The 72089-nt window shown below is 36.1% G+C and overlaps 1 protein-coding gene across 1 annotated transcript; it reads right to left on the bottom strand.

The window, feature by feature from the left end:
* Positions 1 to 24617: 24617 nt before the first annotated feature.
* LOC149925453 (protein white-like) lies at positions 24618 to 65873 on the bottom strand. The gene is made up of 17 exons (XM_090160892.1): positions 65668 to 65873; positions 56629 to 56864; positions 56493 to 56558; positions 52199 to 52297; positions 51882 to 52120; positions 51705 to 51807; positions 44818 to 44889; positions 44707 to 44735; positions 42296 to 42401; positions 41871 to 42008; positions 41626 to 41718; positions 40997 to 41054; positions 40131 to 40208; positions 39967 to 40072; positions 27957 to 28057; positions 27819 to 27895; positions 24618 to 24760 (listed from the first exon to the last, which is right to left on the bottom strand). Exons 1-17 carry the CDS (start codon positions 65807 to 65809, stop codon positions 24656 to 24658), a joined length of 1848 nt encoding a protein of 615 aa, XP_090017018.1. The 5' UTR covers positions 65810 to 65873; the 3' UTR covers positions 24618 to 24655.
* Between the last annotated feature and the right edge of the window lie 6216 nt (positions 65874 to 72089).

Here is a 72089-nt window from a genome sequence, read left to right as displayed (position 1 = left end):
ACAGGATATAGTTACCACCTGAGAAGGCGCCAAGTCGTAACTTCGCCAGGGGCGACAGTGACCCTAGATACGGCTCTGATAACGACACAGCTCCTCGGTAAATCTAGTTACGTTCCAAATTTCACTCAAATCGTGGAATATTTGCGACGACGACAAACATTCGGCAATTTGAGTTATAAGCAGGGGCATATAGACTGGTTCACTTTTCGTCAAAATAGGATTCTAGCGGCATTTTGGGTAAAATTTGGCCAAATGAGTTTTTTTACTAATTCGGACCTCCTGAACACGGATTTCGATGTTGGCACTCCCGATTTTGGACCGGAAGCTCAGAATTCAAGATGGCGCCCAATATGGCGGACGTTATTCCGTAAATGCCGTTTTCAGGGTTATTTACGTCATAGAATGCGAAAATAATTGTTATAGAGTCCAGGGGCGTAGGAACGTTCTAGAAGTTGGAGGGGGCAAAGAGAAACAAAAAGGGGTCTGGAGAATGGTTTTGAATTTTTAATCGAGTGTAGCTTCTCCGAATGCATGTGTACTTTTTACTACTATGTAAATTGGTGGGAAAAGACTGAAATTTAAACACAGTTGTGGTTCTATAAGCTTTTTATGCTTTTAAAATGATAATTTGAGAATTGTGAAGATTTCAACTGACCAAAAAGTTGTAGGGGGCAATAACGTTAGTTGCCTCTCCCAGCCAATTTCTAGGGAGGGGCATTGCCCCCCCTTGCCCCCCCCGGTTCCTACGCCCCTGCAACAAGGTCTCATTGAGAAAAAGGTCTTTCTGGCACACTTATGAGTAATTATATTACATATGGTTTAATAAAGACAAAATAAACCCCAGTTGAGAAAAACTGAACACCAAGTCCTTAGATTTGAATAAATATTGATTTTGCAACACATTATACTTTAAATTTACTAAGTTTTATACTAACTTTGTGTTAATTATCACCTTAAATTCACCTTTTAACTTCTGAAATGTCCATACTGGTATTAGACTGGTTCACTTTTCGTCAAAATAGGATTCTAGCGGCATTTTGGGTAAAATTTGGCCAAATGAGTTTTTATTACTAATTCGGACCTCCTGAACACGGATTTCGATGTTGGCACTCCCAATTTTGAACCGGAATCTCAGAATTCAAGATGGCGGACGTTTTCTTACAAGTACAATATTTTCACTCCCGAGGCCGGTTTTTTTTTGCCGTTTTCAAGGTGGTTTTTGTCGTAGAATGCAAAAATAATTGTTAAAGCAATTATTTGACCGTTTGATATTATAACTTTCCATAAAATAAATAGATAATCATGGAAAAAATTACCTAATATTGTGTACTGGGCTACTTATTTCGGCGATAAGAGCCTGCGAGAGTCTGGCAACTCTGCTCTGCACTGTTTTGGTTAATAAGCCTTTAATTAAGGGACTGATAGCTAGGCCAAGAATCTTATATAAAATAAATTGGCCGCCGTAAGTCGGTAGTTCTTTCAATTATACTATTACGTTTCACTAACAAGGAGACTACCCGAGGTGGTTATCTCCGATTTGGTTCGAACTCGTCTGTATACAGGGTGTTTTTTTACTCGAAAAAGTGATTTTTTTCAAAAACTATGTTTTCTCGAAAGTTGAAATTTTTACTGTACATAATACGTGCCGGAAGACACTTTTTACCAAAATCGCATCTAAATCGAAAAATATTTTCACGTTTTTTGAAAATTTAAATTTTAACCGTTAGGTGCTATAAGAAAATTTACGATGAGAAAATTGTAGAGCGTCACCGAAAACGTACAAATAGCGTTGGCGCGTAAAAATAGACGTATTTTTCACTGAAAAAATAAGACTTAAAAAAGTGACAAGTTGGGCAAGCTAAAATAACTTTTTTTGAATTCCATTGGGAGAATAGTGTAACTTTATGAAAGTCAGAAATTTTATAATCTGGTGTTTAATGCAATAACACCGCTGAAAAATCGAGGAGACAATGGCGAAGAAGGTATTACACGATTTGAAAAAACAAAGAGACATTTTATTTATCTACTTACCAACAAAATTTATAAGTACGTTTCGAAAATACCACCTTCGGCGCGACCAATCATATTGTAGAAGGTGGCTTGAATCATTTCCGGAGTTACTTCCCGGCAAGCGCTTACAATCCGTTGACGCAGCTCTTCAAGGGTCTCAACCGGAGTGGCGTACACCTTGTCCTTGACGAAGCCCCAAAGAAAGAAATCCAACGGAGTCAGATCGGGCGACCTTACTGGCCAGTGTACGGGACCGTTTCTCCCTATCCATCGTTGTGGAAATTCGTTGTTTAGGTAATCTCTCACGGCTCTGTGGTAATGAGGCGGGGCACCGGCTTGCTGAAACCACAGTCTTGAACGTTGCGCCAACGGCAGTTCGTCCAGTTGTTGTTCTAGCTCATTTCTCAAGAAATCTAAGTAACTCTGGCCATTTAGATTTTGCGGTAAGAATACTGGACCAATTAACCGGTTTCCAACAAGACCAATCCAAAGATTCAAGCACCGAAATTGAAATCGGTGTTCATATATTTGTGTCTTCCCAAACATGATTATTTTGGTGATTGTAAAGGCCGTCTCTTGCAAACGAGGATTAATCCGAGAATAGCATGTTGTGGAGGAATTGTGGGTCGTCGTGCACGGAATTTAGCAGCCAGTTGCAAAAATCCAGCCGTTGTTGAGCGTCTCCATCTCGTAAACCGTGGTGAATGATGGTACTTATGCCTATGTAAAATTTTACAAATGCGAGTTTTACTGCAAGCCAAATCCTTACTCGCCACCGCACAACCACTACGTGGGTATGCGGCAAAATAGGCTAAAACGGTGTTTTCAAAGTCCAAATCCCGCTGACCAGGCCCACGAAATCGAGGTTGTACATTACCATACCGGTGAAAGTCATTTACAGCTCGCCTTACAGTAGTTATGGATGGTCTTCTACCTGGATGTCGTTGCTCAAACATATCACTCACTCATCGTAGATTTCTCCCACCTTCTTCGTAGTAAATGACCACTAGTTCCGTACGATCAGCTCTAGAATATTGAGGCATGATTGTCAAGATTCATTACGACAATAATGTTACACAGTTTGAACTACAGTTAGTAAATAGTAAGTAATATACTATAGAGACAGATACTTCATGGTTTAAAATAAACTTTTATTAAAAAGAATATTGGGGAAGCTTTTCGAGCCCATTCGCTCCTTTTCAACCCAGATAGAAAAGCTTCCCTAATATTCTTTTTAATAAAAGTTTATTTTAAACCATGAAGTGTCTGTCTCTATAGTATATTACTTACTATTCACTAGTTTAAATTAACCATGGTTAAATTTTGGGTTTATGATTGTATTACAGTTATTTAAATACTAAATAATTTTAAGGTTTTTACTGACCTTTAAACCTGTGGTCTATTTATCTTCTCGCCTATAAGGGTTAAAATAGGTTTCGAATACGACAAGATGCAAACACAGGCCTATTAGATTAAAAAACTAATAGGAAAAGTTAATAGCTAAATGAGCTACGCCTCATGACCCCCGAAATGTGAAATACTGTATTTCAAAACGATGAATCGCAACTAAATCTATACACGGTGATGATAAAAAGATGATGATGATGAGGATGATGATTAAATGATTGTATAATTTTCAAAATTCTAGTATATTTTATTCGTCATTACCTTCGGGCAGCGTGGTTTACTTATTTACTATTGGACAAATATAACCCGATTAACAATAAAAAACGAAAAAAGTTGGCTCCGAGTCCTAAAATTGAGAAAATGTTCACCATCATGGACCCCATCTTGAATTTTAAGTTTCGGACCAGGGCTTATAAATTGCTTGAACAGTCTATAACAGGGGCGTAGGAACCAGGGGCAAGGGGGGCTATTCCCCTCCCTAGAAATTGGCTGGGAGGGGCAACTAACGTTATTGCCCCCTACAACTTTTTGGTCAGTTGAAATCTTCACAATTGTCAAATTATCATTTTAAAAGCATAAAAAGCTTATAGAACCACAACTGTGTTTAAATTTCAGTCTTTCCCGCCAATTTGCATAGTAGTAAAAAGTACACATGCATTCGGAGAAGCTACACTCCATTAAAAATTCAAAACCATTCTCCAGACCCATTTTCGTTTCTCTTTGCCCCCTCCAACTTCTAGAACGTTCCTACGCCCCTGCCTTGTTGCAAGGATATGTCGTAATTGACGTCACTTCCCAGTCGATGACGGTTTTATCTTCATCAAAACTAGTTCTGGTGGGGAGGGAAGGAAGTTAAAACCAGTTTTACGCGACGTTAGTCCGTATTTTCTTTGGTGGCTGAGAAACAAGGTCTCATTTAAATTTTTAATACAGAGATGTTAAACAGAGGCACATTTATGAGTAATTATGTTACATATGATTAAACCTATAGTACCATTAAACTGATCAATTTATCTGTTTTGAAAAGTTGGAGGTAGCAATGACATTAGTTACCCCTCCTAATAAAATATGCGGAAGCTTAGCTCGCTTCGCTTAAAATAGGTTTGTAGGCTATTGTGATCTGGAAGTCCCCTTCAAAATGTCTGCTATATGGAAACTTTGCGTAAAGACAACCTAAATCTTGATAGCATTCAATTTGCCTAGTTACGTTATCTGAACTGAGAAAATAATTATGATAAATCAGATATCAGATTAGCGGTATTTACGTTTAGATCAGTTGATATGGATCAAAATGAAAACCAGATAGTTTAAACCCGAAATTAATCAAAATTCATAGTTAACCGACGTACAGATTGTGAGCAGATTTCAGATACCTCACAGATATCTATTTAACATATCCCCCGATTTTTTCCTTTCGATAATTTAATTCCTTTTTATTTTTTCACAAGATTATATGTATATATTAAACTTATTATTTACCATGGTGAATATTAGTAGAAATTATGTTTAATTCAGAGAATACCATGCCGTTTTCTCTGAATTAAACATAATTTCTACTAATTATATGTATACCTAACGTATAAGTGAGATAACTGTTCTGGTGAATAGAATTAAAGCAGATCAGATCAAATCGTATACTTGGGATAATTAATCAGATTCAATTTGACATCAGATAGTTTGGCGAAGGGAATTTAACAGATGAACCAGATCTGGCTAACTGATTATTATACGATATTTGGGAATTACGACCTGAATAACCTGAACAGCTGGCATTTAGAAGCATTATTCATAATACCCAGGGCCGGCGACCGCCTAAGGCCCCGCGCATCACAGTGCTTACCGGGGGCCCCGCTTTCAGTGTCAAACTTTTTTGGGCTCCTATCTCATATATTGCTGCCTAGGGCCCCGCACATGGTAACACCGTGCCTGATAATACCTTGATTGAGGACGGCTTTGATGCATTTGAACATGATTTCAGCGTACGAGTTGCGTCTGATGTGACTGATATAAAATGTCGCTGGGAATAAGAAAAACGACAGAATGAAACCTATCCAAACCTAAAGAAAGAAACAAATAAACATTTAATCTCGAGCCAGTTTGGCTTCCATCAAAATACGGAAACGTTGATCAATAGACGCTTCTGTAAAATCATCGTCTACGTTAAATAGTTTGCGCTGCCCCCACCGGTATTTACATCCAATTTTCGGTAGAAGGTTGCTTTTAATTGGTCAAGCTACCGAATGGTTTCAGATATATCAATTGCCAATTTTCTTATCAGTCGCATTATCCGAGAATCGAGTTGATAATTACGATAAATAAGATATCGGATTATCAGCATTTACGTAAAGATTTTATCTGATCAATTGATATGGGTCAAAATGCGAAACCAAATCTGAATTCCTAGTTAACCGACGGACATAAGGTGGTCAGATCTCAGATGTCTCACAGATATAAATTTTACATATACCTCGATTAAATTCCTTACAAAATTTTAATTTCTGTTTTGATTTGTTTTCCGGAAGATTATAATATACTAAACGTAGAATTCACATAACTATTCAGCTAACTGACTCTGATGATATGAATTATGGCGGATCAGTTCAGATCGGTTACTAGGGGTAAAGAATCAGACACAATTTTCAATCATATGGAAATCATATCTGTCAAACTGATTACCTTCAGAGTTCAGATATGTGAAAGTTACGATCTGAATCACCTGATTAGTTGACCGTTGGAAGCACTAAGCTTGTAATATTCATAAATTAATCCATTGAGGGGACACCGGCTGGAAGGTAAGTAGGGTCAACATGCCGGTCTCAAAACAGTACATTGACACTACCCTAAGGTGATAGCAAGGCTACACCGCAGGGCAGTGAAGGCGGTGAACAGCCAAAGCTACATGGCTGAGCGGTGAACGTGTAAAGGCAGCAGCCTTTCTGTGTATTAATGGGTGAACCTCTTCTCTTTACCCCCTCGTCGAAAAAAAGGGTTATAATCTTGATTGACACTCACCGCTTTCGTTGGGCGGTGACAAAAAAACGCTATAGAGAGTGGTGAATATGAAAGGTACAGACTGTACCCCGCTAAAATGAAAGTCTTATAAAAGGCAGCAGCCTTTCTCTGTATTAATGATAAAAAATAGAGAAGAAGAGTTTTAAATTTTATTATCCCTTTTAATTATGGACTAATCTACTTTTTCGCGTATTTTATCATCCTTCTCACAGTCCATAGGTGGTCTCTTCTAACCTAGATTTAAATTAAAACCACCGATTTTCCCCGGTATTATTTAAGTGGCGAATGAGTGGTGGTGAATGCTACAGCGTGGTGCAAAAACTCTGCGCTTACCCGGTTTGAACGTACAATTCTGAAGGAACGTAAAATACAATGGCGCAATAACTTAGTAAATAAAGTCGAACGACTAGAGTGAATAACCCTTAGAATTCGAAGAAGTTTCAAGTCCAGAAGAATAAATCGACAAGAAATATGTAAGTATAATCTTTTTTAAGAATTTTAGTCCTCTTTCTCTGGGAGTAATGTATTTACTTTTGAATTACAGTTATAAGAAATCGATAGTCGTTGATTTTGAATTCTTTGACGGGCGGACCAAAGATGAGAGGCCGGAGAAAATAGTGAAAGAAGCGTCAGCCTGTTCAGCCGAGACTACACCCCGGGTCGCATCGTGGACTTTACTCCCGCCAAACCCCCGAGCTGACCTCCCTTCCCACACTCAACGACAGAACACCTGGGTTGAGAAGAACTTCACGGTCTAGCTTGGGACTTTGGTTTTACGTCATACAACAAACTAGCGAAATGTATAACAATGGCCACTCGAGGTTACGAAACGGTTTTTTTGTAAAGGAGAAGAAAAGTGCCTATGTATATTAGAACTCATACACCGCGAAGTTATAGACGTCAATGATGTAGGGTGTCCGAAGGTTACTGAATTGGATGAAGACGGGCCCATGTTTTCGTGTCTTATTAAACACAACACTAACTTTGTAAATAAGAAATACGCTTGCGCTTTAGAGAAAAGTACTTTATATGCCAAGTGGTTATATAAAAATATCAATCTTGTAAATTGGAGAATGTATAAAAAGCAATGATATGAATATTCAAATTTGTTTTTATTCAAAGGCGAGAGAAAGTCGTGCAAGCGCGTGGTGCGGAAGCGGGTCCGGCACGCGGAGTACCACAGCTGTCTCTAATAAACTAACGGTCGCGGACATGAAAAAGATTGTCAGTAATAAACATATTGTGACAACCGTGCGCTAAAACAAATTGTGTTTGAATACATGTGATGACCAAAGTTATATTTTTGACGCTCGCCCAAGCAAAATAAAATAATTTTATGACAAATATATTGAGTATTTCTTATACATGAATTCAGATATCATACGATCGTTTACATTTTTGTTTTCAGAAAATCTTTCCAATATACTAAACAATTTTATTCCCCGACACAAGTTAATAGCAAAATAAACGCAATAACCCCCGCTGTCTTACTAGAATTCCCTTGCAATTGAACAGAATTATACGTTACAGTTAAGTTGTTTCACTCTATAAAATAGTTAAATTTAAACAAATCAGGGCTGTTCCCGAAACTCTCGAAGAATGTACAATTGAGTGACTTTGAGAGATATATCATACACCAATGTTCTCCTCCCCCTTTGGACGTATCAGTGTTCACGATGTAAAGTGAAGGATACGTTTTCACATTCTGGGGAAGTTTATCCGCAGGGAAAACTCCTCTGAACAAATATTTGTTATACGGGTCGTTCTTGAGTATTTTTACAAGTTGTTGTGAGTCCATTATGAACTTTGGTCATATAAAACTGCTCTGTTCTTGTCGATTTCGACCAAAGATTGGTATTCGGAATAATAAATCACGCTAACTGTAGACGGCAATGATTCTCCGAATATTAATTCGAGAAGAATGCTCCCGTTCTTTACCAGGTTGAAACAGTCAGTTGAACTTCCGTTGAGAACGGGAGTTAAGTCGAATACGAAATCGAATTCTTCACGGTCAATATCATTTTCTTCGTCGATATTCCATTGACCAGTTTAAAGAAAGAGATTAACGTATGATCGCATAAACAACTTATCTTTGAAATTTGGATTTAATGGTTTTGCCGGGACAATACTACCATCAAGGTATAGGGCGATTTGACTTAGCAAAAAAATTTTAAAGTAAAAAGGTGACATTTTTTAGCCTCCCAAATATGCATTCTGGTCTACAAATACGATCACCACCTTTCTCGGTATTTGACCATTATATAAGTTGTCTTTGACGCATATTTTTTTCCCTTGGGAAATTGAAAATGAATTACATTCCGTACGGGTGATTGGATATTTCATTGTTGCCAGTTCTAAAGTTTTAGCGTGGGATAACATAATCTCTGGCGTCAATCTAACTTTTCTGACAAACATTGATGCGTGTGTGTAAACAAAAGTCGTTAGAGCTTTTGATAAACTTGAAATTTACGTCTATCAGGTTAGGAATAAACCGAATTTGTTGACAAATATCCGTTCGTACAACTCCTATCATGTCAATAACACCTTCTTCCAGCTTTGTCTTTATAGAATAGAGATGCAGTTTATAAACTTTCCTTGGCTGGACCGCCGAATGTCAAGAGCGATTGAATCATGCTCTTGTAAGGATACTGTTGAGGGCATGACGTTACTGATCTGTCACCCAATGATACGTGAACTTCGCCAAAGAGACTGTGTAAAAACAAATTTTCTGGACCAACTTTGTCCGCAGGGGTTGTTGTTTTAGATACAGCGTCATGAATATCGGGTTTTGGTAAAGTTCCATCTGCTTTCACAATTTTCACTTGAGCTTGAAGTAAAGTGTTTTTCAAATCAATGTACGTCTCTGAGTTTCCGGCGATATTAAAGATAATTGCTTGGTTTTCATTCGCGTTCGATGTTGAATTATATTCAACCCATTGACTTCCCATTATGCCAGTTTGAGTATAAGGTACTGAAATAGATCAAGTTCCGAGCTAATGCTGTTCTGCGAACTGGGGTGGGCTAGCGACATTGTTCAATGATATTACTACGATAATATATCAGACTCTAGCAGAGAATGTCTTTCCTTCTTCCTGGCTCGAACTGAACTGATGATGGGAGACGTTTTACGTTTCCTTTTACAACCATTTCCAGTCAGCTTAGTCACTGCTTCGGCGGCTATTTTTAAGGTTTTTTCCCCCGCTTCTTTCCCCGAGATTTTAACGCGCCTCTAATGGACACACCACTCGAGACGTTGGATGCAATTTTAGCTCCGGTATTTAAACAATTTCGATCAAGGAATGTAGCTCCTTTTTGAGTAAAGGCATGGCAGACCGAAATGCCGAGGCCAATATATTTCCAAGACCATATCCTCTTTGCACGGTGACTTCACGTTATACCGGAATTGATCCGTGTCCAATTTGATTTAACTAATAGTTATTATAGTCGTTTACAGAAACGTGATCTAAATTACGTGGAGACATTTTTAGCCTTTGACTCGCTAGCCACAAATGAACAGAAGAAAGATTTTACATCTGATTTTATAGAGAAGTCCATGTAATTCGGGGTCTAAAATGAAGAGTGACGTAAACTTTTCCTCGTTCGAAATGTGCAAGCTCACCCAATTCACCTACATATATAATATTAATTTCATGGTTTGAAAATTGTTATTCGCAATAGGCATATAATGGGGTCTAGAAAACTCCTTCTCAACAGTGTCTCCGTCTTTTCCTTGAATACTACTAATACGTAATAAGGGAACATCTGAATCTCCAACCGATCGACTTTGTATTATATCAGAGTATATGAACAGAGAATGTAACCCAGCGTCCATATATCACAGCTAAAAGGCGCTGTCATGGAATTTCGTAGACGTCGTGTCTTTTCATTTCCGAAAGTTCATCTACCATCGCTTTCTCCCACTCGGCGGATTCGTTGCTTGAACGTGCTTCTCGTGCCGTTTGTGGTAACATGTCGCAGATGAGGAATGATTTATTTGCTAGCTGGCAGCTCTGACATGGTTGGACTTTCCTTAGTGTTGAACGATCTCTAAGGACTGGACCGCTCTTCTCAGGTTGATTGTCCCGGACATTGTCAGGAAGAGACACTGTTGCCTCATTGGGTGTGGTGACCTTATCTTCTGGAAAACCGGCAGCTATGATTGGCATGTTGGTTGGTTCATCTGAATCTGTGATGGGCTCGTCTTCTGAGAAACTGGTTGCTCTGGTTGGCATGTCTCTAAGTACGTCGATGACTGTGACGGGTCCGTCTATGCAGACCGTATCTTCGGTTGACTGCTCAGGAGAGTACTCCATGACATATTGCTCTGGATCAAACTTGACATATCTTGACCTGAGTACGTTATCGAGCTCCGGAACGTAAATTCGGTAACCGTCAGCGTCATCTTCATAGCCGACGAGGAGACCCTTGTATGCTTTCTTTCCAAGTTTCTTCCGTTTCACCTTTGGAACGTGAACGAAACAATCAGTGCCGAAGACCCTTAGATGCTTGATTGACGGATTTGGCTTTCCCGTCCAAAGTTCGTATGGCGTCTTCCCAGTAATGCATATTGGAGCCGATCGATTCAGAATATAGACGGCCGTATTCACCGCTTCTGCCCAGAGCTTGGGTGGTAGCTCTGTCCTGGAATGCAACATGGCACGCACTGACTCCATGATTGTGCGGTTCTCTCGTTCAGCGACTCCGTTCTGTTCGGGCGTGTACGGCATGGACGTGCGATGTTTTAGACCTTCTTGAGAGGACCATTGATGGAACTCTGCGTTGTCATATTCTGTTCCGTTGTCGGTGATCAGCTCTTGAACTGGGTAATTCCGGGTTCGGCAAAGAGCAAGAAAATCCTTGAAATAGTCGATGACCTCGGATTTCTTCGTTAGGAAGTAGACGGCTCGTATACTGGAATACTCGTCTTTGAACAGGAGGTAATACCTCTTACCCTTCATGGACGGTGTTGGTGACGGTCCCCAGAGTACCGCAGCTGTGCCTCGACATTTTTCCATAGATGCACCCTTCGCAAAGCTTGTTTGAGGTTTGGTTTTGGACTTCATATCCAAGTCTTCGCAACGTAGCTGCAACGTGCCGTTTATCCTGATGACCCAGCCTCTCATGCCAGACTTGAAGATCTGCGACTCTGTCATTTCTAGGATCGGCTGCTATGTGAGCGGAACGTTGTGGTTTCTCGACCTTGGCGTCCAAACGGTAAAGATCCTCAAGTTTGCCAGGCAAGCAAAGGATTTTCTTCCCTCCAATACGGAAAATAAATATGATATATCCTTCCCCATCGGCGGTCATCAGTGTCTTGTTTCCAATCTGGAGAGTTGCTGGAGTGGTGAACTTGCGGAATGTGAGGAAATTCGTGACGTCGTTCGTAATCTGCTGTGATGCACCTGAATCGAAGTACCAGGCTCCTTCAGAAGAAGAGCTGGCAACTAAGCCATTAGCTGCAATCATGCCTCCGGCTCTGTCACATGGATTCTCTTGGTTGCTGCTACTTCTGGATTTCCTTTTCAGAGCTCGACAGTCTTCGATGACATGACCATACTTGTGGAAATGGAAACATTGCCTTTTGTTTTCCTGTTCTTCTCGGTTGAAGTATGGGTGTGATGACCCTTGCTATTGCGTTTCACCATCAGACCAGAGGAATCTCTGAAGACGTCTTCCTCTCTGGTAGCTCGACCAATTAACAGACGTTCCAATTCGGCGACGGTCTGTTTTTCTGTGGGCATTGTGTCCCAGAGCATGCCGAATTCTCTGAATTCTTCATGAGGTAAAGACTCGAAAATACAGGCGATGAGAATGCAGTCATCGAAGGATATGTCCTTTTCTGAATGTGCCGTTGAGATAATATCCGCCCAAAGAGAGCACATCTGGGCAATGTGGGTAGCCATGTCGACATCAGGCGACTTCGTCGTGCGCATTAGCTGCGCCAGGAGCTTTCGCAGACGATTGGACGATTTCTGCTCGAAGATTTCAAGTAGCTTATCCCACATCTCCTTCGGGAGGTCGCAGTTGGCGATCATGTTTTGGACCTTTTTGGACAAGGCTGACCAGATGATGCCACGGACTGTACTGAAAGCCACTCGGTACTTCTTCTTGTTTGAAGTGTATTCAGATCTCTCTGCTACTGTTAATGGTTCCGTTGGTTCAAGCCATTCGCCAGTAAGGATCTCGTATACGTCTCGTACGGTTAGGATGTCGACGATTTGTCTTTTCCAACTCCTCCAATTCTCCGGACCTCATAGGTTCTCGACGTCTTGACGAAAAAGACTATCCATGGTTACTAACGGGAACTGTTGACAGAATACGGATTACGGTGATGGTAACTGAAACCGGGATACAGCAGACTAGATCATCAGCAGAGTGGCGCAGTGGAGCGTGCTGGGCCCATAACATATTGGAGTTTAAAATCCAATGTTAATCAGCAGAGCTACCCTACACTAACTAACTAATGAAACTAGTAAGAAATCATAACGTAGGGATTTAAAAAGACAAACGTTTATTAAGAATGAATACTTTACAAGATGAACGACATATTAGGAGTGACGATAATAATAAACGCTGTAAGTGAATATATATACACATAAGGTTAAAAAATAGTAAGATAAGATTAGTGATTAAAAATATATCTTATTTACAATAAACATTTTTAACCTATTAAAAAAACTAAACGAGAAAAGCCGATAACGCTTTTTTATCTTCAACAAAAACACCGTAACATAACAAGCGTTGGTGGCTGAGTGGTTAGAGTAAATCTCTTACACGAGGTATACCCGGGTTCGATTCCCGGCCGGCGCCAATAAATCGCAAATACTAAGGCGAATACCGTGTACAATTGGTAGAAACCCTGCCATTGAACGTTGAGAGGTTGCATAACACTCAGCACTCGGTCCGTCCCAAAGTCATTAATAAGAAGTTGGAGAGAAAACGCCCGTACAAACGCAACAGACTCAACATCCGCAACCGTCATAACACGAACTCAACATCCACAACCATCATAACACCCACAACCGTCATAACACGAACTCAACATCCACAACCATCATAACACAAACACAACAGACCCAACACCCACAACCGTCATAACACAATCTCAACATTCACAACCTACACATAAACATTACAATAACAAAATTTCCAATCAAACTAAGTTAAAACTGTCGCGACGGTAAGCGTTGACGAAAAAAAGACCATCCAAACCAAACCCAACCGCAAATCAATCCGTTAACACTCACCGTCGCACGGTGGTTTTGCCAACCCTTCGAGAAACTGCGAACGCAGAGATTTCGAGAAACTGCGTACGCAGTGATAACACTTTGCACACATACACAGACAGACTTACACACAGACAGACACAGACACGGTGATTGTATAACCCCTCCCATAGGACATAGGAGAGGTAAAAACGCTGTTTAGGAAAATGCTGTTTAGGAAAGCGCTGTAGTCCCTACAAATCGTTTTTATTATGAAAACCTCTTATAAACAAATTCGTGACATCCTTTTTATTCGATATTTCACAAAGTAAATCATCAAGAATAACAAAATTCTTGACATTTGGGTCTAAAATTTTAACGTCTAATAATCGTTCGTGAATTTCAACTGTGGGTGTATCATCTCTAATACCGAATTAAACAGTTTGGGTTGATATTCCGTATAGCACCATATAATTATCTCTGGTGGGGGTGATAAGACTAGCCCCGATAAAAGATTTCCCAGATTGAGTCAAACCTGCGATCAGACCGTTAAAAGGACGTTGGAACCTGATATTAATTTTAAAGAATGACACATTTTTCCTAAAACAACTAGTTTTTATTTACAAAAGTTGTTTAGCGTTACAGACCTTTCTAGCGACCATGCATTTACAAAATTCCTCATTTAAAAAGGTTTTTATAGTAATTGTTTTTATAAATCTCAATGCAGTCGATATTTTTATAATAACTACACTCATTTCCGAGTCTTCTAAACAGTTGTCACAATATGTTTATTACAGACAACCCTGTTCATGTCCGCGACCGTTAGTTTACTAAAGACAGCTGCGGTACTCCGCGTGCCGGACCCGCTTCCGCACCACGCACTTGCACGACTTTCTCTCGCCTTTGAATAAAAACAAATTTGAATTTTCTAATCATTGCTTTTTATTCATTCACCAATTGTACAGTTACAAGTTTGATATTTTTATATAGCCACTCGGCATATAAAGTGCTTTTCTCTAAAGCGCAAGAGTATTTCTTATTTACAAAGTTAGTGTTGTGTTTAATAAGACACGAAAACAGGGGCCCGTCTTCATCTAATTCAGTAACCTTCGGACACCCTACACCATTTAGGTCTATAACTTCGCGGTGTATTAGTTCTAATAAAAATAGGCACTTTTCTTCTCCTTTACAAAAAACCCTTTCATAACCTTGAGTGGCCATTGTTATACATTCCGCTAGTTTGTTGTATGACGTAAAACCAGTGATGGGCATTTTGCAAAATTTGTGATAGCTCTCACTCCACCTCATTCATGTTTCTAAAATTTTAAACTCAAACTCATCTCCTCTAACCACCGTAAACTAACTTTTGAACTCATCTCCTCTCATCGAATTTCTCTAATTAATACTAACCTCTCACCCACTCCCGCTAGTTTTGTTGAAAAATCTGATCTTATCTCACGCTCTTTTCCGTTTATGGAAGTCATAAAATATCTCCTTTCAATCTCCTCTCTTAAACGCGTACTTTGTGAAACTCCACTTACGCTCCTCTCCTTTTGAAGTTTTGCGCATCTCACCTCTCAGATTCTCACACTGTTCTCACAGGGGCAGAACATCGACCATCGGACACTTGCCATTATTTTGTACGGGATTTCGGGATTTCACAGAGATTTTGGCGATTTTATCATTACTTTTTGAAGTAATTTTGGGATTTCAATGTTAATTTACCATAGAGCGAGTTAAAAGATTTGGCGATTTTAGACCAAGAGTACGGGATTTTGGTAAATGTCCGACCCCTCGGGCTTTGTTATTGGCCAAAGTTACATAATTATTTCCAAGAAGGTCATTTTTTTATATTTCCTTTGTTTTGGTTTTCTTACATCTATACTCAAACTCACCTCCTCTCACCTCCTTTCACCACCGCAAACGAACTTTTTAGCTGATCTCCTCTCATCGCATTTCACTAATTAAATTACTCTCGCTCACACTCCAAATACATTCTTTGACAAATCTTATTTCATCTCACTTAAATTCATAGCTTGGAAACCCATCTCACGCTCCTCTCCATTGGAAGCATAGAGCATCTCACCTCCTCTCAATTGCTCTCACTGATCTCACGGTGAGAGGAGAGTGCCCATCACTGCGTAAAACCATAGTCCCAAGCTAGACCGTGAAGTTCTTCTCAGACCAGGTGTTCTGTCGTTGAGTGCGGGAAGGGAGGTCAGCTCGGGGGTACGGCGGGAGGAAAGTCCACGATGCGACCCGGGGTGTAGTCTCGGACTAACAGGCTGACGCTTCTTTCACTATTTTCTCCGGCCTCTCATCTTTGGTCTGCCCGTCAAAGAATTCAAAATCAACGACTATCGATATCTTATACCTGTAATTCAAAAGTAAATTCATTACTCCCAGAGAAAGAGGACTAAAATACTAAAAAGGGATTATACTTACATAGTTCTTGTCGATTTATTCTTCTGGACTTGAAACTTCTTCGAATTCTAATGGTTATCCACTCTAGTCGTTCGACTTTATATACTAAGTTATTGCGCCATTATATTTTACGTTTCACAGAATTGAACGTTCAAACGGGGTAAGCACATAGTTTTTGCACCACCGCTGTAGCATTCACCACCAATCATTCGCCACTTAAATAATACCGGGGAAAATCGGTGGTTCAAATTTAAATCTAATTTGTATATTAAAATGTTGCTTATTTCTTAATTCGTAATTTACACGGTCTTCGTAGGGTAGAACGTATACAATAGTATCGGAGAAACGTACGCGTTTCATACAGGTGGTGAACAAGCGGGGACTGTCAATCAGGATTAAAACTCTTCTCTCTGCAGGACCTTCTATCATTAATACAGAGAAAGGCTGCTGCCTTTTATAAGATTTTCGTTTTAGCGGGGTACAGTCTGTACCTTTTCATATTCACCACTCTCTATAGCGTTACACGTTCACCGCCCAACGAAAGCGGTGACTGTCAATCAAGATTATAACCCTTTTTTCGACGAGGGGTTAAAGAGATGAGCTTCACCCATTAATACACAGAAAGGCTGCTGCCTTTACACATTCACCGCTCAGCCGTGTAGCTTTGGCTCTTCACCGCCTTCACCGCCCCGCGGTGAAATCTTGACAGCAACCGTGCATTCGGTGGCCTTCCACGGTACTGTTTTAGGCCGGCATGTTGACCCTACTTAGGCAGTATCTCGTAAAACCTTGGCACATTTATTCAAAAAAAAACATTCGGCTATTTCCACAAGTTGCCGAGTGATTTCCATTGACGTCTTATAATTTTTCGAGGATTTCCAGTGATTTCCCGTAATTACTTACGATTTGTACACCTGATTACTTAAGTGATTACCCCTCGGTTACCGTTGGTGGAAATACAGCAATAACTTCGAGACTCAGGACAAAGGATGTGGTTTTGTGTTTACGCCCAAAAAATAATTTAGGATCTGAGTGGAAATATTGACCTTTTCGGAGAAGATATTGATGATATCGCGGTAGTCGGCCGAGATGACTCGTAGCTGAGTGGAGTAGAAGAACCAGCCGGCGAATGTGTACACTGGCGAATACTGAATGTACTCAAAATCCACGTTGATCGGAATGATCGGCCACACCGTGAAATCCGATTCCTATTCGGACAAATATAATTAGGTTCGGGAAATGTGTTCAAGAATGCATTCGGGTGAGCACGGAAAGCATTCGGGTGAGCACGGAATGCGCGGGTTAGCACGGATAATATTCGGGTGATGATGATGATCGGGTAAGCAGGGGTAGTATTCGGGGGAGCACGGAATGCGCGGGCCTACTCTCGGTGGACCTGCCATTGTCAAATATTTATGTATTTATCTAGGGTGGATTTAGATAAAACTTTTTTAAGTTGCACGATGGTATTTAGGCATTGGCTTAGTATAAAAGTAATTTAAACACTAAACCACGTTCTTTCCTAAATATAATTGTATATATTTGGTATCTTTACTTTTTAATAAAATATGGCTTCAGAAAATAGCTACGACTTCTGTTATTTTTCAATCAGAGAAACTAGACACATCTTCTGACCGGAAATAGAATTTTTGGTTTTTGAGCAATCTGAGCCAAAGAGTCAGAATAGTTTCGAGGTACCTGACCGACAGATATCAAAATGGCGGGGTGTTGTGCTGCTGATATTGATGTGACACTATACGATCCCGAAACAGATAGAAATTACATTTAACGTGTAAAACAGTGGGAATACAAAAGAATGGTGAATGGTAAGTAATATTTCGTTATTATTGGTCATTGATTTTTAATATCTAAACAGTTATTTTAGTACCTACTCATTTAAAAAAAGTCCTCTAGAGCCAAGGCCTAACAGAAAGACGTGCGTTTTTGTTTTGAATTTTTGCGGCAAAGAATTTTTAGTAAAAGAAACGCGTCTGTTCTGAATCTTATGCTACGAATTTTTTCTGACTCAGAAAAAAGCTTTTTGTCAGAACACAGTATGACAAACTAGACGCAACCCAGGTAGCCCAACACGAATCAAATATCCTGACAGGTGTGTTTTAAAATATCCCTTCTGGGGTTTAAACAATTTTGAAGAAAGATTTTACATCGCCGATTTGGGCTCTTCCAAGATTACCGAGAAATTTCCCAAAATATCTTTTTATGATAATTATTATTATTTATGGCCAACAAGAAAAATAAGACGGATGTTTTGCCTATTTCTCACCCACAAGTGGCAGTCTACGTCGAGGATACGACAATTTTATTTTGGGAAAAGGTACGGATTAGCAATAGTGGATCATCTTTTGTCTATGGACTGAGGTAGAACAAAAAATTGGGTTATTTATAAATAAATAAATAAATGATTCTCAGTAACATTTGGGATTAAAATACTATTATTGAATTCTGATTATACTTACATTGCGAAGAAGATATCCAACTAATCCCGTTCCGTTTGTGGGTGACAAGACTTCGCCGTAATTAAAGGCGCCCTCTACCAGCTTCATCTCGAAACTATTTTCAATATTTATTAATGTCTACATTATACAGTTGGAATTAAAAGGTCAAAGTTTATTATTCCAGCGCTTTATAGGGGTGTGGAAAATATTTGGTTACGCAAAATAATTTGGTCGAATACTAAATCGAATATTGGAGACGTCGGATCGATTACCTAATAGAATATTCGATTCGTTGGATCGAATACCAAAACTAATATTTGAGTCGTCGAACTGAATACCAAATTTAAAATTCATTTAATCGGATCGAATACCAAATCGAAAATTCATTTAATCGGATCGAATACCAAGTCAAATATTCGATTTGTTGGATCGAATGAAGCTTGACAATGTTCACGAATATTGGTTTTTCGTTATCTTATGAGTTTCTAATAAGCCAAAAAGCTAGATTATTTCGTATTCTAAATAGTATTTGGTATTTCATCAATTAACTGGTCCTTTTTTTCATTAACAAACTATTCGACGTTTGGAATATTCTATTAGGTATTTGACGTTGCTTGTAAACAAATATTTGTTTTCTCTAAAATAAATGAACGCTACAAAATTTCCTCAATTTACAAATGTGAATAGCGAAAACTGATCTATTTATGCTAAAAAAGATTTAAATTCTGTTGAAAATAGATGGATCATAAGGAACTGACCCGTGAGTTGGATATGTGGATAAGGAAAACAACTTTGACCTCTCTAACGTAACACAGATCTTTGAGTCTAACCTAAATTGCAGTTTCTCATAGAGGATGCTGAAGATGTGAGAGAGAAAGCCGGTGTACTTTTTCTGGCCATCTACTATAGACTCTTGGAAACAGAATGGGACCTGCAATATTAGATTTAATTTTTAACTAAGTTAAAAATAAATTAATATAATAATACTAATGCAATGCAATGTAATGCAAGGTATCGCAAGGTAATGCAATGCAATGTAATGTTATTTATTATTTTGGATCAATTATCAGAATTTATTACTTACATTTAATGAGACAATCCTTACGTGGTGTTTATCCGAATCATTCATTTTCATTAACTCAAACGTTTTTTGGCTATCGAATTAGTGGCGCCGGTAAAAGTTGATTTTAAACTTTTGAAAAGTCAAATTGAAAATCCAGAAATCAAAGTATAAATTACATGACTAGAAACTACGTTATGGTTTTACACTCGATTCACAATCAGAAATATTTCCGCTAACCGCAGTCTTAAACAGTCGTTAAAATTGAATTATGTTTCATTTTCAACGCTCGATATTCTGCATAATTACTAAACGTATTCTACGCATAAAGAAAAATCAACGCGGGTCGCAATTTCTGAAGAAACAATACCGAAATTGCCTTTTTGCGTAGTTACCGCTCTAATTACGATTCAACAAGAATCAATACCTAATTATTTCTCACGCCAGAAACAATTTAGCAAAATCGTACGTAACGAAAACAACCAGACTTCTATGGTACTGCGCAGGCGTTTCGTCAAGCTAAAGTGGCAGTGAACCTTTTAAGTTATCATTAAAACGTCTACGGGAATGCGCTTAACCTGTCTACGTATTACTTTCTTGAACCATATTTAACGAAATTCGAGAGCAGCGGTGTGTAAAATTGCACTTTTAAGATCATTATGTTAAGTTTGATCGTTATACTTATGAAGTATGTAGACCTAGTTTTCTTGTTATTTTCCAAAGATTCTAACCTATAAACATATTTCGGTTTTACCAACAGTATACCAAAGAAGTGTCCAATTTCTGCTAAAGCTATTCACTGGAAATTTGGACTAAAACTTAAAAGACGCTTCATCCGATATTCGTCACAACCAAAAAAGCTTCCGCTAGCTCCCACCTCCTCGGCTCCGATGGCCTCATATATTCTGGTAAAAATAGTACCCATGATAAAAGGGCCATATAAAATAAGGGGCCTTCAAAGTATTCTGTAAAAATAGTTCCCGTGATAAAAAAGGGCCCCGAAAAATAAAGGGCCCCCAAATTATACTGAAAAAATAGTTCCCATGATAAGAAGGGCCCCGAAGAATAAGGGACCTCCAAAATATTTAAAAAAAAATTAGTCCCCTTGGTAAGTAGTGCGACAAAAAAGGGCTGAAAAATATACTGAAAAAAATAGTACTCATGATCAGAAGGGCTCCAAAATTATCTGGAAAAATGGTCTCCAACATAAGAATGACCCTAAAACAAGTTTCGCGGATGTGCCCCAGAGGTGGGGTGGCGGAGTGGTTTGCACTTTCTCCTCGCAGCAAGAGAAGCCGGGTTAGATCCCAGCTTGTGGCACTGGGTGAAAACAAGGAACAACTTCTTCTGCGTTGAGTTTGCAAGTTCTCTCCCCACTGGATTGAGGGGTTTTCCCCCGAGCTCTTCCTTTTCCCCTTCCATAAAAACTTGTTAAGGTTAAAGGTAATAGTTAGTGTAGGGAGCTGTTGGCTCGCGTGGTATGAAGGGCTTGAGACCACCCTCCTACGCATTTTAAACCGGCCAGCGGAATTAAGGGCTTTAAAAGTCGCTTGATGACTTAGGCCTAAGGTGGTGACAAGGGTATTAGCCTAGCTGATTATTATTATTATTAGTACCTTACTTATGCAACCAACGTAAATCAGTACTTATCGGTAATAGGCATATCATAAACTTCTGGTTTTACATAAAAATTTGTTGTAAAACGAATTTACAGAATCCTATTAATATAAAAAAAGTAGCATAAGACCCAAAAGTGTGTCAGAACGGTATAGTAGTTAATGAGAGTTTGTCGCAAAGTAAAACCGGGAAACGAAGGGGGTCGGAAAAAACGTCATCAAAATTAGAGAGCTGCAGAGCAGCGAAAATACCACACCGTTTCCGCTCCGTTTTGTTTCCCGTGATGGTACATATATCCGTTTCCGGTCCGCTTTGTTTATCGTCCGTTGTTTCCGTCCGTTTCCGGTCCGTTTGGTTTCTCGCCTATTATGTCCGTCAGTTTCCGGTCCGCTTTGTTTATCGTCCGTTATTTCCGTCAGTTTCCGCTCCGGTTTATTTCTAGCCCAATATCTCCGTCCGCTTCCGCTCCGGTTTATTTCTAGCCCAATATTTCCTACCGTTTCCGCTACGGTTTAATTCTATCCCAATATTTCCGTCCGTTTCCGCTACGGTTTAATTCTAGCCCAATATTTCCGTCCGTTTCCGCTACGGTTTATTTCTAGCCCATTATTTCCGTCCGTTTCCGCGCCGTTTTGTTTGTCGCCTATCATTTCGGTCCGTTTCCGCTCCGTTTCATTTATCGTCAATATTTTCCGTCCGTTTCCGCTCCGTTTGTTTCTCCGATATTATTTCCGTTCCTGTTCCGCTCCGTTTCATTAATCGTCTATAAAGCCCCATTTTCATGCTCGCTGGTAGCGGGTAAAAATCGACAAAATCCGCTTCAGCTATACACTTTATCACTTTCCGCGTCGATCTGTTTCAAACAGATATTTTAGCTTTATTTTCACGTTTGCGAGTGGCGGAAGCGAATTTTGACGAGTTTTATCCACTACCAGCGACCATGAAAATGGGGCTTATTACTTAATGCTCAGTTTCCCCTCCCGTTTAATATTTTGCTTTCCCTCAGTATACACTCTTTTTAGAAACGTTTACTGGGCGCCGCCATTATCGTACAGACAACCAACGAGCCAGCCCTCTACCGCAGAAATTTCATTCCCCAAAACCGGTTTTCTCACCACCCTCCCAGTAGACTGTAAGGTAATGGCGGTCGATTGGGAAGGCGCGTTTAAGAGTCTATAGTCTTGAAAAATGAGGAAAAATTATTTTATTTACCTGAATACAGAAATTTACAGAAACAATTATTATTTATATTGAATTGAATGTAAAACTAAAACTTTACCGCAAGCCGGGTCACCCCGCCAATTAATTCCCCCTTTTCGCTAAACGGCCTTTGTACCTTTTGCGATTCTTCGCATCGATGTACGCAACGTAGTCGTAGAGAAAAAGGTTTCAGTTGCAGTTATGTTTCCCACGAGCCGGCGAAGAAGGGGGATTATGATCTAACTGTCTGGAAAAGTGGGAGACCCAATCAGCAGCCAAGAGAGAAATGAAAACAGTGTCCATGCTTCAATATATGACGTTTTTTTCGGAATTTTGCTCCGATCCCGTTCTATTACAAAGGTTTTGGAAAATTTTACTCTGATCCCGTTCCGCTAAAATGATTTTTCGGAAATTTGCTCCGATCCCGTTCCGTTACAAAGATTTTTCGGAATTTTGCTCCGATCCCGTTCCGTTACAAAGATTTTTCGGAATTTTGCTCCGATCCCGTTCTATTACAAAGGTTTTGGAAAATTTTACTCCGATCCCGTTCCGCTAAAATGATTTTTCGGAAATTTGCTCCGATCCCGTTCCGTTACAAAGATTTTTCGGAATTTTGCTCCGATCCCGTTCTATTACAAAGGTTTTGGAAAATTTTACTCTGATCCCGTTCCGCTAAAATGATTTTTCGGAAATTTGCTCCGATCCCGTTCCGTTACAAAATTTTTTCGGAATTTTGCTCCGATCCCGTTCCGTTACAAAGATTTTTCGGAATTTTGCTCCGATCCCGTTCTATTACAAAGGTTTTGGAAAATTTTACTCCGATCCCGTTCCGCTAAAATGATTTTTCGGAAATTTGCTCCGATCCCGTTCTGTTACAAAGATTTTTCGGAATTTTGCTCCGATCCCGTTCCGTTACAAAGATTTTTCGGAATTTTGCTCCGATCCCGTTCCGTTACAAAGATTTTTCGGAATTTTGCTCCGATCCCGTTCTATTACAAAGGTTTTGGAAAATTTTACTCTGATCCCGTTCCGCTAAAATGATTTTTCGGAAATTTGCTCCGATCCCGTTCCGCTAAAATGATTTTTCGGAAATTTGCTCCGATCCCGTTCCGTTACAAAGATTTTTCGGAAATTTGCTCCGTTCCCGTTCCGTTACAAAGATTTTTCGGAATTTTGCTCCGATCCCGTTCCGTTACAAAGATTTTTCGGAATTTTGCTCCGATTCCGTTCCGATACAACAAATTTTCGGAAATTTGCTCCGATTCCATTCCGATACAACAAATTTTCGGAAATTTGCTCCGATTCCATTCCGTTCCTCTACTTTCTTATAAATTAGCTCCGATTCCGTTCCCGCGGCGCTGGAACGGAACGGAGTCCGCGGAAACGGAATAATTTCCGCTCCGTTGCAGCTCTCTAATCAAAATCTATGTACTCCAGCGACGCCGAGTGAGGCGTTTTAGAACGTATGTCTACGGGCGAGTAAATCGAAGAGAGATAATCGCGCCAGACTACAGACTAAATATAATGTTGCTAGTACTATTCCAAGTAGTAGGTTTTGTAGTCTTTAGCGTAACTAGGTATCACTAGAAAATTTATTAGGCGCGAAGGTACAGCTGACATACTTTTGGGTCTTATGCTACTTTTGATATAAATAAAATATAATATTAATTTATTTACACCGCAATTTTAATTATTATATTATAACAATAATGTATTTATTTATACCTAGGGAGAATGTCTATGTCGAGACGGTTTTTAGCCTTTCTCTCAATCCACCCGTTGGTCACACCAGTACGCTCCTCCGCTTAAAATAAAACAAATAGTCCCGGTATTTCATTGGCTGCTTAAAATTTACGTCACCTAACGCGATGTAAATCAAAAGCCGGTGACGTTTTGTCTTTCCCCCCCCGCGCGAGATGGGGGGAAAGGCGTTCAACGTGCCTCGCGATTGTCGCAACATAACCATTCTTCCTAAATATAAATAAATACATTCTTGGTTATAAAATAAAATTAAAAGTACTAAATTTAGTACGTTATTAGTTTCACCGATTATACAGAGTTATCATCGGTTCTTACTGTGTGAGTAAAGTAGTCTCGTATTTTATTTATATTTAAAAATGTTTTTAACAAAATACTACGTTGAGGTGTATATTTATTTGATTGACGAATTATACACGTATTTTTCAATATCGTTTTTATGAAAATAAACGAATTTATGTAATGTAGACGAATGACGCTCTTTTCGATATTCGTCACGGTGACCTTCAATTTTTATTGCGTCGAAAACGGAAGAACAAGCTGACTGAAGCCACGAAGTAAAGAATCACCGAAATCGCCAGTATTCTCAAAGCATTCCAGTAGATATTCATCTTAAAACAATAAATAGTGCAATACGTTAAACTGATTTTAGAGCTATCGTTCAGATTATGTAATTTTATTGGTGCCAAATTAGTTGTTGATATTCGTTATACTAATTAATTGGTCACACTTTTACACCAAACAATGCGTTTATATTGAGTTATAAAATACGTGAAAAGGTAGAATAGTCCATAACAAGTTGGCAAGCCAAAATATACCTCTCCTCGGAAGAGTTTCTAATTTTCAGTGAAGCGTAACATGAATCCGTGGTTCTCTCGTGCAGGAGGGCTTGGGTTCGAATCCCGCCCGATACTAACGTAAATGGAAAAATAAACTATACTACACCCAATAACAAAAAGAGGGCTCTTTTTGGAAAAAGCTTTTCCCTAATTCCAAGAAAATGCGTACGAGTTCGCAGCCCAGACAGACAGACCCACAGACAGACACTGTGATTGTAAAACCCCTCCTAGGGGACATAGACTTAATAAAAAGAGACAAAAAGCTAAACCCCAAACAAATTTTAAGAAATAAAAAACTTAAAAAAAATCGTATCAATAGGTCTTCGTCTTCGGACAAGCATAGGGGCTGTTCACAAATTACGTAACGTGTTAGGGGGAGAGGGGGAGTTTTCGCAAGCGTGACGAATTGTTACGTGGGGGGGGGGAGGGAGGGTTCACTAAAATGTTACGTAACACATCATATTTTTAATATCGTAGAATAAAATTTTCATCACTTTCAGAAACAATCGCAATTATTAAAAACATAAGCATCTTCATTGGTTTACTCAGGTTTAAAAAAAAGCATTTCATACCCATGGTTATGAAGTGTTGCGTAAAAATACAGTTGTAATTTCAAATGTAAATTACAAACAATAAAATTTAGTACCTGATCTTATTCTACTTTATTACCAGCATATTAGTTGTTACGTACTATAATAATTTAAGGGGGGGTTTGAAATTTGTAACGTAATTTAAGAAGAGGGGTCTTTCCATTTGTTACTCTTTGTTACGAGGGGGAGGGGGGGAGTTCAAAAAGTGGTTTTTCTGCGTTACGTAATTTGTGAACAGCCCCATAAAGACGCGAATCTCGGACCAAAGAGCCTAATTTCATTGGTTGAATTTCCAATAGCTGTATATCTTAAACAAATTGTTCACCCAAGTGTACTGTTGACACTGCTTAATTAACTGCCAATTAGTTGGACAAGTTTGGTGGTCCAATAAATTGGCCTTTAAAAATGGTATAGTCTGAAGGCCCTCAAAAGCTAGTGAACCTCTTAGACCTAAGTGGTACCACGGCAAAATTTATAGTTTCGTGAAACCAGGATCGTTTTATGGAGAGTTCAGAACACGGGCTAATCTGCTCTGCATAACGAATTGCAAGCGTAGTGTACATCAGATGGCCGGGGAAAGGGAGTACATAGAGTGGGTTTACTATCACAGTGTCTCGTCGCGACATCTAATAATCGCTACAGGAGCTAATATGATTTTAGCGAGCAAATTATGTTAGATGGTCTATTGAATCTCAACAATTTAATATATTGTATAATTTCTGTTTAAATATTGATGTACTATTACAAGCAATTAAGAAGACAATATAATTATACACATATATAAAAACAAATTATTTTATATAGCAATAGTTTCTTATATTCAGTTTGAGATACCTGAAAATGACGATCAAGTTGAGTAACAAACTGTGAGTGCCCTAAACCTGTCAATAGAAAGTCCCTGGTGAAAACATCGATTTAGTTAACAGCTTCAAAACGCTTTACCTCAGTTTAGTAAGATTAAAGCTTACTTTTGAAATTCTTTCCTATGCGCCTATCCAAAATTGATAACGTACAAAATAAATTCCTTGAACTCACCCATACTCAATTTCGAAAAAACCTGTCTTATGACCACTATTTATTAACTCGACCGCTTATGCTTGAAATCGATAGAAATATTTGCCAAAAAACTATAATTATTATTAGTAAAAACTAGTTGGCCCAGCCGGAATATTAGTTTCACATCGACGCAAAGTATCAAAGGTTAAATAGTTAAGCTACCTTCGATGTCTTACGACGTCCAATAATAATCCAATATAATTAATTTAAACCGTCGAAAAATATTCCTATTATAAAATATCGAAAGAAATGATCTAATTCAAACATCCCACCAATTATAATCCTATTCTAGCATATCGAAAGAAATTGTCTAATTCAAACTTCCCGCCGAACTAATCCTATTACATTTTTAATTCTTTTTCTTTTAATTATTTTTATTAATTTCAAACTTCCACCAGAAAGACTATATAACGATTCGCGAAGCGTTATTTCAAACTTCCCACCGAAATTCAAACTTCCCACCAAAGCTCGGCTTGTAGCTCCATCTACCGTGTCATCGCTTTCCACGCCGACGCCAAACAAACAAACAAACACTTAAAGACATTCCGTCCATAGCAATAGTGTCACTTCGAATATATATTCGATGTGAAACTAAAAACTATTTGTAACTCCAACATTCCCGATTTAACTCATTCTCTCAAATTTCACGTACCCGTAACAAAAACGAATCTTAAGATAACATTTACTAAGATTAACATTTAATCTCCTTTGACGAGATTCCAAATGACTTGTCAACATGTATATATGACCAAGTTCCGAATTTTTATTAATAAATGTTCAAATATTGTTATATTGTAGCGTATATGAATTTTTAAATATTATACTATTGTGGCGTATATCCTTGCAGGTATGTCTGTTTCATTTCATCATTTATGGAAACACTTTTAAAGACCGAGAACAGAATGAATTACCACCCTATTTCACTTACTAGAACTGCGAAAAATTACACCCATAGCTACAACGGTAACCAACTATAAATAGCGCCCTAAATCAACCGATTTACCAGAGGTCAGCTGCCGAAAGTGGTTAATCGCTTCGTTACAAAACCATCAATCGTAAGGCTCTGTGAATTCGAATTTAGGATACGAAGTTCTATATCATCTTCAACCGAGTGAGGGATACTAGGAGTGACATCTGGAGGATAATGCAAGAAGAAAGAACAATTGTAGAAAATATAGATTTACCTCCTTAAAACCGTAGAAATCCAAAAGTTCCGGGCCAGATTTGAAGCAAGATGTCGTGCTATTTTTGTCACAGCCCGCTATAAAAATGGAATGAACTCTCCATAAACGAAATCTTACTTTTGAATTGAAGCGTCTCACCTATTGTCTTGATGAATCTGAATTGATTGGCGAAAGCGGCTTCTATTCCGTAATGAGTGAACGACATGTCTCTCAGAATGGACAGCCCGAAATCGAGATTTCTAAATTAAAGTAAATTTCGTCAAGTAGGAGCCAAAATATGGTCTTTAGGAGATCCCCATAGAACATAATATAGATCAAACTTTTATTATTTAATAATTAATTAATTAATTGATTAATCCAAGGATCAAACAAGTAGACAAGTTGCGGGGCTGATGCTTTTCATGTTATACTGACTTTCTTTAGGAAGCGGGAAAAACGCTCTTCATCCTATCCCTCTATCGGGGAAAATAGGCGTAAATGGCACTGCGCAAATGCGAGCACCAGTCGGTGTAAAAATAGCAAACACTCGCTGAAGGTGTTTTTAATATTGATTAGTCCCCGGTAAAGTATTTAAACCTCTACCTTCATATCTGGTGCTTCCAACCGTTATCCGAACCATGTTAATAATTACGATAGATCAGATATCAGATTAGTCGCATTTACTCTCAGATTTTATCAGATCAGTTAATACGGATCAAAGTGCAAACCAGATAGTTAAAATTTGAAACTAATCCGAATTCCTCGTGAACCGACAGATTTCAGACGCCTCACAGTTCTCGAATTTATGTATCCTTCTATTAAATTCCTTTCTAAATTTTAATTTCTGTTTATTCTGATTTACTTTCCAGAAGATTACATATACAGGGTGCTCAAATTGGTTCGAAAAGGCCAATTTCCTCAAAACGTTCAATTGGAAACTCTAAATTCAAAGGTTGAGAGAAATAAAAAAAACCTTCAACGTTTTCGATTTTCTTTTACCATTAGGTAGTAGGTACAATCAGAACGTTGTTTTGCACACTGAAACCTGTTCCAATTAAATTTAGTTGGATCGAAAGCTATGACGTCATTTAGGAGACTTGCAGAGAAATTGTTTCAAATGTATGTCGGTACTTATGTTTCAGAATTCACTAAAACATTACTTTTTTCAAATCACTGGTTTGAAGATGTTATTTAATCCAATTTTTAATAACTGTATGGTTTCTCGGACTGCTCCAGAATAATAATAAATTATGAAAACCTTTTTAGATAACTAGTGTGTTATTGATTTGCCCGTCAAAAATCAAACATTACCGTATTAGCCACTATTGTAATTATTGCCCTCAACAGCTTGAATTGTATTTAGGTTTAATATAATTGTAACGCCACTAGTATTATTTAGATGTTTACAAGGCTCTATTCGAACTGTACTAAACCTAATCACACCACAGTTCGAGTCGTTCGCGACTTGAACAATACTGATGACGTAAATCCGAGTACAACATAACATCGACGTGGAAGAGACTGTCCTCGCCTATTTTGCTCTACACCTTCGATCAAGCATAAGAGCCGCAAACGAAGACTAAAGCTGGTTTCACACTCGACGGAACATTAGCAGCGTAAAGTTGAACGTTAGCGGTATATCGTATGGGAATCAATTTTCAGCTCGGCGTTTATTATCGTCTTTCCGGCATATTTTCCGTCGAGTGTGAAACCACCTTTAGGTTTGCTTATAGCTTATGTCTCATTGTAACATTTTTGAGAATGACCTACTACTTTCTCATTGAAAAGTTTTGTCTACCATCTACCGGTAAAAGAAATAAATTTAAATACATTAAAATTACAATTTTTTTTCCATTTCTCTGAATGTTCATATTAGAGAGTGTTCCCTATTAAAAAATATATCCTGATAATTACTTATTTCTAGATAATATACTTTGAGAAAATGGCCGGTTTGAGAAAATTGAGACACCGTAGTAGTCAGGTAACTGAATCTGATGAGCTTAGCAGATCAGATCAGATCGGTTACATGAGATAATGAGTCAAATACAGTTTGAAATCAGGTTATTGGGAGAGGGAAATATAAAAGATTAACCTGATCTGACTAGCTGATTATGTTCACACATCTGAAAATTACGACCTGAATCACTTGATCAGGTAGTTGGCAGTTGGAAATACTATTCAACACCAGTGGCGGATACAGAAAAAACTCAAGGGCGGGGTGCTAAAAGACATCCTGAGCTATAGGTGTAATAACAAAGCTTAAGCGTCAAGGGGGGAGGCGCGCACCCCGCGTGTATCCGCCACTGTTCAAGACAGAAATAAGGTTTTAAAAATATATTTGCCCAGCCCGAAGTAATTTTTGTCAAGACGTTAGTGATCTAACAAGGCGTTTAGCACAAATTTTGTTTTGGGGTTAAGTAGACTTTCATGTATCTTGAAAATTCTTTACGGGAAAAGTTAAATGTACATTTGAAACTTTTAAAATGGTTATTTCGTTAAAAAAAACAAGCGACATAACATACTACAAACACGCGCGCTATTTCTAATTTGAAAGATACATGTGTGTGAAATATTGTAATAAATATTAAACACCATTATTTATTTTTTTCACCCACCTTAGGCCTAAGTCATCATGCGACTTTTAAAGCCATTAATTCAGGTGGTTGGGTTACAATGCGTAGGAGGGCGGTGGGAAGCCCTGCAAGGCACGCGAGCCAACAGCTCCCTACACTCACTATTAACCATAAATTGGCCAGAAAAAACGTTTTTGGCAACTAACAGCCATAATTGATCTATGGGATTTAGCATGGAAAAATAACAGTTTTTAAGGCTCCTGTAAAACATTTAAGAAATTGAAACATCAATATTATTGAAAAACTATCAAATGAATAAATTATATAACTTTTGCCCATTTACTTGAATTAGTCGTAAATTCCACAATATTATTAAAATTTATTAAAAATACTTGAACTTACAGAAAATATTGACATTAATTTTTTTAAATTTACTAATTTTGTTAATTAACCCAATTTTTGTATTTCAGGCTAGAGTTCACCTAATTTATTGTTATTGTTTTTATTGCTTAAAAAAATTTAAGTTTAATCAAAAATAATAAAAATTGACAAAAAATATAAAATACAAACAAATTAGACAATTTAGTGGTATATAACCAAAATACTGTCTTTTACTAAATTATAACGGCATTTACCGAAAAACGTCAGAATTTACCCAAAAAGCTTGACAATCTCAAAATGTATTAAATATTATACACTTTATTCGATTAAATAAAATTTTATTAACCAAAAATACTTAACATTCCCCGAATTTATCTAATAGGCCTATTAGTTAATTTTACCAAAATTTCTTAGAACTTAGACAATTTTGTCCAAGATTACCCAAATGATTTCTATATACCATATTTAGTCGCATATTTATCGTATATAATACCATTTACTAATTATATTATTATTTATTACCAAAATATTCATTTGTTTATTCTTTCAAAAATGTAAATATTGCAATTTTGAAAAACTGTGATTTTTCCATGTTTCATCCCATATCTAACTTAATCGTTTTGATTAGTAACAACGTTTTCAGTTGCCATTTCAAAACGAAAGCACTTTGTTAAGTAGAAGGAAAGTGAGGGTCTGGCGCCGATCGGATCGTCGAAATCCGGGATTTAAGGGGTGAAATGGGGGTAAAATCGTCGAAAAGTCAATGTATTTATGGTATTTCACGCGACGATTTGTTTTCTCATATATCAAGATATTATGTCCAGGCCACCTTGTTCATTTATCTACGCTTATCTCGAAAGATACTTGAACGTATATCTTATCAAGTTTTATCGTACGGAATAAGTTGAAATGATGTAAAAAGTGATAACCTAGGCGGCGCGTGCGCAGATTACCCCGGGGGACGCGGTTAATTTGAATTTAAGTGTTTTGACGTCATGGAATATTCGTTGTTAAAGTAGAATGGAAATATTTTTAAACTTCATTTTAATAACATTATCACGTAAGTGGTACTTAAATATGCTTGGCACTTGAACCAATCTCACGAGTATTTCTTAAAACGAATATCTCGATCGCGTTTTATCGTACGAAATAAGTGGAAATTATGTAAGTTGTATGATACTTGATAACCTAGGCGGGAAGATAGCGCGCGCGTGCGCGGATTACCTGGGAGGCGCGGATTGCCCGGGCGCGCGGTTAATTTGAATTTAAAACATGGATTCCCTCTCCGAAATAATTCATGTACCCAAAATTGGACCGCAAGTTTTTTTTCTTTTTAGGGGAATCTCTATGGGAGTTTCACATTACAATATAGCTAATAGGTCCAGTTTGGGGTACTTTTGGTCCGAAATGGGGTACATAGGGCCGTAAATGGTGACTTTGGTCGTTTTTTAGGGTACTTTTGGTCTAATTTGGTCCATTTTTGGGTACATCAGAAAAGCAGTTGGAAAAACGAAGAGCCTTATTTTTTTTTCCACCCATCTCCAAACTCCAAAAATTTATTGCTTTAATTTATTTATCGCTTCCGTAGGTATAAAATAAGATAAAAACCACTTACCTATATTTTAATTACGGTAAATTAAAAATACTTAATTAATGTACTAAGTTACGTTTAAAAGAACCTTTTGTAACAATTCCAATATGTAAATATAGGTAAAAGGATTGAAAAAATACTTAAAGTAAGTGGTTTTACTGATAAACTGTAAGGGATTTAACTTTGAAGGGTATCTTAGATTATTGTTTTTAATTTTATTCAAGTTGAAAACGTATTAAGAGTCCTTCAAAGTACTATAAAAGGATTTTATTTACGAACTAAATTCATATTTTCTTCAAACTTTCAATTCGCTTTTATTACAATTTAAATACGGTAAAATATAATTCTTATACACAAATATAGTCAGAAAGATACTATAAAACACTAAAATTAAAATAAAATTAAATTTGTGTGGATAAGATTTGTAAATATCATTTTGAAACTAATAACTTTCATGTGAGCTTTGTTATTGAGATTGTTATTCCAATAAAGCAATTCTTTGGGTAGTGGGGAGGTTTTCCGGGAATTTTCCCGCATACGAGTGCGTTTACCGCGTATATTTCCGTATAAGGGCGTTTTCCGCGTAGTTTTTCCGCGAATGAGCACGTTTTTCGACACACCAGCGCGTTTTCCGCGTAGTTTTCCGAATTGGGGATCTTGTTTCTTGGTATGTTGATGGAAACTGAGAAAAATTTGGGATATACTGATAAAATATTACTCTTATTGACGGGAATTCTCGTCACTGCTTATCGAATGTATAACACCTTTTAAGGAAAATAAATTTTTGAGACAAGGCTGCCATCTATAGAAGCGTTTTACAGTTCATTTAAAAATATATATTTTTTTAAATCATCATCTCGTTCGTAATTGCCTTTCTATCTCTTCAATTTTAAAAGTATCCTAATTAATTCTATATTTTTAACAAGTCTCCAAATTATACCAACTTTTAACCAATTTTCCCCAATTGTACTAATTTTTAACAGAATTTCCTAAATTATTCTAATTTTACCATAAGCCAACTTAATTTCAAAACTATTGTCTATTTATGAAAATTGAGTTTTGTACGTATTTTGAATCGTTTCATTTCTATCCCTAAAATGGGTGATTTGTAGGAAATTTATATTATTTTTATTGGCTTTACGATATTTCAAGTTAATTTATAAAATTTATAAATGAGTTTAATTAAATTAATAATTAAGTTTCGTTCGTATATTGAATCGGTATTTATTTATAATAATTTTTTCACCTAGATTAATTTTTTATCCCCCACACTCTCGATCCAGCTCCCTACTATACGTGTCCATTTATAATATCAAAATTGAACCGTCATGAATAATTCATATAAACGTAAAAGACGCGGGCGTCTTGAAGTCCAAGTTTCGTTTCCACTGAAATAGAAACAACAAGAGGAAAGGGTCTTTCTGGTGACCTAACTTTTAACATTGCTGGACGTTTTATATTTATTGTGTTCTGTTACTTATAGTCATATGGATTTCCATTCATTCGAGGAAGTTAGTGAAATAGTGGAAGAGTATAATAGGACGTGGTTAGATATGCAAGAAATAAAAGATCATTTGGACGAAATGGAAAAGCATTTAAAAAAGTGGGAATTGAAGTTAGAAGAAGCTTGTCAAAGGGAAATTGTACTGAGAAATAAAGTTAAAGATATAAAAACCAATACAATTGGATTGAAAATATTGCAAGATAGTTGGAAGGGAGCAGAGAAGTAAAGGGATAATATTGTATGTCATTGATTGGCTTAAGACCTGTTAAATAAAATATAAAATAAAATATGAAATAAAATAAAATATGAAATAAAATAAAATATGAAATAAAATAAAATATAAAATAAAATAAAATATAAAATAAAATGAAATAAAATAAAATATAAAATAAAATATAAAATAAAATATAAAATAAAATATAAAATAAAATATAAAATAAAATATAAAATAAAATGAAATAAAATAAAATATAAAATAAAATGAAATAAAATAAAATATAAAATAAAATGAAATAAAATAAAATATAAAAATATTAAAATATTAAAATTACTAATTTTTAACAGAATTTCCTAAATTATTCTAATTTTTACCATAAGCCAACTTAATTTTAAAACTATTGTCTATTTATGAAAATTAAGTTTTGTAGATATTTTGAATCGTTTCATTTTTATCTCTAAAATGGGCGATTTGTAATAAATTTATATTATTTTTATCGGCTTTACGATATTTCAAGTTAATTTATAAAATTTATAAATGAGTTTGATTAAATTAATAATTATTTTATCTGCTTATCTTTATGTCAAGTGTTTTAAATAGCGACATGAAATACACTTTTTAACTACGTCAGGGAATATTTGACAAATGTCACGAGTGTTTTGATTACCAACGTTTTTTAAATAAATCGGAAAATTTGTGGATAATGAATAAACAATTCCGCAAAAATTTATTGCTATAATTTATTTATCGCTTCCGTAAGTATAAAATAAGATAAAAACCACTTACCTATATTTTAATTACGGTAAATGAAAAATACTTAATTAATGTACTAAGTTACGTTTAAAAGAACCTTTTGTAACAATTCCAATATGTAAATATAGGTAAAAGGATTGAAAAAATACTTAAAGTAAGTGGTTTTACTGATAAACTCTAAAGGAATTTAACTTTAAAGGGTATCTTAGATTATTGTTTTTAATTTTATTCAAGTTGAAAACGTATTAAGAGTCCTTCAAAGTACTATAAAAGGATTTTATTTACGAACTAAATTCATATTTTCTTCAAACTTTCAATTCGCTTTTATTACTATTTAAATACGGTAAAATATAATTCTTATACACAAATATAGTCAGACAGATACTATAAAACACTAAAATTAAAATTAAATTAAATTTGTGCGGATAAGATTTGTAAATATCATTTTGAAACTAATAACTTTCACGCTTTATTTCACTCAAATATTAATTAATTTGGAAATATATTCGATGCTTATTTGTTTTTTACCAGTTCATTTTAAGTACGTTAATCTATTTTAGTCCTATATACGCCTATTTTAGGCCTAAGAGTAACTTGCACGTCCATTTTTCGTACTGTGTGTATTAAAACTTCTTAGCGAAAGGCAGAAGCTGTTTATTCTAACGCCTATTAGCTAGATTATTCGCGTGTTCTTTGTTATGGAATTTTCTAGAATAGCAAAGTTAAACTAAAACGTAAACCAAGTTTAAAACGAAACTAGTAACTGGGAGAAAGGTTGAAGTAAGTAACTTTTTGGATTTTTCGGTTTTTAATTTTTGAGTTCCCTATATTATTGGTTTAAAATTATTATAAACTAAATTAAATATAATTTTTGAAAATTTGTAATAAAAGATCTGCTCCTTCGTGTTTTACATATATTTAAAAACTCGAGATTTTAATGAATTGTTTGCAAAGTATGAAAAATATAGCAGATCCTTTGATTTTAATTGTAGTTAGTAGTTACTTAAAAAAAGTCGCTAGCTGACTTGGAGTTGATGTAGTTAAATTTTAAAAATGTGTATTTTAAATTTTGTTTGTAAAAGTTTTTTTTGAAAAAGTTTCGTATTATAGTTTAAATTTATTAAATAAAATAAAATAAAATATAAATTATACATTTGGTTTATTATTTTACTATTGCAAGTAAAATGAACAGTAATTTCAATTACTTTTTTAGTTTTTTTTGACAAATATGCAAACTATTTAGTTATTTCAAAAACAAATACGTCGAATTATTTGGTATTCGAAATACTATTGGTTAGTTTTTATATCTTTAATTTAATTTTTCAGAACAATTTATCTTTGTCTAGCTTCTTCTAACTTTAATTTAGATGGCCTTATAAATCGCACAATTTTTACAGGACTTAAGCTAGTCAATGGTATACAACATTACAAAAAGTTCTAATGGTACTGATTCACGATGTCAATTATTCTAGATTTAGTTTCGAACTGAGAGACTGTTTAAACTAGTTCGCGTGTTTCACTTTATCTTTCAAGTTCTATGCTCTCTTCCACTATGACGCGTAAACGTTCGGTTTCTACGTTTAAATATGGTTTATAGTAATATGACGGTTCAATTGTGATTTAAACAATGGACACGATTAAAGTTTACATTTATAGATTTTTGAAAGTAGAATTTTCTTATCAGGGAGATAAACACATTGACATAATCAAAGATAATAAAAACTTTCAGGGGAGCCCACCGCACTCCGCTCAGACCCAACCGCGGATTACCCTAGGGTGCGGTGCGGAGATAAAAGTTACCGCGGGTGGGTCTGAGCGGAGCGCGGCAGCTATATTCAAGATGCCTAAAGCCCAACATATTTGCCACACCTTTAATCGTGTCCATTGTTTAAATCACAATTGAACCGTCATATTACTATAAACCATATATAAACGTAGAAACCGAACGTTTACGTGTCATAGTGGAAGAGAGCATAGAACTTGAAAGATAAAGTGAAACACGCGAACTAGTTTAAACAGTCTCTCAGTTCGAAACTAAATCTAGAATAATTGACATCGTGAATCAGTACCATTAGAACTTTTTGTAATGTTGTATACCATTGACTAGCTTAAGTCCTGTAAAAATTGTGCGATTTATAAGGCCATCTAAATTAAAGTTAGAAGAAGCTAGACAAAGATAAATTGTTCTGAAAAATAAAATTAAAGATATAAAAACTAACCAATAGTATTTCGAATACCAAATAATTCGACGTATTTGTTTTTGAAATAACTAAATAGTTTGCATATTTGTAAAAAAAAAACAAAAAAGTAATTGAAATTACTGTTCATTTTACTTGCAATAGTAAAATACTAAACCAAATGTATAATTTATATTTTATTTTATTTAATAAATTTAAACTATAATACGAAACTTTTTCAAAAAAAACTTTTACAAACAAAATTTAAAATACACATTTTTAAAATTTAACTACATCAACTCCAAGTCAGCTAGCGACTTTTTTTAAGTAACTACTAACTACAATTAAAATCAAAGGATCTGCTATATTTTTCATACTTTGCAAACAATTCATTAAAATCTCGAGTTTTTAAATATATGTAAAACACGAAGGAGCAGATCTTTTATTACAAATTTTCAAAAATTATATTTAATTTAGTTTATAATAATTTTAAACCAATAATATAGGGAACTCAAAAATTAAAAACCGAAAAATCCAAAAAGTTACTTACTTCAACCTTTCTCCCAGTTACTAGTTTCGTTTTAAACTTGGTTTACGTTTTAGTTTAACTTTGCTATTCTAGAAAATTCCATAACAAAGAACACGCGAATAATCTAGCTAATAGGCGTTAGAATAAACAGCTTCTGCCTTTCGCTAAGAAGTTTTAATACACACAGTACGAAAAATGGACGTGCAAGTTACTCTTAGGCCTAAAATAGGCGTATATAGGACTAAAATAGATTAACGTACTTAAAATGAACTGGTAAAAAACAAATAAGCATCGAATATATTTCCAAATTAATTAATATTTGAGTGAAATAAAGCGTGAAAGTTATTAGTTTCAAAATGATATTTACAAATCTTATCCGCACAAATTTAATTTAATTTTAATTTTAGTGTTTTATAGTATCTGTCTGACTATATTTGTGTATAAGAATTATATTTTACCGTATTTAAATAGTAATAAAAGCGAATTGAAAGTTTGAAGAAAATATGAATTTAGTTCGTAAATAAAATCCTTTTATAGTACTTTGAAGGACTCTTAATACGTTTTCAACTTGAATAAAATTAAAAACAATAATCTAAGATACCCTTTAAAGTTAAATTCCTTTAGAGTTTATCAGTAAAACCACTTACTTTAAGTATTTTTTCAATCCTTTTACCTATATTTACATATTGGAATTGTTACAAAAGGTTCTTTTAAACGTAACTTAGTACATTAATTAAGTATTTTTCATTTACCGTAATTAAAATATAGGTAAGTGGTTTTTATCTTATTTTATACTTACGGAAGCGATAAATAAATTATAGCAATAAATTTTTGCGGAATTGTTTATTCATTATCCACAAATTTTCCGATTTATTTAAAAAACGTTGGTAATCAAAACACTCGTGACATTTGTCAAATATTCCCTGACGTAGTTAAAAATAAAGTGTATTTCATGTCGCTATTTAAAACACTTGACATAAAGATAAGCAGAGAAAATAATTATTAATTTAATTAAACTCATTTATAAATTTTATAAATTAACTTGAAATATCGTAAAGCCGATAATAATAATATAAATTTATTACAAATCGCCCATTTTAGAGATAAAAATGAAACGATTCAAAATATCTACAAAACTTAATTTTCATAAATAGACAATAGTTTTAAAATTAAGTTGGCTTATGGTAAAAATTAGAATAATTTAGGAAATTGTTAAAAATTAGTAATTTTAATATTTTAATATTTTTATATTTTATTTTATTTTATTTCATTTTATTTTATATTTTATTTTATTTTATTTCATTTTATATTTTATTTTATTTTATTTTATTTTATATTTTATTTTATATTTTATTTTATTTTATATTTTATTTTATTTCATATTTTATTTTATATTTTATTTAACAGGGCTTAAGCCAATCAATGACATACAATATTATCCCTTTACTTCTCTGCTCCCTTCCAACTATCTTGCAATATTTTCAATCCAATTGTATTTGTTTTTATATCTTTAACTTTATTTCTCAGTACAATTTCCCTTTGACAAGCTTCTTCTAACTTCAATTCCCACTTTTTTAAATGCTTTTCCATTTCGTCCAAATGTTCTTTTATTTCTTGCATATCTAACCACGTCCTATTATACTCTTCCACTATTTCACTAACTTCCTCGAATGAATGGAAATCCATATGACTATAAGTAACAGAACACAATAAATATAAAACGTCCAGCAATGTTAAAAGTTAGGTCACCAGAAAGACCCTTTCCTCTTGTTGTTTCTATTTCAGTGGAAACGAAACTTGGACTTCAAGACGCCCGCGTCTTTTACGTTTATATGGATTATTCATGACGGTTCAATTTTGATATTATAAATGGACACGTATAGTAGGGAGCTGGATCGAGAGTGTGGGGGATAAAAAATTAATCTAGGTGAAAAAATTATTATAAATAAATACCGATTCAATATACGAACGAAACTTAATTATTAATTTAATTAAACTCATTTATAAATTTTATAAATTAACTTGAAATATCGTAAAGCCAATAAAAATAATATAAATTTCCTACAAATCACCCATTTTAGGGATAAAAATGAAACGATTCAAAATACGTACAAAACTCAATTTTCATAAATAGACAATAGTTTTGAAATTAAGTTGGCTTATGGTAAAATTAGAATAATTTTGGAAATTCTGTTAAAAATTAGTACTATTACGCGAAGTTCGCGACTATTACGCGAAGTACACGACTATACGCGAAGTACACGACTATTACGCGGATTGCACGACTATTAGCGAACTTGTAGGCGTTATAATAGTAATTGTAGGGAGCTGTTGGCTCGCGTAGCATGAAGGGCTGGAACTGACTCAATAAAAGTTTTACAAATGTAAGATAGGAAACTATAACTATAAACTTATGTTAAAAGTATATTGATTAGATATCGTACTTGGTATTGATGAAGTAACCACTCATCAAATTGAAGCTGACCATTATTGGCGATACGATAGTCCGTAGCAACATTGGAGATGGTATGAATGTAAACACCAAAAACCCTGGAGAATCAAGACGGAAAAATAAGAGAGGTTAGTTAAATAAATAATAAATAATTACCTATAGTTTTTCCGCATCTCACCAAGAGCAGAGTTATCATTAAGAATGTTGCAAAGGCTGCACCGCTATGGTACATCCCTGGGAGAAAATAGATGCCGTTAAACCACAGAGAAAAAATTAAAGAGCACTTCACTTCCCGTTCAGGGGGACATTCCTCCACGGTTGGGTCATATGGTGGTAGCCAAAAGAGCGAGATCCTCCCACATTGGGTGAATATAGGGCTAGATAAAAAAGGAGAGCGTCTTCCCATAGCTGAGGGCAAAAGGGGGAGATCCTCCTCCCACAGTTGGAAAAATATGAGGGTAGGCCAAAGGGGGAGATCCTCCTCCCACAGTTGGAAAAATATGAGGGTAGGCCAAAGGGCGAGATCCTCCTCCCAAGTTAGAAACATATGAGGGTAGGCAAAAGGGGGAGATCCTCCTCCCACAGTTGTAAACATATAAGGGTAGGCAAAAAGGGGAGATCCTCCTCCCACAGTTGGAAACATATGAGGGTAGGCAAATGGGGAGATCCTCCTCTCTCAGTTAGAAACATATGAGGGTAGGCTAAAAGGGGAGATCCTCCTCCCACAGTTGGAAACATATGAGGGTAGGCAAAAGGGGGAGATATTCCTCCTAAGTTGAAAACATATGAGGGTAGGCAAAAGGGGGAGATCTTCTTCCAAGTTGGAAACATATGAGGGTAGTTCGATCAGTGCAGACACAAATTTTGCTGCTGGCGACAACGCTTTGTTTCCCCTCTATTAACCCCCATTCTTTATATGATCCGTGCCTAGCGCCGAGGTACTGAGGTAATGGAGGCCGAGAGTGGGACCAAGGAAGAGGCATGGTACAATTTTTCTAACCGTGCGTGTTTTAATTCCTTACCAGCACTCCAATAGAAAACGATGCAATGGAGAAATACGCTCAATACTTCAAATGGAATCTAATTATATATAATTATAAATATTAAACCAACTCCTTTGATTACTTCGACTCTTTCAGATCTTGTAACCATAAGACTAATTATATTACATAAACGTGTCAGTATGTCTAAATAATTACAAATAAAACATCTTCAAGGAAATTGCATAGAAGTAATATTTCCGAGAGCTAGAACTTGTAAGTAACTGTTTATATAGTGCTTGTTGAAATAATGGAAACTTTTCACTTGCACGGTATGCAATAATTAAGTGTTTGATTTTAAGCAGGTAGTTTTTTTTGACATATTAAGTCTTAGCAAAAACATGACGTTATATTAACAGGAAAAACGTTACCATTATTTCAACAAGCACTATATAAACATCATTTTGCAGTTCCTGGCTATATATCGAAAATATTACTTCTTAGCGATTTACTTCGAGATGTTTTTTAAGCGCCTATTAATTAAGACTAATGACGTATTTCGAAGTCTACCATTCAAGAATAGACTCTCAGTAAAAAAATGAAAGCATGGATGATAATCAATTGACACACTTATGCGAAACATAGTTATGAACTTTTGTTCTAATATTTACCTCTGAAATTAGTTTAGTGGCGACTAGAGCTGAACAACTGTACAATCCAGAGCGATGTTCGTTGTTTAGGGTCGGAAATTCTTCAGACAACGCCTGGAAACAACATTCAAATTATAGAAAAATTCGGGGTGCGTCTAGTTGCCAAGAATTATTGGAATTCCTTATAAGAATGATTCTGGTGTTGGTATTTAAAAAAATTATCGCAAGAATTCTGACAGACCTAACGCAAACCCAAATATACTCACGAAAATTTCACGACCCATGTTAAAAGACATGTAAAAAATGAGAAAAAAGTTGATGACCCCGCACATGTTACGAGCGGCCAGCATATTCATGGAAGTCTCTTGTCTCCAGAACAGGAAAGAAGCGCTTATTGTAACGGCCTAAACGAACGGGGAAATAATAAAATGAGTTATCTTTTTAATATATAATTACTCGAAGGGTCGGACATTTTCCAAAATCCCGTACAAAATTGGGGTCAAAATCGTCTAATTCAAAATCCCAGATTTCTCTTGCCTTCGATGGTAAATCCTTAAGAGAAAATCTAGGATTTTGTTTTTAAATACCAAAATAGCAAATTTCTTTCTTTGTATGGAAATTCCTTGAAAGAAAGTCGAGGAGCCTTTAAGAATCCAAAATCCGTACAAAATGTCGCGTCCCTGGAAATTACCCAAACGGAGGCTTCCATTCCGATGTAATTCCGAAACTTTCTCCTCCCGATTAAATAGGATCTCCATAAAAGGGCTTTGTGCTCTTCGTATTTGCTCACTGTAGTTCTATAACGTGTAAAAACGAAAATTAGAGAGGTTACGATGACCAAATTTCCTGTTTCAAACATCGTCATTTTCATCGTCGACATGGCCATTTAGTAAGGGTCGCTTATTTGGACCCACCCTGATCGCTAGAATACGTTTAACCATAAGTTAATAATAAACTATATTGTTGATGGAAGTATCTAACTACTCTCTCCCCACTGGATTAAGGGGTTTTCCCCCGAGTTCTTCGGTTTCCCCTTCCATAAAAACTTGTTGAGGTTAACGGTAATAGTTAGTGTAGGGAGCTGTTGGCTCGCGTGGCATGCAGGGCTTGCCACCACCCTCCTACGCATTGTAACCCGGCCACCTGTATTAAAGGCTTCAAAAGTCGCTTGACGACTTAGGCCTAAGGTGGTGCCTTGGGTATTAGCCTAGCTGATTATTATATCCCCCCTCATACCATTTTCTAAATAAGGATCACCATTTTCTAGATAAGGATCACCATTTTCTAGATAAGGATCACCATTTTCTAGATAAGGATCACCATTTTCTAGATAAGGATCACCATTTTCTAGATAAGGATCACCATTTTCTAGATAAGGATCACCATTTTCTAGATAAGGATCACCATTTTCCAGATAAGGATTACCAGTTTCCAGATAAGGATCACCATTTTCCAGATAAGGATCACCATTTTCCAGACAAGGATCACCATTTTCCAGAAAAGGTTAAAAGATCACCATTTTCAAGATAAGGTTAAAAGATCACCATTTTCAAGATAAGGTTAAAAGATCACCATTTTCAAGATAAGGTTAAAAGATCACCATTTTCAAGATAATTAGGATCACCATTTTCAAGATAAGGTTAAAAGATCACCATTTTCAAGATAATTAGGATCACCATTTTAAAGATAATTAGGATAACCATTTTAAAGATAATTAGGATCACCATTTTAAAGATAATTAGGATCACCATTTTCAAGATAAAGATACTATTTTCAAGATAAAGATACTATTTTCAAGATAATTAGGATTACCATTTTCAAGATAATTAATATCACCATTTTCAAGATAATTAGGATTACCATTTTCAAGGTCGAGATCGTCTTGCTTAAAGTCGCATTTCTTTACTAAAATATTTTACTAAATTTTCGAGATCAACGCTTTGATGGTCAAAATCGCCATTTTCAAAGTCAGTATAGACCATTTGTGCATCCTTTGTTGGTGTATAACATCCAGCTACGTCGAGCTGCGAATCGCGAACGCGCACATTAAAAATAACTTGGAAACGGCAAAAACCGAAAAAAAATATTTTCCCATAAGCATTTCAAGCAAAAATGAACGCGAAATCAAGAATTTTTAAAAAACTAAAGAAGGATAATTTATGTTTTCAATTCTAACGAAGTTATTTCTCTAGCCATTGCCTTAAGAAAGCTGTTGCACGTTTTAAACATTTTGAGTTAGATACGTCCCTCCGAAAGGGTTGTTAACTTCTAGTTGAACGTCTAAAGCTTTTATCGAAGACATTCCATAAGCTTGAAATATTAAGAAATATACGTTATCAGGCTGGGAAGTAGCTTGTAAAAGCCTGATGAATAGTCTCGAAAAAGATTTTTCCCAAATCTGAAATAAGATCTAAATTTATCAAAGATATACTAAGCTCGAAAAGGACTTGCCTCGAAATGGAAATATATTGAAACTGAATAAAATCAATAATTGTCTCAAATTTTGAATTTCCAAGAAGCGTTTGGTTAATAATCGATTAATCTCGAAATTAGACTTTTCAGTTTAGATAGAGCCACGAAACGGCTAACCAGGGCTAACAAGTCGCCTGTTGAATTTTGTATTTTCTCGAGAAATCTGCTACAACAAAATTAACTAATGCGATCAGAAAAAAAATCGAAATACATCGCAAGTGATTTTGGGCCAATCATTTTCGAGCCTAGTAAATTATTCTAAATTTCGATTTAATCAGATTTGAGGTTATTTCAATTTGTACACATCGTTTTCTACGCTTATCCAATATTAACCACAAACTTTCGAAAAAATTTAGATTCGAAACGAAACATTTTCCAGCTTATTAGTTACCAAATTTTGAGGGTATTTAGAATCAATAATATTTATTTTCGAGACAATTCACGCACTCCAGTCTGGTAAGTTCAAAGTCTTCCTAGGAGTAGTAGTGAGGGTAAGCAAACGTAGAAACTTAAACGGAAACTCCAGAATGTTTTGACAGTACTACCAAGTTCGCTTGAAGGCGTAGACGTTCACGTTCATAAAGTATGATGATTAACCTCTCAAATAAATTAACAAAAATAAAAACTCACTTTGAATCGTACAGCATTTTCCTGTTAATCTGTTTAATACGGGAAATAATATTTCAAAATCCAAAATTAGTTAAATACGGCATATTTTTGTTAACATCTGCTCCGTTTTACATCTTTCGGTGGTTCTGTTTCCGGGCCAACAAGAGCGTTAGATGTCATCTTCTCAAATTCGTCGCATATCATCTAATTTAAAACGTGATTAACGTAAAATTTATTAAAAAAAACCCAATTTAATAAGCTTAAAACAACCACTAAATTGTATATGTATACACTGTGAATGTCTAGAGTGGGAGAAACGGGTGGGGCTTAAACTATGTCAAATGTAAGCAGTGTCGCGGACGTTAATTATTTGAATTTCCCTCAGGCCCGTACATGGGGGGGCGCCAGGGGAAGCTCAGCGCCCCCAAATGAGTACTTGAGCATCCCCAATCCGGCCGACCCAAAAAAAATCGATTGCTCAATTACCGAAAGATATGATCTAAAATATTTGTATATTAATCAAAAAGGAAAATTACTTTTACTAACGAGCTAGTATCAGTAGATATTTGAAACCATTTTACTATAGTTTTTGAAAATTGCTTTCGCGCGTCTCACTGCACCAGAAAAACTTTTCAATTGTAGAAATATTGAACCAGCTTATCAAAAATGTTTTGACGGATATTTTAGGGCTACAACCGGGTACACGAAAAAGAGAAAAGTGATTAGACTCAAGGCATTGGCACCCCCAAAACGAATTTGAGCGCCCCCGAGTTTTGGCGGCTGTGTACGCGCCTGAATTTTCCCTTTTGAGATGTGTGGACTTTCTTTATTTTCGATCAAATGAAAACCTGGCCAAACTGGAATTCTGAGTAAAATTTACATGGTGATTCGACAACCACTACTCACTATGGAAACGGCCTTTAAACGGTGGAACAAAATATTCGGTGGGGTACAAATGGAACGCTTTTTCCCAAATTATAAAATAGCTAAAATCCATTTGGTGATATTGTCTAAGCACCCTATTCACCACACAATAACTAAACTCGATTAAATTAATTTGTTCAATCATTTACTCTTTCTCGTCGTTTTTGTGTTTCCCCGCCACTGCCAAAAAAATTGGCCAATCAAAATCAAAAGAAGCTTATAATAAACCCCTCCAAGAGGAAAGTACCTAACTCCCCATTCCGCTCAGAATAAAATCGAATAACATTCACTTCACGACCATTTACCGAATTAATTGAGGGTAATAATCCACGTTGCCCTTGAAAATTTACCCGCCGTAAGCTAGTCTGCAGTAGCCTAATTGAGAGTTTAAAAATTAATTTGTGTGTCAATTCAAGTGAAAAATCTAATTGTGTATTACACTAAACGATTTGTGTGTTCAATAAGAAGAATAAAAATGAATTTGTGTGTCAATTCAAATGAAAAATCTAATTGCGTATTACACTAAACGATTTGTGTGTTCAATAAGAAGTATAAAAATGAATTTGTGTCAATAATAAATATATTTTATAATTTGTGTGTCAATAAGATATATATTTTATAATTTGTGTCAATAAGAAATATATTTTATAATTTGGGTCAATAAGAAATATAATATCTAATTAGTGTGTCAATAAGAAATACATTTTCTAATTTGTGTCAATAAGAAAAATATCTAATTTGTGTGTAAATAAGAAGTAAATTATCTAATTTGTTTAGTACACCAACCGATTTGTGTGTCAATAAGAACTATAAAAATCAATGTGTCAATAAGAACTATAAAAATTAATTTGTCAATAAGAACTATAAAAATTAATTTGTGTCAATTAGAAAAATATTTTCTAATTTGTGTTTCAATAAGAAATATATTATCTAATTTGTTTTTTAATAAGAAATAGATTTTCTAATTTGTGTCTCAATAAGAAATAGATTTTCTAATTTGTGTATCCATAAGAAATATATTTTATGATTTGTGTCAATAACAAATATATTTCCTAATTTGTGTGTCAATAACAAATATATTTCCTAATTCGTGTGTCAATAACAAATATATTTCCTAATTTGTGTGTCAATAACAAATATATTTCCTAATTCGTGTGTCAATAACAAATATATTTCCTAATTTGTGTGTCAATAACAAATATATTTCCTAATTTGTGTGTCAATAACAAATATATTTCCTAATTCGTGTGTCAATAACAAATATATTTCCTAATTTGTGTGTCAATAACAAATATATTTCCTAATTCGTGTGTCAATAACAAATATATTTCCTAATTTGTGTGTCAATAACAAATATATTTCCTAATTGGTGTGTCAATATTTTCGAATTTGTGTCAATAAGAAATGTTACACGCAAAATTAATTATAATTCCACCCCACGTAGTTAATAGTACTTCATCTTATTTTATTAGTTATTAGATAGACTACGTTAAGAAACCGAGCTTTCAAATAAATCGTACAGCACTTTTCATTTGTCACGTAGCTCATAGATTCTATCCAATATGACTGAACGCACTTCTACCAACCTTGATATTTAACCACGTTTCAGCATTGTCAAACTTACTCGTCAATAATTTCGGGGCAAGATTTTAATTGTTCGATAATATCGGCGTACTATCCACATTGCTTCAGTATCATCCTATATCACAGCTCGGACGGCGGACAAACGGCCATAGATAGCGGGATATCTCAACTGCTGGCAGTCGCAGCACTGACGCAAGCCATATGTTAATGTTATCCATATTAGAACGAATGGTTTATACTGGCTCTATCGCCTCTAATAATAGCTGCGACTATTTGTATTAATTTAAATACCCGTCTTTTAGTGTATTACATGGGAAATATAAGCGAAGAAAATGTTAGTTTACTGGTGATCCCTTTGACTATAATTTGTAATAGGCCATTTCAAATTTTGTTTTCTTTTTACCATCTGAATTCCAATTTAGAGTTTTAACTTCGCTAATGGAATCAACCATGTCTACAAAACTACCAATATCTCCAACGGTTCGATTGTAAATCGCGTCTTTACATTTCATTTGAGCAATTAAAATGAAAAAATCTCTTGAAAACACCCTATTTCATTAGAATTCCAGGACTTCATTTTAACGGTAAGGAATAGCTATAGTAAGAGAATTATGAAAACCGAGCCTATATCAATGCCGCATATACTTAGAGCTCGGGAAAACGGATAAATTAACCGCCATAATTTCAATTAACTATAAAAAATTCGACTAACTGTTTATTTATGGAAATTATTCGCGACTATTATTCGATTTAATATGCAACAAATAAGTTTTTATTCGGATAATTTTCGGATATGGATATAAAAGAAATTAACGGAAAATTTCTTATCCGAAAGCCGAGCCTATGATATACTCTGTTAACTCTTTTTGTGAATTATGTTGATCTTTCTAGGAAAACCCTTGAAAAACCAATTCATATCCAATGCTGATCTTCAGAATCTTTTGAAATACTACACTACTCTCAGGGTAACGTTTTATCGAATTATTGTTTCATATATTATAAAAAATTGTTATGAGGAATATTTTTATCATGTCCAGTTTTAACATTGTGCTTAAGCTCTCTTAATGAGGAACTAAAGTTTATTATTCTGATGCCTTACGCATTGCTCTGTTTCGATTTATTTCCGCAAAGATGTTCACATCTATTTACTCTGCAATCTTTTTAAAGAATGGTACCCCATTGTCTCATACAACCAAATGTCCTTAAAATCATGTTTTAAATTACCATTGTAAATATAATGCATAAAAAGCGTTGTCAGCCAATTTAATAAATCAGTAGGTTCAATTAGTTTCTCTAAACTTAATGCTAGACCACATTATCCTTTTCTAGACCATTTAAGGAAGTTTGACCTCCAATTATTACAATTATTATTAGTTAAATAAGACGAATGTATTATTATTTATTATTATTATATTTTTCAGAATAGACCGATCTATAACTGCTTTCTATGTTCATTAACCTGTTTTATGAGACGAGCGGAATTTATTATATTTTCTTGGAGCTGAGCGGGAGATAGCTTTAGCAGTATTCAATTCGAAAATGAGCGAATGAGAGAGCAATCGCTTTCCTTAAAAAATTGAAAGAAGGAAAGAGATGAGCTGTCAGTAATCTCGTTTGATATGAGCGTATATGAAAGATAAATTATCTAAACCGCTCTTGAGAAAAGCGTGAGATACAAATATGTCAGGTTAGCATGAGCGGTTTGTGAGCTGAGATTGAATTTTAAAAAAATGCCAACCACTGAGTATGAGGTTTGTGAAAGTTTGGCCAGATTTTCGACGAAGATAACATTATTTACTTGGCAAATGTGTGGTTGGTTTCCACGAGTGTCGGAGTGTGGCAACTAGGCCTAGGATTTAAGTTATCCACTTGTTTATTTTATATTATATATTTTGTGTAATAAATGTAATTATGGGAAAGCAAAATTTTAGTCAAAAACATCAGTTTCGAACTTGTTAACTTTATAGACATTGTCTCAGACTACCAAATAAAAAACCCTCAGCAGCGTTCAAACAAGGCTTAATGTACGAAAAAATGTTTAGAAATACCTTCAAAATTATGTCAGACCCACACAAAGACAGAAAAGAAGCTAACGCCTGGAAACCAAGGAAAAGAGAGAGTTGAAGCTAGTCCCATAAACTTCAAACTTGGTCGAATAGTCTTGGTGTAATGTTTGGCTGGTTTTGCTTGGATTTTATTGAACGGTCTATTCCGTAGCTTATGAATAGTTTATAATGTTTGGCGAAATAATTTTTCTTTAATCTAACGGGCGTTACACTAAATAGCGTACATAATTTATGCTTAATTATGCGTAATTATTATCTAATATGATGCCCGTTATGCATTATGGTCCAATTTTCAAATCTTTGAAGAACTTAGTAAAAATATTTCAACGCGACTATTTTCCAAGATGGCAGCTAAATAATGGTCGCAGCTGTAAAATATAGTAGTTTATGGTTTACAAAGTCGCAAACTTATTATATACCAATTTTCTTACTATTTGGAGATGATTGCGGATAATACAAAGGAACGCGTTCATGGTGGGCATTTTACAAAATGGCAGCAGCATATTAATAATCGCAAGCCTAAAAGATTTTAGTACAGTGGTCATAGAATCTTAAACGGGCTACGTACCAATTTCCGTAATTTTTTAAGAACTTTTTGAAAAACAAATGGCTTTCCAGCAGTGCTTCCACTTGGACAATCTCCTTTCTGCCTCTATCGGTTCTAATAAATCCCTTTTTATCACTTTCACAATTTTTTAACTAAAACAATTTTTGAAAAATCCCTTAATTTTCCCTTTTCCCTCTCTTCCAAAATAAAATCAATTTTAGGTCGGAAAATCCCTAAAAAGGGATAAAATCCCTCAAAGTGGAAGCACTGCTTTCCAGGCGACAATTTTTCAAGATTGCGGCAAATATTTATCACAGACAGACTTTAGTAGTTTTCCTTAACTATGTATTAATTTTGATAATTTTCGGTTGTGGTTGTGGATTGTTTAAAAGAATTTTATTACTTTTGGTCATTTCCCAAATTGGTGGGCAAATTTATAATCATAGACTTGAAAATTCTTATTTTCTTACTATGTACTAATTTTCATCATTCATTGACGCCGTAGCCAATACGGCTCCATTAACTTTGCACCCCCTAACCCCCAATTTGAAAATCTAATATGTGCACCATAATGCACTCTTCATACACCAAGTCAAGTATTTTGTATTATAAATGTTCTTAGAAAGTCAAGTATTTTGTATTTTAAATGTCCTTAGAAAGTCAAGTATTTTGTATTTTAAATGTCCTTAGAAAGTCAAGTATTTTGTACTTTAAATGTTCTTAGAAAGTCAAGTATTTTGTATTATAAATGTCCTTAGAAAGTCAAGTATTTTGTATTATAAATGTTCTTAGAAAGTCAAGTATTTTGTATTATAAATGTTCTTAGAAAGTCAAGTATTTTGTATTATAAATGTTCTTAGAAAGTCAAGTATTTTCTATTATAAATGTTCTTAGAAAGTCAAGTATTTTGTATTATAAATGTTCTTAGAAAGTCAAGTATTTTGTATTTTAAATGTTCTTAGAAAGTCAAGTATTTTGTATTTTAAATGTTCTTAGAAAGTCAAGTATTTTGTATTATAAATATTCTTAGAAAGTCAAGTATTTTGTATTTTAAATGTTCTTAGAAAGTCAAGTATTTTGTATTTTAAATGTTCTTAGAAAGTCAAGTATTTTGTATTATAAATGTTCTTAGAAAGTCAAGTGTTTTGTATTATAAATGTTCTTAGAAAATCATGTATTTTGTATTTTAAAAACTTAAAATGGGGTATTTTATTTTAAACACTTAAAATGCGGTATTTTATTTTAAATACTTAAAATGCGGTATTTTATTTTAAATACTTAAAATGCGGTATTTTATTTTAAATACTTAAAATGCGGTATTTTATTTTAAATACTTAAAATGCGGTATTTTATTTTAAATACTTAAAATACTTTTCCAAAAAAAGATTTACAATTTTTCTTCATTTCTAGTAAGTAAGAATGATTGAGACGACTTTTAGCGTTGTTCCCAATCCCCTCATGCTCAAAGATTAAACTCCTTCCCCTAAAACAAATCAAAATGGGCCCGGGACCTCATGGGTTCCCTAACACTGACGTCTTCGGGACAGCACAGTGGTGACGTTTTTCCTTCCCCCACTCGTGCAGGGAAAAAATCTGACCATGACGATCGTATACGATTCATACTCATATGAATAATGTATTTTAGCTTTTTATATCGCTAAATATTAATTAAGTATTTTAGATATTTATATCGCAAGATATTAATTAAGTATTTTCGATTTTTATATCGCAAGATATTAATTAAGTATTTTCGATTTTTATATCGTAAGATACGAATCAAGTATTTTATATATAATATATTTCTGGTACATCGTAAGTATATTTTCCACACATTATTCTTGTTCGTATTATCCATGAATATATTCTTATATACCCGGCTAACAGCAAGGTGGACTAACCTGAACTTTTTCTTTGCATTCTTGGGCGTTTGCTCGAGTGATAGCCAGGGTTCGTACGAAAAAGTCTGCTGGGTTGAAATCCTCCGGACAATGGAAACCTAGACTGCAATTAGAGACTCTTACACAAATCGAACACCCCAAAGGGGCACTATTTCCCGCGTTGTAAGCTCGACTGACCGGTTGAAAAACTGCAGGGCATCTTTGGCCGAGCCGAAGAAAGCCACTCGTCCTTCGGCCATCAGAAGAACGCTGTCGAACTTGTGGAAGGACGAAGATGAAGGTTGGTGGACGGTGCACACGACGGTCTTGCCTTTGTCGGCCAGTCCTCGCAAGACACCCACCATTTCCGCCGCCAAGAAATAGTCCAAACCCGTCGTGGGCTCGTCGCACAACAGCAAAGGAGCCTTCGTCAGTATCTAGTCAGTGAGAATACATCAATTTAAAAGGTTCTTATATCTCAAAAGTAAACGAATTAATAAAATCCTAAATAAAACCTCAGAAGCGAGAGCCAGTCTTCTGTATTCGCCACCGGAAATTTTCAAGTTTTGCCTTGGCAATCGAATGCAGGTGTTCTGGCACTTTTTCAGGTGCATCTGAAAGTAAAAAATTATAGAACACTTAATTATCGTAACTAAAGTAGTTCATGAATGATCAGCCAGCAGCCCCTAACCCAAAAAAAGAAGCAGTTATCTACGTCCGTGACCAAGGGCTCATCCTGGATAATGGTGGTTCAAACTTTGCAAGTTACGTTTTGAGACATTAATGCTAATTTACTAGATTCCCGAGGGATCTCCTGAAATAGGACTAGAAAAATCCTAAAATGTGGATGCTATCACTAGGGCTCGGGGTTTTCTGATCATTTCGATCGAAAAATTCAGTGAACTATAAATAATCGGACAATTTACAGATAATTTTCCGAATAAATCTCTCGCACGTTTCTCCGATGACATTTTAGTTCAAATAAATTTCATATTGTTTAGCTGATTAAGTTTTTATGTATATAAACCTATGTGGTTTTTTAAACATAATAAGTTTATCATTGCCTATGTTTTCGAAAATATATTTTACCCGAAAAACCACGAAGAGCTTTAACTATTTAATTTTGTAACTGTTATTTTATTTTTTAGAAATAACCAAACAGATTATTGGTTCGTAATAGAAAGAAATTGAACATATTTCCGAGAAAAGAAAACATCGTATTTTTGAACCAATTTTACCGTCATTAATTAATCAAAAATATTTTTCAAATCAAATAGAAATAATGCTAATTTAAACGAACAACAAAACATATGCAATTATCCAAATTCTGTATTACTCGACTAAATTTATTTCAAATTTATCGTGTAAGTCGGGTAATAATGCTAGATCTAAATTCAATATTCTTCGACTCAAAGCAAATAACATAGACTTAAATACGTCATAGCATAGATTTTGAATTCCCATTAGAAAGGCTAGAAATGAAATAAGATGTATGTACTTTGACACATTCCCCTTAAATATTGAGTTACGAAAACGAAGTCTTTGGAGACATAAGAACTTTCTAAAGTTTTAAATACTGAACACCCACCAAATTAATAAAGCAGGTGTCGCGATAAAGTGGCTGAACTGGTCTTGAAGATCTGCAGACCAGAAAATTAGAGACCCTATCATAGCCTAGGGCCTGGAGTCAAAGATAAATGTCTCGAGAGGGTGGGCATCCGTACTTGTACTGTTGAAGAAACCAGGTGGTACTTGTACTGTTGAAGAAACCAGGTGGTACTTGTACTGTTGAAGAAACCAGGTGGTTCTTGTACCGTTTGAAGAAACCAGGTGGTTCTTGTACCGTTTGAAAAAACCAGGTGGTTCTTGTACCGTTTGAAAAAACCAGGTGGTACTTGTACTGTTGAAGAAACCAGGTGGTTCTTGTACCGTTTGAAGAAACCAGGTGGTTCTTGTACCGTTTGAAGAAACCAGGTGGTTCTTGTACCGTTTGAAGAAACCAGGTGGTTCTTGTACCGTTTGAAAAAACCAGGTGGTTCTTGTACCGTTTGAAAAAACCAGGTGGTTCTTGTACCGTTTGAAAAAACCAGGTGGTTCTTGTACCGTTTGAAAAAACCAGGTGGTTCTTGTACCGTTTGAAGAAACCAGGTGGTTCTTGTACCGTTTGAAGAAACCAGGTGGTTCTTGTACCGTTTGAAGAAACCAGGTGGTTCTTGTACCGTTTGAAGAAACCAGGTGGTTCTTGTACCGTTTGAAGAAACCAGGTGGTTCTTGTACCGTTTGAAGAAACCAGGTGGTTCTTGTACCGTTTGAAGAAACCAGGTGGTTCTTGTACCGTTTGAAGAAACCAGGTGGTTCTTGTACCGTTTGAAGAAACCAGGTGGTTCTTGTACCGTTTGAAGAAACCAGGTGGTTCTTGTACCGTTTGAAGAAACCAGGTGGTTCTTGTACCGTTTGAAGAAACCAGGTGGTTCTTGTACCGTTTGAAGAAACCAGGTGGTTCTTGTACCGTTTGAAGAAACCAGGTGGTTCTTGTACCGTTTGAAGAAACCAGGTGGTTCTTGTACCGTTTGAAGAAACCAGGTGGTTCTTGTACCGTTTGAAGAAACCAGGTGGTTCTTGTACCGTTTGAAGAAACCAGGTGGTTCTTGTACCGTTTGAAGAAACCAGGTGGTTCTTGTACCGTTTGAAGAAACCAGGTGGTTCTTGTACCGTTTGAAGAAACCAGGTGGTACTTGTACCGGTTGAAGAAACCAGGTGGTACTTGTACTGTTGAAGAAACCAGGTGGTACTTGTACTGTTGATGAAACCAGGTGGTACTTGTACTGTTGATGAAACCAGGCGGTACTTGTACTGTTGAAAAAACCAGGCGGTACTTGTACTGTTGAAAAAACCAGGCGGTACTTGTACTGTTGAAAAAACCAGGCGGTACTTGTACTGTTGAAGAAACCAGGCGGTACTTGTACTGTTGAAGAAACCAGGCGGTACTTGTACTGTTGAAGAAACCAGGCGGTACTTGTACTGTTGAAGAAACCAGGCGGTACTTGTACTGTTGAAGAAACCAGGCGGTACTTGTACTGTTGAAGAAACCAGGCGGTACTTGTACTGTTGAAGAAACCAGGCGGTACTTGTACTGTTGAAGAAACCAGGCGGTACTTGTACTGTTGAAGAAACCAGGCGGTACTTGTACTGTTGAAGAAACCAGGCGGTACTTGTACTGTTGAAGAAACCAGGCGGTACTTGTACTGTTGAAGAAACCAGGCGGTACTTGTACTGTTGAAGAAACCAGGAGGTACTTGTACTGTTGAAGAAACCAGGAGGTACTTGTACTGTTGAAGAAACCAGGTGGTACTTGTACTGTTGAAGAAACCAGGTGGTACTTGTACTGTTGAAGAAACCAGGTGGTACTTGTACTGTTGAAGAAACCAGGTGGTACTTGTACTGTTGAAGAAACCAGGTGGTACTTGTACTGTTGAAGAAACCAGGTGGTACTTGTACTGTTGAAGAAACCAGGTGGTACTTGTACTGTTGAAGAAACCAGGTGGTACTTGTACTGTTGAAGAAACCAGGTGGTACTTGTACTGTTGAAGAAACCAGGTGGTACTTGTACTGTTGAAGAAACCAGGTGGTACTTGTACTGTTGAAGAAACCAGGTGGTACTTGTACCGTTTGAAGAAACCAGGCGGTTCTTGTACCGTTTGAAGAAACCAGGTGGTTCTTGTACCGTTTGAAGAAACCAGGTGGTACTTGTACCGTTTGAAGAAACCAGGTGGTACTTGTACCGTTTGAAGAAACCAGGTGGTACTTGTACTGTTGAAGAAACCAGGTGGTACTTGTACTGTTGAAGAAACCAGGTGGTACTTGTACTATTGAAGAAACCAGGTGGTACTTGTACTGTTGAAGAAACCAGGTGGTACTTGTACTGTTGAAGAAACCAGGTGATACTTGTACCGGTTGAAGAAACCAGGTGGTTCTTGTACCGTTTGAAGAAACCAGGTGGTACTTGTACTGTTGAAGAAACCAGGTGGTACTTGTACTGTTGAAGAAACCAGGTGGTTACCTCGATTTGTTTAGAAAGTTCTTTTTTACCTATCACACGAACCCAAACCATAATGTTAGCATTTCCTGCTGCTTGGTACGTTTACGCTTGTAGCGGAATACTTCCAGGGGCTAGCAGGCCACACTTTGAAGCTCTCTGGCGCTCTTTTAACTCATCGTAGGAAAATGGGGGGAAAATAGGCATACTTCTCAACTCACGCCTACAACTCCTTCAAATTTTTGCATAACCTTTTGAAACACCCTGTATATGATAGAATCGCAAAATTAATTGAAAATTAATTTCCAAAACATTGTACGCCCGTAAAAAAATCGGTTCAATATTATCAAACGGGACGATAGTTTTCGTAAGTCTGGAAACGCTGCCCTCTTTAGCGCTTTGATAAACCAACAGAGATAAGAGGAGAGCCAGCAGAGACCAGAGGGAGTTCCAAATTGAAATAATTAAAATCTGTTTGACGTTGAGCGTTAGCATTCCATCTCGCGCGTGTAGACGCCGGGAATTGAACCGCGCCGAGTCCAGTCTTAAAAAAAGTTATGTTAACTCCTGTCGCGGCATTAAACTATTGCTACTATTACTACAACAGCAACTACTACTACTACTACTACTACTACTACATTTCGGCCATAGCAATAGTGCCATATCAATGTGGACCTAAAAATGATAATTTGCTAGCCTCTGTGCGAAAACCTAGTAGCGTGACCACCGATGTCCTCTTAAGTTATAACGGATAAAAGAAATAAATGACTCACATCTGAGATTATCTCGTCCACGATTTCCATTCTGTTCGTCAACACCCCGGATATCTTCAATCTCGACTATAAAAAATACAATTCGGTAAGCCCACATTTGGCTTATATTAATTTACGAAAAGCTTATCTATTCTACCAGGAAGTAGAGGTGTTCCCGAACAGTGAGGCATCCGATGAAGCTTTGAAACTGCGGAACGTAGGCTGAGATTTTGGAAATGTTGTTTCCAATGTCCACTCCGTTCACCTTGACAGATCCTTCTATTTTCATGTTCTTCACGAATCGTCCAGTTAGGGCGTTCAGCATCGTGGTTTTGCCAGCGCCACTGGCCCCCATGATTGCTAACAACTCTCCTGGTCTGGCGGACGCCGTTACTACAAAACAAGTAAGACGAAGTTGAATTACCACTGTTGTTTCAGTATTAACGATTTTAGGCGGAAGTATCCAATTTAGTAAAATCACTAAATATCCTGAAAAGTAAAACTGTAACCCTAAAGGTATATTAACACCAGCCCAAGCCAGTAGCCAGGATTTTTCAGTTGAGGGGGCCCGGAAAATTCCTAAGGCTATGATTACTTTAAAATGAGCTTAAAGGTGCACACGGGCAACAATGGCGTTTGGCATTGGCACGCGTGGTTTAAATAGATATAAATTAAATTTATATAAAACGTAAATGGAAGTTGAATTTCAAACACATTAGTTTGGTCTTTATGTAAATTATTTCTTTGAGTTTTTACCACAAATTTATCCATACTTGATTAATCTCATGCGAGTCGATAGCGAAACTAAAATGGTGTAAACTGAGAACGAATTGAGAATGTTCTATTGTTGTGAACTATAGAACATCACTACACGGAGGGAATAAAGTGAAAGCCGCAGTTAGTATACTTGGGTAAAACTAAATAAACGACGACACCTTATAATCCAATCAATATTTGTACTTGATTACATGCCATATTATTGTTTCTGCTACAGCGAAAACTTTCAACTTCAAATGGCGGAAGTGGTACTAATATAGTAACGCAAGGTATAGGAAAGTAAATAATATAGTTTGGGTAGTTGGACTTAACTAAATATAATATGTAAATACGATATTTTTTATTTTTATTTTTCGTTTACTTATTTTGATATTTTTCTAGGAGCACAATGATATTTTTCATTGGGCAAGGATACTTTTTGAGGGGGCGCTCAAAGTTTTTTTTGAGGGGACCCTCACTGGCTACCGGCCTGCACTAGCCAACATTTTTGCTAAACATTTCTGGCCAAAATGGGGAAAACATTATCAAAAACGAACGGTCGGTTCTAATATTTAAACCGTATAATTTTCATATACACTCTTTTGATTACACAAAATTAAATGATAATATTAATTTGAAATACCTTCATTAATGTAAATTGGTCTTAATTGTAGTACAAAACGTATTTTTTAATGAATAGAGTAAAATCCAAGGGCGTATTTAAGGGGGGGGGGTTGAACCCCCAAACTGATGACTGGGGGGGGGGTTGCCTAATAATAATCAGTGAAACTTCCGTCAGCACCCCCTTCCCTTGAAATTTTCCCTCAAAACCCCCCTTAAGTACATGATAGGCTTAATTTTAAGACCTGTTGTTAAACTTGCATATCAGTTTAACTATTAGTTTTAAGTAATTTAATTATGGATAACTATCAGAATTTTGTTGTTCAATCTTTGTGCAACGTAGACTCTTTTGCAAAACGTGTTACCTATATCGTATTTCCATACCAGTTGGACAATTTTTTTTTAATTTTTGTTTTTGGGAATGTTAAGCTTAAATATGTAGTTTTAAGGTGTAACACACATTATCACTATTAAATGTACAGAGTTATTAAAAAATGCTGGTTTGGATTTGTCTAGTGCATAAAAAGTGAAGATTTATTTTTTATTTTAGTAGTAATCTACTTTTTATAACCTGCATTGCAACAGGTCTCAGGCCCTTAAAAACAGCGATACAGAGTAAATTGAACTAACTAACTAACTATTGAATTAAAACCTCCGCAAGGTTTTATGCGAATGGGAAACCGAAGATATCGGGGAAAACCCATTAACTAGTGGGGAGATAATTTGCAAACACTACGCAGAAGGAGTGATTCCAGATTTTTACCCAGTGCCACAGGCTGGGATCGAACCCCACTCCTCTTGCTGCGAAGCGAGAGTGCTAACCACTTTGTCACCCCAATAATAAACAATGTTTCGGACTTTAGACAGGCCGTTTATGAAACCAAATAAATATTGCAGGTGCACTCTTTTTTCGAAGAATAATCAGTTTTGACTCAAAATTCCAGCCAGAAACTTCAAGCGCTCGAATTTATGAGGCAATCGAAGAACTAGAGCGACTTAACATTTTCAGACACATTTCTAATACTTTTGCCGATGGATCTGGTGCTCGCAATTTTTTATTAAACTACGTTAAACAGGTTCTGAATTGACTAACATTTATTTTGGCAACCCGTAGCGGAAACTGGAAGCTACACCTGGAGTCGTTAGAAACGATGTGCATATACTTTCACGCACACGACCAACAAAATTATGCGCGAAGGGCTCCCCTGTACATAGCCGATATGAGAGAGCTAGAGACCGAAGATCCAGAAAGTTGGAATTTTTTAAATGATGGGAATTTTGTAATAAAAAAGTCAAATTCCCTTCACATCTATGGACCCTGACAAGAGCATAGAGAAATTAAAATTCAAGGAGGGGTTGTGGGAATAACTGGAAACTCGTCAGCTCTCGACTAGTACTTTCTCATCGCTCCCATATTAAGAGTAGAAGAGTTCAAAGATATCATTGGAATTGTAGGAAGAAAGAACTCATCACTTCATCATGAAAGAATTGGAAGCAAGGGTCAGAAAATAGCCAGCCACGCATTAAATATCTCTAACGCAATTTCGAAAGAAGGAAATCCATTCGAGAACAATGATCTTCACAACTTAATGACCTACGCAGTACCTACCGAAGATATCGTGAAAAATATTTAGCCAGAAACGTAACCAATATAAATATTTCAAAGATTCTGGGAGTACTATCCAAACCAAAATTAAAGGCGATATTGTGAACTTGAAGCAAGAAAGAAACTTGATATCTCGACTATTGGTTACCGCAAACGCCCGCCCTGACCTAGTCGCGAAGGATGCAATTGGAGAATTCGAATTTCACCGTGTCTCCACCATCTAACTTTTACCCAGACTGTACTATGCAAATGTTAGCTTCGAAACATGAGCTCGTTTCAAGTATCTTGTCACTTCCACAAGTAGATATATTTGTAAATGAATTGAGCAACAACAAGCGGTCTGTTATAATTATTGACGCAATGTGTATTGTTCAATCGTTTCAATGCGCAAAAGATATAACGTCCACAAGTCAATTTGTTATTAAATTTGTTCGAAAAATTACTTCTATGGCATCGGCCTACGATGAGGTACGAATCCTTTTTGATAGTTACATCGAAAATTCTTTGAAAACTAATACCCGTGAAAAACGTGTCGGGTGAAATTTAGCCATTCATTACCATGTCAATGATAACACTAAAATACCAAATGTTAAACCATTTCTTCAGCACGTGAAAACGAAATCCGAGCTAACTAAGTATTTTAAAAAAAGCTTCTAGAATACTACAAGCTCAGTCACCAAATCTGTATTGTTTCCTCGAATAACAAACTTTCCTCTAATCGTAACCTCTCCAATGTGTTTGCGATGGAAGAAGCTGACCAGCAAATAATTTTACATGCTACCGACGTTACAAAGTCAGACCCTCCTGTAAAGCTAGACATATATTCAAGAGATACGGACGTGCTAGTTCTACTAATTGGTTTCTACCAGCAACTACCAAGGGACTCAACTCTTCTTCCTAACAACGGTGAAAGGCTTGCCATTGGTGACTATTACTTCAAGCTTGGTGAAAGACTAGTGAAACCATTAATTGGGTGGTATGTCTTCAAGGGTAGCAATAATACAGGATGCTTTGCGACTAAAGGTCTTAAATCAAATTTCAAAGCTTTCATAACGAGTGACGACAATATTTTAAAGGCTTTTACGTTGTTGGGGTCGCAAGACTGTATAGCAGACTATATTTTCAACCAAATGGAAAGATAGGTCTGTAGACTCTATAGATCGCTTGACAGCAAATTAGAAACTTTAAAAGAACTTCGTTTTGGGACATATTTGCTAAATCAGGAAAAGAAGGACGCCAATTGCCTCCAACCGTTGGAACACTTATTTCGCACTATAAGAGGGATCATTATCAAGCTTTAGTATTAAAATCATCAGCCAAAAGCTACCGTTAGCAACACAGTATGGTTGGATAAACACAGAAAGAGGTCTCCAACCACAATATTGCATCTTGCCACCAGCACCTGAAGCGCTACTTTCGCTCCGCAAATGTGGTTGTTCAAAAGGCTGCAAAGGAAGAGCTTGTGGCTGTAAGAAAATAACCTTCCATGCAAAGACTTATGTTCCTGTGGAGAGAAATGCTGCAATAGAAGTGATAAGACCGTAGGATCGAATGACCCTTTTATTGACGTAAATATATTGTGATAGTTAAATTAATTTTGCAAATGTATATGAACTTACGGCCAATAAACCTTTTATTTCATTCTTATTCGGTCCAAATTTTCATAGATTACACGATTTCGCGTGTGTTACACCTTAAAACTACATATTTAAACTTAACATTCCCAAAAACAAAAATTAAAAAATATTGTCGAAGTAAAGTGGAATTACGATATATCGAACACGTTTTGCAATACCGTCTACGTTGCACAAATATTGAGCAACACAATTCTGATAATTATCCATAATTATATGACTTAAAACTAATAGTTAAACTGATATGCAAGTTTAACAACAGGTCTTAAAATTAAGTCTATCATGTACTTAAGCTATTCCAATCAAAAAATTAAACTTGGCACAATTGCCAAAGTAAAATACATCTGCCGCCTTATTAATAGCTACATATTGTTACACAACTTTTATTTATAGGGCCATAGCCGTCTGTAATACAGGCCATATTATGAACATTAATTTTTTTTTAATCTGGCTCTTAGCTTCCACATTTGATAACCGCCAGATGGCGGTAATATGGAGAAAAAAACCACCCGTGTGACGTCAGCCTGCTAGTCAACTGCAGCTGCATTTAAACGGTGGCGCGTGTGATTTTTCAAACGATTTAATACATCAAGCTAATGCTTATTTGTTTACTTTCTATGATAACGTTACACATGTAATGCAATTGACACGAAAGAATTGTCTGCTATTATTTAGTTCATTATTGTTTGATCAAAAAAACTTCGAGGGAAATAGGAACGGACAATTTTAGAGAAGATTCCTAATGACAATGAAAATAAACCAGTTACCTTGAACTTAGACGAAAATCAGCGTTTTTGTAGTAAGCATTTCCTAGTTAAAATTTTGTAGAACCATGCGGTGTGATATAGGCCTAAGGTGGTGCCTTGGGTGATTAGCCTAGCTGATTATTATTATTATTATTATTATATAGTGTGATATTACTCACTCTATTCACTTGTTTAATATTTTTAAAATCAAATACATTAACAGATAAAGTATTTTGAAATATTTTCACAATCAAAAATGCTGTGATAAAGTACTTTCATTGATATTTTAAGGCTTAGGGTGAAACAAAATTTTTGGTGAGTGTAATTTTCGACACTGGTTCGCGAAATTTTAACGAGAAGAAACCACTAACGGTCATTGAATTAGGAATAAAGTAAAAAATGGTAATAGGACCGCTAATTTTAATATGAAAAAACGCGGTACTTTGGTATAATATACCTTCGAGGTGGTTACAAAAATTAGGACTAATAAATAAAGGGAACGAGACATTAAAACGCAAAATAAATGGCCAAAAGGAAATAATAAACAAAAAAAAGCTCTAATAAGTATATGGGTACATAAAATGCAAGAAAACAATGAACACGGTTGAAGAGGTAAAAAAGACCAACAACGTTTGAGGAAACTAAAATATATTTATTTATGAAATTAGTTAAGACTAACGGAATGTTTGAAAAATAAAAACACGCGACGCGAGAAATTAAAAACGCGACAAGAAAAACGCGAAAATGACCACGCGACACACAAAAATAAACCTACTAAAAAGGACTGTCAAAAAGGAGGATGATCACAATAAGTTTGATGTAAAAAAAGGGGGGAACGGAATGTCCAACGCTAGCTGCATGGGCGACGGCTAGGTTTGTCCAATGTAGAATATTCCGCAAACCGTGCGGCACAAGTTGTAAAAGACGTTGAAAGTTGTACACGTGTATCCTTTGATAGTGTAAATGGACTTCGTTGTAACAATCAAGTCAAAGCTTACGCCCATTAATTGCAGCGTGGACGGCCACATTTAGTGGTGCCAGTGTGAGCTACTGAATACACATCACCAGGCAACGACGATTCTGGTACCAACGATAGGGTCAGGGATTATGTATCTTGTCTCTGGGCCCAGTTGCACTAGCTTGAAGATTTTTTGGGCAAATATTTTCCATCTTGGAAAGCTAGAACCACAAAAATAGTGGACCCCGACAATTAAAATTCGGGGTTAAGGTTTTTGGTTAAGGACGGTCGCACCCTACTAAAAATAAAAGATCCTTCCCTCCTTTTTTCGTGGGTTATGACTCGAATGACATTCGAAATGCATCGCTCACGGGGTTTGTTTTTTTTTTAGTTTTAGAATTGTTGTTTCGGTTGAAGAGTGCAGTGATATTTTTTAGTAACTTGTAAGGCGAAAAACAATGCCTAAGCAGTCTGTCATTTGGGAACATTTTGAGCAGCCTTTAGAACTACATGACACTAATTTGGAATATTGAATAAAAACATATAATTTTCACAGGTATCTTAAACTGGGTCATTTTCGTAATACATACAAATAGTTTCCCATGCCCGACCCCGACCGCGACTTTATTTTGGCCCCTTAAGAACACTACACAGAAGGGTGATTACTAGCGCTTAAGGTCTTGTGAGCTGGCTAACCCTATCCAATGCTGAGGACAGTATCCGTATAATATCTGTCTTTGAAATTATCGCGCATTTCCATAGCATTAACCCTGAAATCTACGTGGGATGAGTAAATACGACACAAACGCAAAAACTGGAAGTAATTAATGGCTTTAAAAGTCGCTTGATGACTTAGGCCTAAGGCGGTGCCTTGGGTATTAGCCTAGCTGATTATTATTATCTAAATAGCGATTATAGTACTCCGGAAAAAGGACCACTAGGGCTTGAGAAGAGTTGTTCAGCTGACAAACAAGTTTGAGAAACCTGGAGCCATCTTATTGATCTCACTATACCGTTTAAGAGCAAAGGAAAATCACCGCTCTTAAAGCCGGTGACTTCCTGGAGCAACGCTAGGTCGAAACCGGAAAGGCGAAGAAGCGTACAGTAAGAAACCAGGCGTGCGTGATCATGTTTCAAACAGATAATATTATCTCTATAGAAGGTTTTATGCCTCTCTAGCAAGAGAGACGGGGGAAGCCGCTACAAATTTACCGGGCCCGTGAAGCCTCGAGGGCCCGATTTGGAACAAACAGGTTATACTTATCGCCTAAAATGTATAGTTATGGCTCTATTGGGACCCTATATTAATATTTTTCCTGCACTTCGGCCCTGATTCAAATAGAGCCATCAATTGGAGTCCAGGCTGGGGCCAAAAAACATATTAGTCATGGGTTGGCATAAGCTTAAAGCTTAGTTTCAATTGTGTCTAACAACTTTTCAATTGAAAGAAAATAAGTTAAAATTAGAGGTGTGCAAATACCTTTATTAAGGATCGAATCGAATATCAAATATATTTTTAGCCTTATCAAATATTATTACTTAGCAATGCGCATTCTCCGCAATAGGCTAAAAAGCGTGGGGGGGGGGGGGTGATATTTTTAGTTTTTTACGGCTGTACAGCCCCTACAATCCGCTAACTCCCGATGATGAAGGAAACTAAATCAATAAAATTAAATTTTTCATTACTTTTGAATTCATTATTTACGGTAAATAATTTGGGCACCGATAAATTTCCCTAAAATATTATGTTAAGGGGGTACAATTTGGGTGGAATGGGGGTGAGGGTCTATTGTACCAAATTAAACGTTTCTGCCACGATAGGGGGGCGATACTTTACGGGGCCTTTTTGGTGTAATACGTAAAAGCATCCAAGGAGTTTTCTCTGGAGCAGCCACTTACTCTAATGATTTGTTATTCCATTACATCCACGTTCTATTGCTAATGTTATTTGAAGCAGGTGTTTTCGAAACATTTTTTGGAAGAAAAAAATGTGCGTTTCTAAATACTTACTGAAACTTTTAGGAGGAAATGTTCCTACAGATTATAATTGTTAGAATATTCATCGTTAAACCATAAGTAGATAATAAACATAAGTATGGCACAGAACGAATTCGGCTAATAATAGTCTGTCGTGGAGTGATTGCGAAATAGGAAGTTTCCGAACGGGAAACTCGTCCTTTCCTACTCTTTCCGTTGGCAAAATAGTTGGTTAGTTTGATGGCGAGAAATACGAGCGTATACGCGTTTAGGTTTGGAATTAGAAAATAACTAACTTCTGATATCGAGCCACTGTTTATAATAGTTAATTTTATCTTCCGATTCAATAATTCATCATTATTTTCCAAAAGTAAGCGTTATTTATACTTTTGAAAGCCTTTCAATTTTTAATAGACCTGGGCTGGTCCGTCGAAAAGGTTGCCGGTGGACCGTCGGCGATTTTCCGGGCTTCCTCTTACGCATTGTAACCCGGCCACCTGTTTAATGGCATTATAAGTCGCTAGATGACTTGGGCCTAAGGTGGTGCCTTGGGTATTAGCCTAGCTGATACTAGGGGCAGTTCACGGAGAGTTGTCAGTCCGTCGGTACGTAATGGTTTACGAAGTCATTGGCGAAACAGACCATCATTAAAAAATTAGCATTTGGCGAATAGGAATTGTCATACTTATGTCTATTATCCACTTATGGTTAAACGGAGTAGTACGTAAAAAGGTTTGCCACCCGTCTCAATATATACCAGATTTTGGTAGTTTCTGTCCTCTACCTATTTCCAGGGAAAACTCATATGAAAAGTACCCCCCCCCCCCTGCTATGCCACTAAAGAGATAGATATATCATTATAGCTTAGCCGATTTAAATATAAAAAATATAGCAGTACCATTTTTGAGGGCGTGCAACGAAGCTGGTTTTCTGATTTTAACCAAGTCCAAGACAGTTCTGGCCGGCTTACTAATCTTGATAAATACGTTAAGATTCGTCCAACTGAGCGTCACGCCAGTCGTATCGCTGTCGATCGTCATTTCCAAGACAGTTGAAAAATGGAGAACGTTAGCTTGTAGCGACAATGCGAACGTTGACACTGAACGTAATGATTCGCGCTCTGTCGATAAATATTAATACCTCTGTTGCGTACATCATTATTTTTCCATTGATTGAGAGTTTCCGAAGTAACGGTACCGGCATTTATATTTTTACCTCATGTTTTGTTATCTCACGCGTGTGCTAAATGACATTTGGCTGAATGGCTTACATTAACTCTCAGAAAATGTTGCCTTTCAAAACGTTAAACATCAAGAATGCTTAAGCCCTCGTTTAGTAACGCTTAGGGGGAACGAGTAGCGGTGTAGACGCCGCTTTAACCTGCCCACCAACTTTTGATAGTCCAAAAGTACCTATACATCCTAATCCGATAATTAAACTCTACACGAGCGCTTCTATCTTAGAATTTGAAACTCGACTCAAAGGTTAGTTGTCGCTAAAAATGTATATATACAGGATGTTTTTTTTGTTCAGACAAGTGATTTTTTACGAAAACTACTTGAAAATTTCTACCCTAAGTTAATAACCGGATGACGTTGGTTGGTGAAATTTCATAGTTTTCTTAAAATATTTTAACATTTTTAGAAAAATTATTTTATCACCACTAGGTGTTAGATCAATTTTGTCAATTGAGAATTTGAAGAGCATCATCTGAAATATACGAATACCTTTGGTTCGATGAGAAAAGACCTACATTTCACTGAAATACGTGACTTGAAAATTTGACAAGTTGGGCAAGCCAAATTAACTGGTTTGATCCGGGAAAAAGATTCTAGTATCATGGCAACCGACGTAAGCCTCCAATTAAGGAATACCTGTACTAGTTTTAATAAAATGAAAATGCCACACAAGCCGAATAGCTTGGACGTTCAAAAACAGTTTTCGGGTTTTAGTAAATACAATTTAATTCAAACTTGCTAAATAATGGTTTACATAGCGAGTTCAATTATCACCCCATCGACTGCAACGCAAGCTTGGGCTCCGGCAATCATATCATCAAATGCACGGTCTATAATTTCTGGTGTTACTTCTTGACAAGCAATTTAAATTCTCCGGCGAAGTTCGGCTCTCGTTTCAATAGGAGTTGCGTTAACCGTTTCTTTGACAAATCAACAAAGACAAAAATCTAGCGGTGTCAGATCGGGAGACCCGGCGGGCAAAAGAACTGGATCATTTCTTCCAATCCATCTGTGAGAAAACTCGTTCAGGAATTCAGTCACATCTCGGGGATTTATGTGGCTGAGCGCCATCTTGCTTAAACCAAATTCGGCGTCTTTCAAATTTCCCAAACACACTTCTTAGAGGGTATGCGGCAAAATGTGCAAGAACAGTGTTCTCAAGGTCCAAATTAGGCGGACCCAATCAACGAAAACTAGGTTCAACATTACCAAACTGTTGAAAGTAGTTGGCCGCTCACTTCACTGAATTTAGTGACGGCCTTCGGTTTGGATGTCGCGCTGGAAAAATCTCACACACTCTTCTCGGAAACATAATTCGAAAGATTTACGCTTTCGATGATGTTAAACAAAAAGTGACTTCCACTTATATACCAAAAATGTACGTGAAGTTTAAATAATTTATGTCTAATTAGAAGTTACAAAATCCTTTTCCTAATTTTTGAAAGGATAAGAAACGTATGGAACAAAAATAATGATTGAAATTTTAGATGAGTAAGCTATAAAGTGCGCGAATATCGCTTTCCAGGTCTCTGCTGGCTCTCCTCTTATCTCTGTTGGTTTATCAAAGCGCTAAAGAGGGCAGCGTTTCCAGACTTACGAAAACTAGCGTTTGATAATATTGAACCGATTTTTTTACGGGCGTACAATGTTTTGGAAATTAATTTTCAATTAATTTTGCGATTCTATCATATACAGGGTGTTTCAAAAGGTTATGCAAACATTTGAAGGAGTTGTAGGGGTGAGTTGAGAAGTATGCCTGTTTTTCCCCCATTTTCCTACGATGAGTTAAAAGAGCGCCAGAGAGCTTCAAAGTGTGGCCTGCTAGCCCCTGGAAGTATTCCGCTACAAGCGTAAACGTACCAAGCAGCAGGAAATGCTAACATTATGGTTTGGGTTCGTGTGATAGGTAAAAAAGAACTTTCTAAACAAATCGAGGTAACCAGCGTAAAAAAGTAAACTTAAACAGTATTTAATGCCCCTGCTTTTTTTGTGTTTGTTGCAGCCTACTTCCATGGGCTAGTAGGCCACACTTTGAAGCTCTCTGGCGCTCTTTTAACTAATCGTAGGAAAATGGGGAACAAAACAGGCATACTTCTCAACTCACCCCCTACAACTCCTTAAAATTTTTGCATAACCTTTTGAAACTCCTGTATATTGTATATTAAAGTAAAATTATTAAAAATTTAAATCACCCTGTACGCTCTATAACAACCTAACAGGGATTTTTACCAATAGAAGCACTTTCTGAACCACCTGTAGATTAAGAACAAAAGTTCAATCACTCTGTCCTTTAACATAATTAGAGAAGTAAGCGTTAAAATCTTAGGAGTAATTTTACCACAAAATGAATCCATTACAAAGCTCTCTGAATCACCCTGATGAAAGACTAGCAACAATATCTCAATCAACCTATACATTAACTTACTAAATGCACTTTAACAATTGAAGATGAAATTTTACTAAAATAAGTGGTCACTCAACCACCCGGTGCATTAAGAACAGTGCCACACCAAAAACAGCGCACAAACGTTAGATATATAAGATCGATAGGACCAAAAACTGGGTCCCCGATCGCAAAATGTAATATTAGTATATCTAGGTCATGTAATTCCCTGTCGATTAATGTATCATTAACCGTCCTAACCCTGTTGGTTGGAAAGTCAATTACAATACGGAAATATCGGTAAGAAATCAAAAAAATAACCAAGAGTAAATACTCTTATCCGCGTTTAGTATATCTCCTCACTAGTTATAAAGGGGTTTTCAACCAAAATCTTCGGTTTCCCCGTTTCCACAAAAACTTTGAGGTTAATGTAGTGTTTCCACTTTGCGGCAAAAACCATTGAAAACGGCGAAAATTGCGACGAAAATATTTTTCGATATTCGATTATCTAAAATGTTTTTATATAAAAATAAATAGTTACCTTTTGTAAAAAAAATAAATATATTGCCTAAATCTAAGATTGGAAATAAAGAGAAGAAAAATATGCGGTGACACTGACACTAAAGGAAATTAAGGTAAATCTATGGGGGGAATTGCGGCGAAAATCGACTATAGAACCGGTGAAAACTGGTAAAATTTCCCCTAAAACAGGCGAAAATCTCGACCGCGGAGTGGAAACACTGGGTTAACGGTATTAGTAAGTGTAGGGAGCTCTTAGCTAGAGAGGCATGAACCCTTCTACGCATTGTAGCCCGGCCACCCGAATTAATGGGAATAGAATTCACACGATGACTTGGGTCTAAGGTGGTGGTGCCTTGGGTTTAGCTAGTGCTCGGATTTCGATTAATTTTTATCCATGGATAAAATAAGCTCGGCAATATTTAAATAATATTTATTTAAATAACCAATAGTTGAATAAAAATTGTAAAATGTTAAATAATCGAAAGTGAATAAGCCTATTATTTAAATAAAACAAACAATTATTTAAATAAATGCCACTTTTATTCAAATAAATTCTTGGTTGCGTAAAAACATAATTAAATAAGTTAAAATGATATTCTTTTTACCAACGTTTTTTAAATAAATCGCAAAATTTGTGGATAATTGATAAACAATTCCGAGCCCTAGGTTTAGCCTAGCTGATTATTATCAAAAAATGAGCCATGGCACGAAACCAAAAATGGGCCGGACTCAAGTTTTGTACCCTGTGGAAATTTCCTATCAATTGGTATACCATCTAACACTATCGGATTAAGTTTTGTAGAATACGGAAAAGTCACAAATATGGGAATTACCGAAGTTCCCGGTTCCCAGGGGCCAATATCAATATTGTACTATCGAAGTAATGTGAACTACGTGGTACGTGAGTGCAAGAATATATTTATTTCAACTTACGGAGAGATCCGAGAGATGAAACGCGGGTATCGTTTTCGAATTTACCCCCGCCACGAGAGGGTGAAGTGCCACCAGCGTGCGCAGGTTGGAAACCAATGAGAACCGATTTGATTTTGATTCGAGCATTTTGGGGATTGGAAACGACACACAGTGAGGCCCAAGACAATTAAAGTGGGCCAAATATCAAAAAACAAAATGGTCATTTAAATTTAATTTTATTTTTAAAAATATATTCAAAGATCTCGTGCATCATATTCGGAGAAGAAACACACGGGGAAGAGCTCGGCCCATTTCCAGACAACCTAAACAAGTCTAAACAAGTCGAAATTCACCCACTGCGACTTTGGCTAAATTTTCTGAAAATATATAAAACTGCCTTCAATATGAAGCTTTTACCAACAGGCTAGTCCACTTTTTAGATTTTTTATGTGAGCCACAGTGTCTTACAGTATTTACTAAAAGTGAAAGTATAAATTTCAATTTTTAAAAATAAATACCTTAGGGGATTGACTATTTTGCTGAATTTCTGAACTGTCTGAACTGCTGAATTTAGAAGAAAACCTTCTATAAATCCTATTATCGGAACTTTTTGACTATTTTGCTGAATGCTGAATTTCTTAACTCGAAATTTCAAATCGCTTCATTTAGGTTTCTGAACGGTTCCTTTTCGGTTCTGTCTGAACTTTTTGACTATTTTGCTGAATGCTGAATTTCTGAACTCGAAATTTCAAATCGCTTCATTTCGGTTTCTGAACGGTTCCTTTTCGGTCCTGTCTGAACTGTTTGACTATTTTGCTGAATGCTGAATTTCTGAACTGTCTGAACTTTTTGACTATTTTGCTGAATGCTGAATTTCTGAACTGTCTGAACTCGTTGATTATTTTGCTGAATGCTGAATTTCTGAACTGTCTGAACTTTTTGACTATTTTGCTGAATGCTGAATTTCTGAACGGTCGGAACTTTTTGACTATTTTGCTGAATGCTGAATTTCTGAACTGTCTGAACTTTTTGACTATTTTGCTGAATGCTGAATTTCTGAACTGTCTGAACTTTTTGACTATTTTGCTGAATGCTGAATTTCTGAACTGTCTGAACATTTTGACTATTTTGCTGAATGCTGAATTTATTAACTGTCTGAACTTTTTGACTATTCAACAATATCCTATTTTCGTAATGAAGGTGGACTTGTTTAGCTACCAAGCTAGCGGGAGAGGCCACCAAGTTTTAATAAAGCCAAGGCTACCGTTCTAATCGGCGGGCATTCCGCCATTGCCAAAATCGTTCTAATTACTTTCAGATTTCTATGCTAGTAACCTTGGAATAGGCGTAGAGTAGAGTGCGTTGGTCTCCGTCAAATTTTTATCCGATCGTGTACAATTTTTAGATTAACGGAAACGGATAGTTGAAAACTCATTTGATCCCAAGGGGGTCTCAATCACGAATAAAAGTGCTATTGACCGAAGTAATATTTCGTATTGTGTCGTCATGCATCCTACTGCATCTAAACAATTATATACGAAAAGGTTTGATTGGCAATTATATACGAAAAAGATTTGAGTGACACAATCAAGGGGGTCTCAAGTACGAATAAAAATGCTATTGGCCGAACCAGGTGACGTCACCTGTAACTTTGAGAAGGCTAGCATTTTCTGAACCCAGTGACGACATGTACTACAGTAGAAGGCTGAGTAGCAGACCTAGAATAAGACGACGCATAAACCATAACCCCCCCTTTTCGAGGCAACCTTTTCTAGTCTTAATTTTACCAACCTTGATTTGATCCCTCATTTAACAGACTGACACTTAAGTTTGTAAGTTCTATTTATTTTCTGTATTTTTACTACACCATTCATTTTACACTAAAATGATAATACGTTAAAAAAGTTTAATAAACTCAAATTATCTGTTCGAAATCAGAAAGCCCGGGGCTAGTGAAACACTGTAACTAAAACTTCATTATGTCACAAGCGAGGTCACAAGGTTGCTAAAATTTAGACTAGAAAAGGTGCCTCGAAAAGGGGGTTTTGGTTTATGCGTCGCCTTATTCTAGGTCTGCTACTCAGGCTTCTACTGTAGTACATGTCGTCACTGGGTTCGGAAAATGCTAGCCGTCTCAAAGTTACAGGTGACGTCACTTGGTTCGGCCAATAGCATTTTTATTCGTACTTTAGACCCCTTGATTATGTCACTCAAACCTTTTTCGTATATAAATGTCACTCAAACCTTTTCGTATATAATTGTTGA

This window comes from Leiobunum rupestre, chromosome 10 (genome assembly GCF_980474605.1).
Source record: "Leiobunum rupestre chromosome 10, qqLeiRupe1.1.hap1, whole genome shotgun sequence".
NCBI classification, from domain to species: Eukaryota; Metazoa; Arthropoda; class Arachnida; order Opiliones; family Sclerosomatidae; genus Leiobunum; species Leiobunum rupestre.
This window is presented reverse-complemented; position numbering and strand designations above follow the sequence as displayed.

Excerpts from the sequence above, each read along its gene's own strand:
- LOC149925453 (XM_090160892.1), bottom strand. The coding sequence starts at position 65,809 with ATGACGATCGACAGCGATACGACTGGCGTGACGCTCAGTTGGACGAAT. Across the intron at positions 51,808-51,881 it reads GCCCTGCAGTTTTTCAACCG|TCTAGGTTTCCATTGTCCGG; the intron begins GTCAGTCGAGCT and ends CTCTAATTGCAG. Across the intron at positions 24,761-27,818 it reads ATTTCTACGGTTTTAAGGAG|ATGAATATCTACTGGAATGC; the intron begins GTAAATCTATAT and ends TATTGTTTTAAG.